This window comes from Seriola lalandi, unplaced genomic scaffold (genome assembly GCF_002814215.2).
Source record: "Seriola lalandi dorsalis isolate HSWRI2012SDOR001 ecotype SW California unplaced genomic scaffold, Sedor1 jcf7180002054574, whole genome shotgun sequence".
NCBI classification, from domain to species: Eukaryota; Metazoa; Chordata; class Actinopteri; order Carangiformes; family Carangidae; genus Seriola; species Seriola lalandi.
The window spans coordinates 241358-306189 of record NW_019525127.1 but is presented as its reverse complement, the minus strand read 5'-3'; the positions used below and the strand labels follow the sequence as shown (position 1 = coordinate 306189).

Sequence of the window (64832 nt, the reverse complement as noted above, 5' to 3'; positions counted from 1 at the left end):
TTTTTTTTTTTTTTTTTAAGGTCATAAAAACGTCATAGTATGGTCAGGCATCAAACAAGATAATATAGTGAGGCATAAAAATGACAAAAAACATGAAAGTATAGTATGGCATAAAAATGCAAAAAAACGTCATAGTATACTATGGCATAAAACGTCAAAAAAAAACATTATTGTATATTAAGGCATAAAAGGTCATAAAAACATCATAGTATGGCAATGCATAAGCCAAAATAATATAATTAAGCATAAAAATGCCAAAAAGCGTCTTAGAATAGTATGACATAAAACGTCCAAAAAATGTCATACTATATTAAGGCATAAAAGATCATAAAAACGTCATAGTATGGTCAGGCATCAATCATCATTTTTAGTAACGCTTAAAAGTGATTAAAGATCCGGCGTCGAGTGGCACAGTCGGTTGAGCAGGTGCCCTCATATGTAGAGGCTACAGTCCTTTTGCAGTCTGCCCCGGTTCGAATCCCGCACGGGACGTCCCTTTACTGCATGTCATTCCCCCTCTCTCTGCCTCCCCATTTCCTGTCTCTCTCCACTGTGCTATCATAAAGGCATAAAAAGCCTAAAAAATATATACTTTAAAAAAAAATGCCAAAAAACATCAAAGTATAGTATGATATAAAAATGCCAAAAAACGCAATTATGTACATACCCTTAAAAACGGATAAATTTCAGTACATTCATGCTAGTTATTGCCCCTTGAAAACAAAAGACACAAGTTGAGTAGCTCAGTTGGATGAACATCCGCTCCATGTGTAGAGGTTACAGTACTTTTGCAGTCGGCCCCGGTTCGAATCCCGCATCGGACAAGCCCTAAGCTGCATGTCATTCCCCCTCTCTCTGCCTCCCCATTTCTGTCTCTTTCTACTTCACTATCAATAAAGACACAAAAAGCCCCCCAAAATATAAATAAATAAAACGTGATAGACGCATGAGACGAAATAATATAATTAAGCATAAAAATATATAGGTGGGCATAAACAATAGTAGCAGGCTAACAAATATATAATAGCATAAAATCAAAAAGTCTAGTATATTGGCATAAAACTAAAAAAACATCATACTATATTAAGGCATAAAAGGTCATAAAAATGTCATAGTATGGTTGGGCATCAAACAAGATAGTAGAGTCAGGCATAAAAATGCCAAAAATCATGAAAGTATAGTATGGCATAAAAATGCTAAAAAACGTCATAGTATACTATGGCATAAAACGTCAAAAAAACATCATACTATATTAAGGCATAGAAGGTCATAAAAACATAATAGAATGGTCAGGCATCAACCAAGATAATATAGTGAGGCATAAAAATAACAAAAAACATGAAAGTATAGTATGGCATAAAAATGCAAAAAAACGTCATAGTATAATATGGCATAAAATGTGAAAAAAACAGTATTGTATATTAAGGCATAAAGGTCATAAAAACATCATAATATGGCAAAAAACATGAAAGTATAGTATGGCATAAAAATGCAAAAAAACATCATAGTATAATATGGCATTAACTGAAAAAAAACATCATACTATATTAAGGCATTAAATGTTATAAGAACATCATATTATGGCAAAGCATGAGATCAAATGATATAATTAAGCATTAATATACCAAAAAGTGTCTTAGAATAGTATGGCATAAAACGTAAAAAAAGGTCATAAAAATGTCATAGTATGGTTGGGCATCAAACAAGATAGTAGAGTCAGGCATAAAAATGCCAAAAACCGCCAAAGTATAGTATGGCATAAAAATTCCAAAAAACAATATAGTATAGTGTGGTGTAAAAATATCAAAAAATGTCCTAGTATAGTAATGCATAAAAATGTCAAAAATAGTCATAGTATAGTATGGCATTAAAATGTCAGAAACCGTCAAGGCAATAATGACGAAAAACATCATAGTATAGTGTTGCATAAAAATGTCCAAAAACGTCATAGTATAGTAAGGCATAAAAATGTAAAAAAAAATTTAATAGTATAGTAAGGCATAAAAACATCAAAAACCGTCATTGTGTGGTACGGCATGAAAATGTAAAAAACCCTCATAGTATAGTAAGGCTTAAAAATTTCAAAAAATGTCACATTATATTAAGGCATAAAAACGTCAAAAACCATCATTGTATGGTATGGCATGAAAAGTCATAGTATGTTACACATCACAGTATAGTATAGCACAAAAATCTCAAAAAACATCATAGTATCGTAAGGTATAAAATTAACCATAATGCACATCTCTGATTTGCAGGAGGAAAGCAGATTAACTGAACAATGTCCACACACGTGCAGGGTGACCATGAATACTCCATGCAGAATGGCCCCTTGCCTGGGATTTGAACCCAGCACCTTCTTAACTTGAAGCAACAGCTGTAACTATTGTATCACCTTGCTGCCCCTTAATAAATTTTAGTATACTAAGGCATGATAACATCATAGTATACTAATGTATTAAAAGTCATAGAATAGTAAGGCATAAAAATTACAAAAAACATCCAAGTATAGTATGTCATAAAATTGTCAATAAACGTCATAGTATACTATGCCATAAAAAGCCATAGTATGGAATGGAATGAAAATGTCAAAAAATGTCATATTATACTAGGGCATAAAGATGTCAAAAACTGCAATAGTATAGTTAAGAATAAAAATGTCAATAAATGTCATAGCATAGGACGGCATAGAAATATCCTAGTATAGTAAGGCATAAAAAGTCCTAAAAGTGTCATTTTATAGTAAGGCATAAAAATTCCTAAAACCATCATAGTTTAGTAAGATATTAAACGGTATACAGGCATCATAGTATAGTAAGGTATAAAATGTAAAAAAGTCATAAAACTTCATTGTATAGTATGGCATAAAAAGGCATAAAAACATCATAGTAGTAATACTTTATTAATCTGTTGTGGGAAATTGGAATTCCATTCCACATACACAAAATATATTAAAAATGAAAAATAACAATATAACCACCCATATTCAAAATATAAAAAATATACCTTGTCAGTAATAAACAGTATATACATAGTTAATATTTACATGCCATTTACAGTTAGAAATTTGTACAAATTGAATTAGAATTGCAATCGGATTATTGCACCAAAATTGACTGATCAGTTCTCAAAGGGAAGAGTTGGTTAGATTGATGGCCACAGGCAGGAATTATCTTCTGTGGCGCTTTGCGGTGCGACATTATAAGGCAGAAGAATTCATAAGAATGTCATAGTATAGTAAGGCACAAAAAGTAACAAAAATGTTATAACAATGTAAGACATAAACTGGGATAAAAACGTAGTACAATTGTAAGGCATAAAAAGTCATAAGAATGTCATAGTATAGTAAGGCATTAAAATGCATGCAAACATCATAGAATAGTATGCATAAGATGTAACAAAAATGTCATATTATAGTTAGGCATCAAAAGGCATACAAACATCATAGTATAATAAGGCATCAAAAGGCGTACAAACATCATAGTATAATAAGGCATAAAAAGTAATAAAAACAACAATTTATAATAAATCAACATTGTATAATAAGGCATGCCTTATTATACAATGTTGTTTTTATGATTTTTTTATGCACAAAAGTAATTAAAACATCATTGTACAGTAAAGCATAAAAGGCATAAAAACGTCATAGTATAGTAAGGCATAAAACGTCACAGTATAGTAAGGCATAAAAGTCATAAAAATGTCATAGTATAGCAACGCATAAAAAGTCAGGATTTTTCGACAGAAATTTGATATATTAACCATTTTATGTTTACTCCTGCTGGCAACCTGACTGCCAGCCTACAGAACACAGAACCCAGGGCTAGCTTGCTAGTTAACGCCAATTAACATGGTTAAAAAACTCAGTTGACAGTTTTCTGGTGACGTTAGAATGATCTTTTGGAATGATCTAATATGATATCACTCCTAACATAGTGGAGTTCACTCAAATATTGGTAGTTGTGTCCTCCCAAAATATTGGTTAATGTCCCTACCATCCATATGCAAACTTACGCCCTTGCCTTTATCCTCTCATGAAACATTTCTATCCTGACGGGAGTGGTCTTTTCCTGGATTACAGTTCCTCCATCCATAGGATACGAGGGGTCGGTGAATGGTTTGATGAGTCTGAAAATTAACTGATATGCTATGGGCTTCACAGTCACCAGATCTCAACCCAATGGGAGATTTTGGACCACCATGTTAGACAGCGCTTTCCACCACCATCAACAAAAAGGTCAAATGTGGGAATATCTTTTGGAAGAATGGTGTTCAGCCGTCCAGTAGAGTCCTATTTAAATTGATTTTATTTTTTCCTCTTCATCTATCAATCTATGTCCAGTCAACTGATGTTTTGAATAAAAAATTCTAAAGAAACTCCAGTAACACTGAACCAAGATGGAGGGAATTTGTCCAAAAAACTTTTAACAAAAATTGACTCTTTTACTTAACACTTCCAAACCAACAAGGGCATTTTATCATTTTCAACTGGCTACAAGGTTTACATTTAGTTAAGACTTGAACGAATATGTTTGAGGTCGCAGCAATACGAGGGGCGCCTGAACGCAGCACCAGTCCGGTTCCTGCGAGAATGCCGTCCCGTTTTTACATCGAGCCGGACTCCATGTTGTTCCGACAGCCACGGAGTGAACAAGTGCCCTGGCCGAAAACTCTCACGTTGCAACTCTGTGTGTGCGAGAAGTGAAGTGTGTGTGCGTGTGAGAGTGTTGACCCTCCGAAAGAAGATGGCAGACTACCGGGACGACACCGGAGCTCGAGCCCTGCTTGCTCTGCAGTCGGCACCGTGCAGCCCCGTGCGCGTCGCGGTGACCTCGCACGCCTATCACCAACCCTCGCTCGCCCTCTTGGGTCCTCCGTGATGGAAGCCCGCACCGAAGCCGGGATTTTTCCCGTGCGCCTCGCTTCTCCTTCTTCGCAGGCCCTCGCCAGGCTCGAGGGCCGGGACTTTGAGTTTGTCATGCGCCAGAGGACGGTCACCATAGGCCGGAACTCATCTCACGGCTCCGTGGACATCAACATGGGTCACTCGAGTTTTATTTCACGGCGACACCTGCAGATCACCTACGACGAGGTGAACGGCTTCTCCCTCCGGTGCCTGGGCAAGAACGGCGTGTTCGTTGACGGGGTGTTTCAACGGAGAGGGGCGCCGCCGCTGCCGCTGCCCAGAGAGTGAGTGCAGTCAGGTAGCATAGCCGCTACCAACAGGCTAATTATGGCAACACAGTGTGGCTGGCTGCTGTAGGGCTTCACAAACTTAAACGTTAATTTTACGCAGTGACAGCATTGGAACAGATGTTACGGTATATTTTGTATCCAATTTTAAATAAGTCCCCCCTCCTTGGGACATGTAACGATTGAATCACAGTAAGATATCTATAGATATATATGTTGGTTATTCTTTTAATTGTTTTTGGTGGATATGCTTTTTAAATATTCTTATGACATTGTGATAACTTATAACGTACTGTCAAACAACCTCCATATACAGACGGGAGACAGATTCTAGCGGGGATACAAAGTTTGTCATGACACCCCCATCATTGCGGTTTGATGTATCATGATAAATGCACTATAACATTTGGACAGCTAAACTGCAACACAATAAGTCAACTCTTCCGCACTTGAATTCCAATTAAATTTCAGTTTATACTGGGTTGGTGGCACTTTATGAATCATTGTAGCCAATTTTAGCTGTTAGCAAACTTAGCTTCATTTGGCCTAATGACAAGCTAGTTAGCAAATATATTAAGAAGTTGCCGTTGGCGGATATTTCGAACAGATGCTTGCTGTCATATTGTGGTAGAACTGGCTTTCTAAAATAGATGAACTTTACACACTTTCCCCCCCACATGGATGTCTTTTGATTGCGGTCAGAGCGGTAATATTAGCTAGCAAGTTGTGAGGTGTTAGCCAACGTGTCGCCGTCACGTAAACAGTAATGTAAACAAACGCACCCCTGACAGTTGAGCTCACGAGTCTTATGGGGAGAGGTGTGTTTGTTTTGTATTGGAACTTCTAATGCTTTTTTTTTTTTTTTTTTGGTAACAAGGTGAACCATCTGGTTTTAAGCGTGGTTTTAGCTATATTGATGTTGTACCACTGTCAAGGTTAACTATTTTGCCCTCTCTGGTTCGTTTAATATAGTGGCAGTCTTAGAAACTGAAAGCTTTGACTTTGTGTGCGAGTCAGTCACAGGGTGGGGCGGAGGGAGGAGGTTGGAGGGTTGTGCCCGTAACCTCTCTGATAGGCTGTAAAGACTGTTTGGGGGTGTGTCGGGCATTGAATAGGAAGTGCAGGCTGAAATGACATCCTCATTGCAGGCGCACATGGAGTAAACACAAGACTTACAAACCAAGGCCGCATCCAGCACAGCCATCTTTGCATGTGTCGTTTTGGCCCTGGAGCCTGTTCAGGATTACAAACTGTGCTGAGTTAAATCTGGAACCCCTTTAAATGTGGAGCAGACCAGTAAATTAGTTTAGTTATCCTGGTGCATTTACAGTACTTACCTGTTACAACATTTTACAGCTTTGAATCACATTGGATTAATTAGGTGATTTGACACTACTTAGCGCTAAGGAGCTTTAATATCAACAAATGTCTACGGATTGATCTAAATTGAGTACAAATACAAAAGCTAAACAGTTTCTTGCATAAGTATTCATTCCCTTCAAGTAAAACTAGTAGAGTCACCTTTGACTAAAATTACAGCTTTGAATCCTTGTGGTTTCATCGTGATTCATCTGGAGATCTCAGTTTTCTTTGCAAAACTATTCAAGCTCTGTCTGGGACCCTGAGTCAGCAGCAATTTTCAGGTCCTGCCTCAAAGTCTGGATTGGACTGAGGCCTGGACTCTGACTTGGCTGCTCCGGGACATCAACATTGTTGTTTTTAAGCTATTCTTGTGTAGATTTTTCTGTGTGTCAGGGGTCATTGCCTTGTTGTAAAATATAACTTCTCTCAAATCATAATTCTCTTGCAGGCTGCAGCAGACTTGTTTTTGGTATTACACATATTATTTATTCTATTTTTGCAAAACCTTAAATTGGCTTGCAGCAGTGTCACATCCACCCAGTGTAATGGTACCACCACCATGTCGAGCACAACATGTCTTGTGTGATGTGCAGTATTGTGTGTGATTGCAAAGAAGTTTAATTTTGGTCCGATCAGTACACTGAACCGTCTTCCACTTTGTCTCAGGATCTCCCTTGGGCCCTCTAGCAAACAGTTATCGAAACGTCATGTGATTTCTTTCAACAGTGGCTTTCTCTTTGCTACTCTGTCATACAGCAGGGGCTGGTGAAGTTGTTGTACGCACAGTCTCTTTCATCTCAGCTAAGGAAGCCTTTAGTTCCCTGAGAGTTGCCACAGGCGTCTTTCCTCCCTCACTGCGGACACTCAGTTGTTGAGGATGGCCTGCTTTAGGCAGAGACAGCTGTGAGCAGTCTGTTCATGGATCCAGTGTCGGATTGGCAGCTGCAGTTTTCCAGGAGACAAATTAAAGAGAATAGATGGAACATTTCTTCCCTATTTCTTTTTTTTTTTTTATCGCTGACTGGTGTAACTGTCTACAACTGCTTACAACACATTTGCAGTCTTGTATGGGTATTTTCTTTTCATTTGCTCCTCTCCATATGAAGGCCTGGGCCTTTACTATAGCTCATCACCCCTTGAATTAGTAGGGCTTCAGTCTCTTCCTCAACACAGACCTCAGACACAATCATTATAGTTGGGCAGATAAGATGGTTGTAGTCACAAAGATTTGACTTAACTACACTGAATACACAACCTCGTTCCCTTCGCCTGCTGGGAAGAGTTTAAAACTATGTATCAGTAAATAAAGGTTCCATTGTAAAAACCCAATCCCTCACACATATAATTATTTTTAAGGGTTTTGTTTGGGCTTGAACTAACTTGGGCCATTGACTTATCCTTGCTTTTATTGAGGCTGTTGTCCAGACCTGTGCAAACAAGAGAAGAGGAAATCCAGGCTAGCAGGTTTTGTGTTAAGTCTTTTTTTTTTCCATGGAAGGTGTTGACTATAGATATTGTTTGCACTATAAACAAACCCCAGTATGTGTAACATACAATATATATAATAATATTGAATTTGAATGGGGTTTTTTTTTTTTGTCCTTGTAGACAAAACAATCTCATCACAAGGTCCGTTTAGCAGCTGTTCTCTAGGTTTCGATCATATCGTGTGATCTTCTTCAGCACATGGAGTTTGCTCAGTTGTCACTGTATTGTAAATGTTAAAATTCTCCTGAGCATTTTAAGATGAGATAGAGTTTACAGACAAGAAAAATGCTCAGAAAAACAGAATTTTTGTACATCTGTGGTTTCAGGACGGCTCCATATGCTTAGGAAGATCATGTGGTACAATAAGACGCTCCAGAACAGCTACTGCACAATCATATTTAAATGCTTAGCACTCAGTCATTACAAGATGGGATGTGCTAATCAAACTTTGTGTCCACTCTCTCTCATCTTTTGTCCCATGGCTTCCACCATCTCTACCTCCCGCTATCTTGCTCTCCAGGTGTGTGTTTCGTTTTCCCAGTACAGTCATCAAGATCCAGTTTATGTCACTCCTGGAAGCTGAGGAGCACAGAGAGAAAGAGCAGCCCTCTCCTCCCCCTCGCCAGCTTCTGCCCCACATTTCCCCTCTTAAAATCAGCATTCCCACACTGCAGCAGCATGAAGATCACATCAGGGCATTTGGGTCTCCGCTGCCGTCGCCCACAGGCACCATCAGGTAAGGGGAGAACCACATGCACATATACACAGAGATATGAACGCCAACAGGTGCACCTTCCTAAATGCAAACACAGCATGTATCACACACACTTCATAACTGCAAAAGCGGATTGTCCTGATTTGGCAGGAGTCAGTGTTTTTATTCACAGTTTCTTGTTAGAAAAAATGTACAGTCCACTGTTGTGATTGTTTAAGCTTTGAAATATGTTTTGATTGAGACACAGGTTGTGGGTTTGAAAAAATAATATTAATTGATCTGATGACTTAATAATAATAATAAATTATAATAATAATTATAATGATTAATTGTAATTTGTAAGAAAAAAACACCAAACAATCCCTGAATTTAGCTTCTGTAATTTGAGGATTTGCTGCTATTTTTTGTTTAAGGTGATTGAGTATCTTTAATTTTTTGGCTTTTGGTTGGATTGAAGTAATTGGATGACATCACCCTGGGAGCTAGAAATTTGAATGATCATTTTTTGACTCTTCATATATGGAATAAATAATTGATTAAATAATTGTGTGTTACCTCTTTAATATTAATTATAACAATTAATTATGGCAAATAATCAGGTAACAGATGTAGGATCTTCAGACAAATCATCTATAGATAATTTGTCATAAGAACTGAAACTTTTTACAAAGCAAAACATAAGATTGAGTTTGCATGTCTTATGGCAAGTGTTTGAGGTGTATTAGATTATGAGTTTTTACCTTGTCTCCTTATCTCAGATCTGTGCATGTGTGTTGATGTTTATGGTGTCATCTGTATGGACTTATACGTGAGGCTCAGTTTCCTTTGGTTTCAAAGAACTGCAGTTTTTTTCCGACCACAGACTATCAGCTCATTTTACTAAAAATACCCATCATGGTTGAAGGTGTACTCATCAGCCCCCGCACTGTTTCTGTTGCGATAGAAATCTGCACTCTAATCAGCAGTGATAGCACATGTTTGAAAATCACTGCTCTATAAATGTAAGCAGCATGTGGGACTGGAGTGTGGCGTTGCTGAGTGCACCCTCTGGTGGTCTGTGTTTGTCCTTACATTATACTTCCCCACCAATGTCAGCTTGTGTGTGCATGCCTTATATGGAATGGCTGCAGCTTTGAGCCGTGCGATTGGATATCGGGCAGATTGTTTTGCCTGCAGGCCGTTTTTCCGTCCATTCGTGGTTTCCTTTTCAGAGCCCCCCTACCCCTCCCACTCAGCCTTCAGCTCCTGTTCTCTCACACGTGGACACACACACACACACACACACACACACACACACACACAGATTAAAGACGCTTGCTCATACATCTCTCAACCACTTTCAGCGTGCCCTTTTTCCGGCAGATTGTTGTGTCACCTTCCTCAACATTGCCCACATACAATACATACAACGGAAGAGTATTGTGCACAAGCACATGCTCCCGCTTAAAACACCAACAGTGTCTTTTCACAGGGTGGTAAGAGTCACTTTTCCAGTTTGGCAACTTAAAAGAACTATATATAATAACATTCCTCCCCCTGTGAGCCACTTGTACCACTGGCCCATGTGTATAAGCAGAGGGGGTGAAATGCTTGTTGTAAGGGTCAGGAAAAGAAGAGTCTGCTGCCCCGTGGAGGCACACGTAACTTTTAATGATGCATGAGTGTAGAGTTACAGATACAATTATGTTTTCATACATAAGAAGTCCCTGAGCACAGTTGGACATTTCTGTTCGTCTTCATTCATTTTTCAGCACTGAGCCATTTTCAAAACAGAGCCTGTAGCCTAGTTTCCCCAGCCAAAAAATACAAACATATTCTCTGTCTCCCTCTGTGCGTTACTCTTCTGTATCTGTGGCTCTCTGTTGCCAAAGGCAAATCAAAGCACACTGACTCTCCCAGAAACCAGTGTTTACTTTACTAACAGAAGCAGGTGTTTGTTGTATAATAAGTTACTGGGTTTTCCCTGTGTTCTGTCTCTCAACAGCAACAGATAAAACCTAGTTAATAATTAACATACTATTTTTGCTCTGTGTGTGTTTTATGATCATTTTCTATGTTTAAAACACAGTGAATCTGAGCTGTTATCTCGTGCGTGTGTGTATATATGTATATAAGAAAATATTACATTCAATATATACATTTTGTTTATGTATATGTGTTTTAAATTACAACTGAATTGTTGAAATGATTTTAATTTGTTTATTTCTTGCAGTCCTATTAAGATTTACTGAAAATGATGAATAATCATTTTTATAATTTCACAGTGGATTCCTTTTTTTTTTTCCGTATTTCAAATTGCATAAAGTGTTAAATAAAATGTAAAAACTGAAATATGTTATTAAATAGCAAAGCTTTACTTGCTCCTTCCTTCCTGTGCTATTTTCAGTCCTTGTTTCATGTAATGTTTATTTCCTTTCTTTTACATAACTTTAGTTTTGGCCTTACTCCAAAAAGACTTAATAATTTTCTGTATAATTGTTTGATTTAGCATCTGAATTATTATCCATTTAGAGGCAATAGATCAATTTTTTATTTTTATAATAAAGATCTACTGGAATTGAAGAGGATTTTAATCTTGACTCATCCGTTAACAAAGCTAACCTCTCCTACAACATGTTTATGTAGCCTTAATGAGAGCACATACAGTAAATTCAAGGTTACATTTGTCCAGAAGCTAAAAACTAACATTGTCTTGATTTTCAAACCAGATTTTTTTAAAACTGAGCTGCTACATGATTTTATGAAGCTGTGGGTGACTGTAGGAGCGGTGACCAGTACCGGTACTGATTACCCAGTCTTTTAGAACATGATTAATTTGACCTTCTTGTTCAGGTCATTAAATCAGCTTTGAGAAGTGGCCTTAAACCATCATTTTAAACCATTAACACAGACTCCTCCCTCTCGTCTTCAGTGTTCCGAACTCCTGTCCGGCCAGTCCACGTGGGGCAGGGTCATCAGGGTATCGCTATGGACGCAACGTGACCTCTGACCTCCAGTTAGCAGCTGAATATGCCGCCAAGGCCGTTTCTGAGCAGAGTCGAAGCATTGCTGAGCACAGAGGTGGGGGATGTGAGCAGCGGGGGGAGTCAGCTGGTGGAGATAGCCCCAAGGTGAACACCCAGTAGTAACACTGTCCTGAAGATGGTTGAAGACATTGCCACTTCACTTTCAGTTTTTTAAACCACTTTCTTGTACAATATGTGCTGATTAATACCTGTGTCTTGTTTTTCCAGGATGAGTCCAAGCCACCGTATTCCTATGCACAGCTGATTGTCCAGGCCATCTCTTCTGCCCCGGACAAACAGCTGACTCTTAGTGGCATTTACGCCCACATCACCAAACACTACCCCTACTATCGCACTGCAGACAAGGGCTGGCAGGTAGGGTCTCCCTCTCTTGGTCTGGACATTAATGGCTTTCTGCACGTTTGCCAGTGACTTGATAATGACGCAGAATGTAATGGTTAGCTTTCCCTTGGCTCCAAGTTCGTAGTAGCTCTATGTGTCCAGTGACAAAATACTTACAAAATACTATTTTGCCTCCCTCCAGAACTCAATTAGACACAACCTGTCGCTCAATCGCTACTTTCTAAAAGTGGCGCGCTCTCAGGACGAGCCTGGCAAAGGAAGTTTTTGGCGTGTGGATTCTGCCTCTGAGAGCAAGCTGGTGGAGCAAGCCTTCAGGAAAAGACGGCAAAGAGGGGTGGCTTGCTTTAGGACGCCGTTCGGACCTCTTTCTTCTAGGTAAGCGGACACTGCATGGGTCTGTATGCACAAACACACACACACACACACACAGGAGACTGTCAGACACATGCTCCGTCTCTACCGTTTTGACTCGGTTAACTCTTTTCCCCCCTCTCTCTGCTTCTGCTCCTTGCTATCATTTGATTGGATAGAACAAAGTAAGTCTCATTTTTAGGTTAATATATTCAGCTGAAGGTGCTGGCAGTGAAGGAGCTCTGTATGTTATTAGGTAAGTCTTTCAGTGTATTAATTGTTTTTTGGTTTCTCCCCTTTCCCTTCATTTTGTTTTTCAGAAGCGCCCCTGCATCCCCAACCCACCAGGGGCTTCTTTCTCCTCCATCCAGTGGGCTACAGACCCCTGAATGTCTGAGCAGGGAGGGCTCTCCTATCCCCCACGACCACCATGAACAGCTTGCTAACAAACTGGCATCTGTACCTGAGTATAGGTACTCTCAGAGCGCCCCAGGTGAGTGTGCACACATGAATGCAAACAAATTACATTACACACTATAAAGCAGATGAAATTGTCATTTGGGTCTGTCTCTGCTTAGGATCTCCAGTCAGTGCTCAGCCTGTCATCATGGCCGCACCCCCCCACCCAACAATCCTGCCCTCAGGCCCGGGGAAAGCCCTTGCTTTGGTTCCAGGTGGTGGCGGCCAAGTCCAGCCCATCCACATGCTCCAGAGCCCCCCTCAGCCTTCTGTCACCATGATGCGGGTGGTTACAAGTGTCCCTGCACTTTCCAACCCTCCGAATGGTTACAGCACCCCCTCTGTTGGAGGAGCAGAGGGCAACAGTGAGCTCAGAGGTATGTGAACACTGAGGGGAGCAGCCACAGCAAACCGACTGACCGGATGTCTGTCAGTTCAGTATAATAGCAGTTGTGACACTTTGTATCATAAACCAAACTGCAGATCAATACGGACCAAACTACTCGTCACTTATGACGTTACGTAGGGATACTGTATGCTGTCTTGTGTTTGAATATAAATAGTGTGATTGAGCTTACAACCAGCTGTTGATTGTCAGTCAGTGATTTGAGGGGTTCATCACTGGTGCAGGAGCGAGGTGTTGTCCTCTGAGTTTTCAAAGAAGAAAAAGAAGGTTGATCTAGAGAACAAAAAATTCAAGAACAATCAGAGAAATGCATTCATCGTTCTGCAGCACGAAGCCTGTGTGCTCAGACAGTTAACATTTGGACTAGTGCACATCTGTGCAGAGTCGCTAAGTTGAGTTCATCATCACTTATATGGATAATGGATTCACTTTTGGTTCAAACAGAATTATATAATATATTCTAAACATATTGTCGCATGAAAAACTACAGTGTAGAACCTTATGTGAAGCAGAATTTAACCAAAAGTCAAATATTTCTGTGTGCTCACTTACGTTCAGGTACATAACCATTAGCTACAGAAACAGGCAGTGTTTGTGATGTTGAGATTAAGTCCATCTTATGTTTTATTGCTCATTATATTATGACTTTAGGGCTGTACTTTTTAGTAAAATGTCCTTCATTTCTAACAAGGTCTTCTGGATGGATGAGCTGTGTTTTAGGAATGGAACATTTTTTGTGGCAGACTTTTTTGTTGAGCTTGAGGCAGAAGACAAAGTTAATGTCTGACACATGTTTCACCATTGAGTATTTTCTGTCTCATTTTAAATCCACATGGGCCGGGATGTGCATGACATAATAAATAACTACTAACATAATCCAACTAGATTTTTTGATAATATTCCCTTTATTTCTCTGACTGTGTGAGTTACTTTTGCTCTTTAAGTGTTTGAAACATATAATATTCTCACCTCAGAAGCCCAGCTGAACAGAGAGCGAGTGATCCAGACTGTGGACAGTGCGGTGCAGGGTGGGGATGGACGGAACCTGGCTCCAGGTTTACATCAACTTCCTGTTCGTCCTGTTACCCAGAATGGCAAACACACCACTGCTGCCATTGCCACAGTAACCAGCCTTGCTAATGCATCTGGTAAGATTCATGCAGCAATCACTGCCAAACACACGGACAATTTACAATGAATATAGACTTTTTAGATTCGTTAAGATTGGGATAAAGATATACCACAGTGACATGCAGTAGATTAACACATTACATTCAGCTGTAACTACCGAAGTCTAATGCAATATATCCTCCTTCATGAAGGTTATAATGTTCAGTTTTAGGTGAAAGTGTTTCAGAGAGGTGCTGATTTAACTTTATGGTTTGTGGTGCTGTCTAAACTCCCTGTCTCTTCATCCTGCCAGGCCTGAGTAGTCCTCTCCAGATCTTGGCTGCTCAGGCCTCCAGCTCCCCTCCAGTGTTCGTGAGCAGACAGCCCAGTGCGGAAACCTTAGCCGAGCAGCCAGGCGCACCCCAGGCCAAGCGGCCAAAGATGGAGGACGAGGGTGGGACTGAATCTGCTCAACATCAAGTCACACCTGCTCAGCAGCCTGTCATCGTTGCCATGACATCACAAACCCATGACCCAAGGAAGTAACACCCAGGCCTTCTTACCAGGTACCCAATGGACAGCCTCCTGATCGTCCCCTAACAGCTTCACCTTTTATACTCATTTGATATGACTGCAGCCGACATGGCCAAAAAATGTACAGGCAGCCTCTCTCAACAGAAGGGAAATAAATTGTAAGGAAAATATATTTTGGTGAAAAATGAAAACTTTCAAATACACTCTGAATTTAAAAGCAAGTAAATCTTTCAGGACTTTTTCAGCTCGACAGCCTTTTTTTTTTTTTTTTTCTAAATGTAATCCACCATTCGCTGACAACAGCAAGCAAGTAAGGACATTAAGCTTATGAAAGCATTATGCATATTAAATCTCATTTCATTTCAGCACTACTTTTACTTACGTGAATGTTGGAGAATATCTCAGATGCATCGGTTATTATCACTCTCAGGCCAAAGAACTCACCTCTCCTGCACTTCTGATTAGAGTCACTGCCTGATTTCAAACCAGGGAATGTGTGTTCAGAGAATTCAATGGCCTGTATCTACAGAAAAAAACTGTGATGATCAGAATTGATATATTGTGTAGTTAAACACAGTTGTGGATAGAAAGGTAGCGAGGACTTAACTGCAGAACAGGTTGATGGGGCTTGGGAGACTGTTAAGAATATGATTGCACTCTTCATAAGGCAATCCTTATACAATAAAGTGAGACAGAAGAAATCAAACAGGTTGCGTCTCTCAGAGAAGAAATATGTTAATAAGGCCAAGCCCAGAATGTGAGGTCTCTCTTCTTCTTGTCTTCTCTGTAAAGCACAAAGAGAAAGAGGTAATGTTTTCGAAGAAGAGGTGGGAGGAAATCCCAGACTTTAGCAGTTCTCGCTTCACTTCAGCAGAGGTTGGTTTATCAGTGTGGAGCTCCTCAGATTCAAGATGATCTGGGTAATTGGGCAGTGAAGTTGGAGCAGGGAAGGGGAAAAAAAAAAAAAAAAAAAAAAAAAAGAGGCAACTATTTGGAGTTGATTGAAGTGGAGCTAACCTAATGTAGACAAACTGATTGTTGTTTTAATTTTTTTTTCTTGTTTCAGTAGTGGTAAAAGGAGAAATGGAACAGCCTGTGCGTAAAGTTTTGTCCTAGCACAGCAAAGCATTATTGTAATAATCCTTAAAGCCTTAAATATTTCTACTTTTTTTTTTTTTTGTCATTTAATTTTAACCTTTAGACAGCTTTACCTTTTTAGATAGTTAACACAGCGCTTCTTTAACAGTACATGATCGGCAACACTACAATGGTGACAATTATGTTGCATTAGTAGACTTGTATCAGTTTTATCAGGGGAAGGGCGGGACCAACTCATGACCACAATTTCATTTCACCTGCTCTCTTGTCTGTTTTCTTTCTTTCTGTATGGTACATTTGACATCTTTTCTACTCTTAGCTCCCCGCTCTTTTGCTTTTATTTCTGCTCTATTCTTTTTTTTTTTTTTTTTCCCTTCTTTCTCCCCAATCTACCTCTCTCCCTCTCTCAGCAAGCAGTCTCTATCTGCGCAGTCTCTACTGAGGCATCAAGCTGTTGGCAATTCCTGTCACAGACACTGCCTTAATTAGATATTCTTCAGCACTTTCTCCCCCCTCTCGACTCTCTCACTCTGCCTTTAGCTTTTCCGAATGTCCTCACACCGGCCTCACTTTTAGCTGGCAATCAGGCACAATTTGCGCAAGACTTCAGTGATTGTTGTTGCACATTATTAAAAAAAAAAAAACAAAACAAAAAAGATGCGTAATGATTGTATGCTGCTCTTTCTGCTAATGACAAAGCTATTTAGAAGGTATTTTTTCTGATTTTGGAAAAAAAGAAAAAATATTTTGCTATGTGTAAAAACGGCTGTCATCAATACGTAAACATTCTGGAAATAGAGAAGTATATGTATTTTTAAATGTTCCTGTTTTTGTGATTTGTTAAAATGTGTAGCACAAATTAAAATTCCTCATTGATGTAAATATTCTACTGTCTGCTCTCGTGACATATTGTCGGCCATGATGGGTGAGATTCCAGTCTGTCACACTGCAGTTGTTGTTTTGTTATATTTTTCAAAGCAGAAAAATGCAATTATCCAACCGTCTTTATTCTTAAATACCATCAATTTTAACAGTATAAATAATGACCAGAGAAGAATAGACATGCATGAGGTCAGTGTCATACAAACCTTGAAACGCACAAAAACAAAATTTAACTGCAAAGTAATGAACAGATTCTGAGTAAAACCAAACTGATGGGAAAAAAAGAAACCAAGCTGACTGAATGTGTTACGTGTGTGAGGAATAATTTAGAAATGAAAACATTAACAGGTTATAAAAAGACATTACAACAATAACAAAACCAACAACCACTTTCCTGCTTTCGCTTTGTTTACAATGTGAATTGAATCTCTGGGTTTTGGTCTCTTAGTCAGACAGAACAAGCTCTGGGCAACTGTGATGGGCATTTTAATAAGATTTTCTGACAATGAACAGACTAAATCATTTGAAGAATAATCAGCAGATTAACATCATGGAAACAATTGTCAGTTGCAGCCCTAGTCAACAAAAACAGCTGTCACACAGTCCTTCAGTCCCTTTGTTCGATTGGCTCCTGCAGCTGTGGGGTGTTCGCTCCTACAGAAGGGTTTGAATGTGATTCTGGACACAGGCGGGCAGGTGGTATTCTATGGGGATCTCTACGGAGCTGGGCTCAGGAAAGAAGAACAGCCGACGTAGAACTGACTAAGCATGGCTTTTTTTTTTTCTTGAATTAAGGACTTTTTCAGAGGTGACCTGTCAAGCCACTGTTCTAGCTGGGTCAGTACAGTATGTTAGATATGCTTCTGAGATTCACGTGTCCACCCTAAAACAAAGGAGATGAAAGGAATTTTGATGTTTTGTGCTCACAACATGGAGAAATTACTTCAAAATCCATCAGCAACCTCTTCTTCCAGAGGAGGTGTCCCTCTTACTCTGGAAAATCCACAGACTGAACAGTCTTCATTGGAACTTCTTTCCACGTAAAGACAAAGTTAATCCAGTAGACTGTCCAGTGTAACGGGGATACTGTTCTGGAAACAATTGCTGTTGAATGTTTTAAATGTAAATTTTCAATACTCCACAAACAAATTCCATTCACCTTCACTGTATGTTTTGAAGGCAGAAATCTCATTGGCAGACACTTTAATCCCTCGGGTGTAGTGACCCTTTAACGACCTGTGTGAATGGTAATATGCAGTTCTACAGATCACATCCTGTATTCGTATTCATTAAACTTAAGATAAATTATTAATGTTTAGAAAAGTGACACGGCCCATAGCTATGTCTCTCTCCTTTCAGAAAATACAGTTGCTTGTTTTCCCATCAGTATTTACTGACCAATATGTTTCACCAAAAAAGTTTGACTAGTAACCCCAAATGCAGTTTCTCTTTTTTCCAAACAGTGTGTGACCAAGTGTTAAATATTTACAAACAATTATTTACACCTCTTAGACCAGATACATACAGCATATACTCACAAGAGAAGTGTTGGTTTAAACACACCTGGATTGTGCATCAGAAACTCTGGAGTGAAGCACGATGTCTTAATGAACCAGTAATTAATAAACAATGTCCCACCACAGCTGCACATCTGCTGCGCAGGTCGAGCCTCAAGAGTTCATCTTTTGTCCAGTGGAGGTAAAGTTCAATGATGAGGTTAAGTGTGAACGGGGAGAGCTGGTTGTACGTCTGAACATTCTTGAGTTTGGCTCCTCTGCCGGCCTCGCCCACTCTCCAGTACAAAAGTCAACAGTCATACCGCAATGGTTTTAGTCTGATGAGCAGACGGTGATGATGCCGTGGGAGTCGCTAACAAACAGGTTTATAAAACATTCCACTCTAAAAGCACTGTGTAAGACATCCGGCTTTCACTGAGGTCGTCTCCATTTGTAAAGTACATTTTCAGTTTGTGTCCAACAGTCTCAGAGTCCCTTTGTCTGAGAGCTATTTTACCATGCTACTTAATGCCTGAATTACTAATACAAATTATTCTAAAATACAGGTGGAAAAAGTCCAGTGTGTACACATGCTCCAAGGGCTCACTGTTGAAAAATTAAAACCCTACAATCTACTGTGCTTTTAAACCGCATCAGACTGCATACTGGCTGGTTGGACCTCGCCCACCTCAAACACTGATTAATTAGGCAACTTTCCGTGCAGCATATTCCTTTGATGTCGCGGTGGGTTACAGATTCTGTCTGTCACACAGACCCTGTAGGAGTCAGCGTGAGGGAGGCAGGTCTGGCAGCTGTGGAGTCGTGGAGCGTCATCTCCAGTTTGATTGCTTGGCTTTGTGTTGTGCTGACATTAGGTTTCACATTCATATTTCATGCGGCGTATGTACGCACAGATGTGTGTTTGTGTGCGCCCTGTTCATCAGTGCACACATCTGTATCCCTCACTGTCCTACGTGTTGTGTGTGTGTGTGTGTGTGTGTATGCGTGTCTTAGCTGGGCAGTGGAGGTGGTCAGCAGGAGGAGGCACTGATCTTCTCTGAAACCTCGGGGTCGGACTTGGCTACCAGGAAACGTAGTCGACCTCCTCCCAGACGAATCAGATCCACCGCGCTGCATCGAGCACACAGGAGGAAGTAGAGAGAGAAAAACAGAGTCTAGTTACATGAAGCTCAGCAGAGACAGAGTACGGATGGAGGAGCATCACTGTCTGGGCTCGCACCAATCAATCAAAGTAATCAATTGGCTTAAGAGGCTGACAGCAATGGGTATGGTTAACATTGTGGGAAGACTGCTCACTCTGTCATTCATGTCAATATCAACCAGTAGTATCATAAATCTCCACCAGCTCATTGTTAGGGGCACAAACGGCACCACTGGAACATCCTCTGTACCTCTGGTAGTCTGCTCCTATCAGACTGGTCCCGTTCACTGCCAGGATGCGGTCTCCGATCCTCAGTCTGCCATCGGAGGCAGCCGGTCCTTCAGGGATCAGAGTCCGGATGTAAATCCCTGGAGCGTTGAGAGGAGTGTGCTGCAGGAGGGAGTAGTGTTGGTATGAGTACAGTGTGCATGTGTGGGTTTGGAAGTAATTGAAATACATTTTTACCGTAGTGATGGAAAATACTTGTCTCTTATTAGGTCTCCATTAAAACTTTAACACTTCAAAAACAGTGGTATAGAAGCTACAACAACAAACTGGCACTTTTGCTTAACTTCATCCATCGATTATCAAAATCATTTGCGAATCAATTAATGTCAGGTAACTGATTACAACAAATTGTTTCAGCACCAAAACGAACTAAATGAAAAATAAGAGACTTGACAGAGAAAACGCCACTTTGCTTCACATTGTCGGTTCTTCACCTCAACCTCGTAAATTATTTTTCATATATTTTAGTGTCATAATATTGTAATGAAGCTTTAACGTGTGTTCTGAACTTTGTTTTGACCGTTCTAGCTGATTGAGTGGAACATATAGTAACAGTTTACTTTATAGTTAGAAGTTATAGTTATGAATATAGTTAAACTAAGTGTTACACAATTTCCCAGCAAGCTCAATAATGTACTTTATACCACATATATAGAGAATATTTCTCAAAATACGGTCACATTGTATCATTACATATCAATATTAAGTTATTTGGGTAATTTGATTTACATCTCTTGGATCTGGCCTCAATGTCAATGTAGTTTAAACACATTTTTGTATGTTTTTTTTTCTGGCAAAAGTAGTAAAACCAAGCATTTCACAAGACAAAAACATACTGGTGAAAGTTGGACTGACAGGTAAGGTAAAATGTAATGTATTTTTAACCTGTGTCTACTCACCAGGCCATCAATGAGTCCCATTCCCAGTCCATAGGGTCCTTTGTCCAGTTCCACTACAAACACCACACATAAGTCATCAGGAAGGGGAGGGGCGCCAGGGGAGGATACAGGGAAAGGAAACTCACACCCACTAATACACCCTGCAGAGGACACGGACACCCGAACCCACAAACACACACACACACACACACACACACACACACACACGCACAGGGTCTCGCTATGGGGTCGGACAAACGAGAGGTTTTGCTGTGCAGAATAGACACACACATACACACAGATACTGAGACACATGCAAAGATGCAGCTACAGAGTAAATCTGACACACAAACGTGTTTCTGACAAGAGCCTGCAGATGTCACACTCATTACACTGTAAAAACAGCACAGGCGAGATACTGCTGTCATGTGAGGTACAGCTGACCAACCACTCGAACATTTTAACTACGGAACTGCACTGAAACTGCACGTTCAAATTTAAAGCTGCATTAATTGATTTTTGGCCTTTTTATGGTTAACATGTTAGCAGACAACTAGCTACTTACACATCCTGCAGACAGAGAGCAACTTTATCTCTGAGTGTAATCATGTTTCTGGACGTCTAATTTTAGCCGTCATTCTTGCCAGGACTTCCAACTCCTTAGAAAACGCATCTTTAACGCATGTTCAACATTCTTCTCTAGTTGCTAGATTTGTTTTCTGTACATTTGGTGCGCAGCAGACAACATACAGTGGGTTTATCAGTACTTGTTATGAAAAACAACTGCTTCCTGCAACTGGAAACAACGCTGATCACAGCACTACAGACTGAATCAAACAGAAAATGTGTTATTTAACCAATTGTATTAGCTAAAAGAGGCTAAAAATTCAGCTTTAAGTGAATTTAGAATGCCACCAATTTTCTGCCGTAACATATGCCTATAGTTTGTGTCCAATACAATTGATGCACTCTGTATATTGCATATTGGTAATATATTATGTAGGGATACGCCAAAACTTCATTAAGTGAAGTGGGTATTGAACACGACTCGTTAACATTAAATACAGTTTAATTAATGCTGTATAAACAATCAGTGTTTCCACTATGAGTTAAATTCATTCATCATTAAGTTCATGGCCTTATTTTACCTAACATAAAAATAATTCAGACGGGTTTCTCACAGTGAGTTATGTAGATTTTAAATTTGGGAAAAAGAGACCAATGGTACCATATTAGCCCTCAGTATCAGAAGGTGAGGTATCCGAATCGGTATTAGGAGAGAAAAATATGGATCCTTAATATGGTGTATAATGAACTGCAAGATTTAGACTTTCAGCTGCACATTTGGGGTGGACAAAATAACAAAAACACTATGTAATATGTGATTTAGTACAAATTTCCTGCATAAAAATACTACTTTTATGAGCCTTACAATATTTTGTGGCCTCAGATCGTGGTGTTCCATTATACTGCTCATGTGTTCCTGTTATTTTGTCCACTTCCTGTATATAATTCAGCCTACCCTCCAGTCCATTGGTGATGAGTCCGTTGGTCTTCTTACTATCTGCCACAGTTCTGCTGGTGCAGCCGTTTGTCTGGGTGTTGGGGCCTATGATTGGCCCAGGCGGCCCCCCTCCTCCTCCTCCTCCTTCCGGGTACAGCGGGGTGTTAGGAGGAGTCAAGAGGCAAGACGGATCTGGATTTGCTGTTCGTGGATGGTGAATGGTGCCGTTCCTTCTGAGGCTGTGTGTATGTGTTTGGCCTGAGGGTCTGTCCCGTCCTCTCTCTTCTACTGTCTCTGCCACCACCTCGTCCCCGGGACCCCCCGAGCGGGGACTGCTGTGGGCCGGAGGCAACAGCTCCCTCTGTGTCAGGAAGGGACAGAAAGACTTAAGAAGTCACTACGAGAGCTAAAGTTGCATTGATGCAGAGGAAGCCAATAGAAAGACAATAAACATTCCTGTTTTTCACCTATGGTAGAGCACTATACTAAAAGCTTTGTTCCTAGATGCACTTCATTTAGAGATGATTACAGTTTGGATGTATAACCATTTACCTTTTGGCATATTTGTGAATGTATATATGTTCCTGTGCGCACGTCTATGTGTATATATGAGGGTGCAGTAACACTAAGGATTATGGTCTAGTCAGCCGTTCCCACTAATTAGACAGCCTAAAGACTAATCAGATTAACCATGATTTAACCATGTCTAGGTTTCTGTGAGTGTGTGTGTATGTGTGTGTGTGTGGGTTGGCTGGAGTAGAGGGTTTTTGTCTTTCATTTATGGGATTATGAGGAACTCCTCAACAACCACAGCTGCTGAGGCACATGGCCTGGATTACTGCTAGGTGTGTGTATTTGACAATGCTGTGTGTGTGTGTGTGTGTGCGTGCGTGTGCGTGCGTGCGTCTTGTGACCTGCACGTCGGGCCAGTCGGCTGTGTTGGTTCCGTTGGAGTGTGTGTGCACACTGGGAGTGCTGGTGTGTGTTTGCGTCTTGGTGCGTAGCCCCCACAGGTAGTGGCGGATGTAGAGCAGCTGTCTGTAGATGCTGTCCTCCACACACTCGCTGTCCAAGTCCACTCTGAAGCCGGCGCTGGGCAACACTATGGGAGGGTGGTTCTCAAAGCTCTCCAGGAGGTCCACTGAAGACACACACAAACTGATGTTAACAGATGTACGCACACACTCATGCATACACATCTACATCATTAAGGGCCTGATACAGGATTGCTGTACAGCTGCTCCATCCACCTCTCACTCTTTCTGTTTTGCATCTACTGGTAATTCAGCTGCTTATCCAGGTTTCTGCTCACCGCCCTGCGTGTGAGGGTGTGTCCTCAACTTGTGTTACATAGCGCTTCGATAACCAAAAGACATGATAGAATTATGTAATGATGAACAACCACAATTGCTAAAATGCAAGTGAGCTATTTTTCACGTTAGAAAAATGCCCATGGGAAATTAGGTTTTGTAATTCATTACTGGTGTCAGAGGTAAATACAGCAGCCAGTCAGAAATGAGAAAGGAGAGCGAAGCTGGATAAGATGAATTACTTATACAATGATATAATTAACCAGGTTTTTCCAAATCTCCGTGTAATGGTTAATACTGTCTATAGATACACCTACTGTAGCCAAAACTAACGCAGGCTAACACAACAGTCCTGTAACTGTATGGTCACTTTTGAAGGCTGCAGTTTGTGGTGCTGTTGAACTGTATTTCATTTTTACAGAGATGTGTTTCTATTACCTTCATTGATGTACATGCAGTGGACAAAATAATCATAGAAACACCAGCCTCCAAAAAGAACCATATTTCAATGAAAAAGTTCAATGAAAATCTCTCTAAAACAAATTCAACACAAACTGAACATTGTAACCTTCATGAAGGGGGATTTATCAGGACAGGACTGTTATTTTCAGATGGGTGTACCTAAAAACTGCTGTGTATTTGTCTTAAATCCTGAACGATCAAAACAAGAACATGAATCAAAACCAGGATACTGTGCGTGTAAGCATAAAGTGTTTAACAGCAGACGCCCTTCAGAATGTAAACTAACCCAAACTGACATTGATTATAGCAAATGTCCTTGTTCTGATTCATTTGTAATTGTTTGTGCTCAATCTTCACCGACACCCTCCAGAGAGAAGCTGCACTACGGCCCGTTCACCATCGGACTGACGACCTTTAGTTCGAATGGGGCTGAGATACAGACCAATATATATTGTACCTACAGGCCAACCATAACAAGGGCTTTATGTTCCCATAATTCTATTGGCCACAAAAATAAAGTCATACAAACTCACTCACATCTATAAATTCACACGTGTACCTGTTCTGTATATGTAGGCCTCGTCCTCGCTGCTCGGTTGCCATGTTGGGACGGGGCCTATCTCTGCTGTGAGCTGGTACTGAGTGAGAATCCTGTGCAGCTGGACGGGTTTGAGAGTTGGGTGCTCACTGGACAACGCGCGCCAACTCAGCTGCAGACAGAGAGGGAAAAGAAGATGAGGGGAAAATTAATCAGAAGTCCTTTTGTAACACAGCTAAGTGATCAAAGGAGATGAGACAATTTTTGGGCAGTGACAGGTTGTAGCTGGCTGTGTGGTACAGAGGTTTATCTATCCATAGCTGATCAGTGGGACAGTTCTGCCTGTGTGAAAATTGCCAAATAAAAGCCAATCAAAGTTTTACTGTTCTCTGCTATTTATACTTGAAAGACCACAGGATTTGGAACCGCTTACCTCCATTGTTTGGGTTGATGAATCTAATCTTAATAAGGTAAGCTTTTCTGTTCGTTTTTCAAGTATTGCCACCAAATTAGCACTAGCTCGCAAACAACAGACAAACAATGATAACAAAAAAACAAAGACGGACAAATCGTCTGCATGATTGCAAGGGGTGTTTGTGTGTGTTACCTGTGTGAGCTGTTGTGGGGCTGTGGCCAGTATGGACACAGTGCTGTTGAGTTTGGTGAAGAATTTGTCGGCCAGATGTCCCAGACCAGACCTACTCGCCCACTCCATGACCATTCGCAAACATGCCTGAATCTGCAGCACCTTGGAGCGCTGGAACCAACCACGAGATGGACCTACACACACACGCACACACACGCACACACACACGCACAATTGTTAAGTTATTTCATCACAAACACTGCAGTAAATTTCTACTCTAGCGTTGCATGAGTGCACATCTGAGAGAGAGGCAGAGTAGAAGGGACTGTGTGTTTCTATGCATGTTTATGTGTGTATTGTACGGGAATAGAGAGATTAATTTTTAATTAAGTTGATATTGAAGTCAATGAAACAATAGCAACAGCCACCAGCCGCCGGCTCCTCGCAGAATACAAATCGAGACTGCTGCAGAAGGGCTGAGCTGGGTTTGTGTTTTACTGCATTCCTCACTGTCTAATCCCTCCTGTCTCTGTATCACATCAAAGAACTGAAAGAAGTTTTGAGGCAAGTTAAGCAGGCGATAACTCTAAATCTAGCATTTGTCAAGCAGGCATCCCAGAGTTTGTCAATCTGTCGGTACATTACCTCACTACAGCCGTAATGCCTTTTTAAGCTTTCCGAAATACCCCCTAAAGTGAGCTCAGGTCTCTGCTGGGCTTTGGTACTAACAATGACAAACAACTGGACTACAAAACCTCTTTTTTTTTTTCTTTTCTTTTTCTTTTCTCATACAAGGAGAAGCGAGCACATTTAGCTACTTTACATCTTCACTTCCTGTGCAAGTAGATACAAACAAGATGAAATACAAGTACTGCAAATACAAACATGTAGAAACATAGAACCACACACACACACACACACACACACACACACACACACACAATTGACAATAACTTAATGTACAAGTGATTATTTTTCTTATCAATGATCAATTTTCATATCTTCCAATTATTTTCATGATCAATTAGTGAATTGCCTGTTGTCCTCAACCCATTGCAAAGGCACTACTAGAACATTAGTATAAAGACAGACATTTCAAAGTGTATCAATAGGTTCTGTGGCTCTCTGACACCTATTTTTGTGTTTGTCCTCTTATAATTATATGAGAAGCAATAAAGTAGAAAAAAGAAATCAGGAGCTATCTGAGCAGAATAAGTAAATAAGATTCTGAATCTGGTCCGAGAATCAATGCTAGAGATCGATGAACATTGAGTATGTGCAGATGAATATTGGTCAATACTGGTCAGTACCAAAAAAACACTGAGATTTCATATTCAGTTTAATAGAAATTAGACATGACAGGAAGCTTCAGGCAGAGAATAAATCAGCAGCATTATGTTGAGACAGCTCCGACATAACTCTTCAAATATTCTACCATATGTTTTGGATGCACACACTCCCCTCTGTAATAGGCTTATGTCTAGGCATAGAGTAATCTACGTGTGAGGCATCGCAAGCAGACGAGACATCACTTAACCCCTTAGCCAAGGTGTCATAATGCTTCATAGCACCTTTAGACACAGAAAAGACACTGTGCACTCTCAAACCAACAGTCCAAACAACAAAGAGCTATCCATTATGATCTGTTTGCAGGGGGCGAGATGTCATAACACACTCGTACACACAATCAAACAAATCAATTACAGAGCAGAGCATCTGCAGCATGTTACATCTCTTCTTTTTGAATTCCTCGATCAGTCTTTTTTTCCTGAGTGAATGTGAGCAAGTGAACGTGCGCGTGATTTGCAGAAGGCCCGTTGCAAACGTCAGCGTTACCTGCTACAAACTCACTTCACTGTTACCATGGACACCATCAGCAATGAAATATCAATGAGCAACAAAAAAAAAAAAGGGGGAGAGAGGGAGAGAGCCAGATAGACAGGATGGGAGAGAAGGGAGAGGGAGGTGGGGATGAAGTGGGGGACAGGGTAGCCTCTGCATGAATATAAAGGTATTTCTCCTTCTCTCTTTGCCAGACATGTGATCTCTCCTGTCTCCACCGGCTAATGAAGACATATGGCGTGTGTGTGCGTGTGTGTGTGCGTGTGCGTGTGTGTGTGTGTGTGTGTGTGTGTGTGGCTGCAGATATAAAGTGAGGGTGTGGAGGTTGGAAGTGATGGGTAGTCAGACACCTACATATAACTGGTGGTAAATTACTGTTTTCTGTATTTAGACAAGGTAATGGACTATTAGCAAGGTCATCACAACAACTGAATGGCCTTCCAGCCCTTTACCCTTCACTCTGCCCTTAGTCGCCCCTCCCCTTCTCTATCTCCTCTCTCTCTCCATCCAACCCAACCTCTACTCCTCTGTGTCTCACCCCCTGATGGCCAGATGGAAGGAAGGAAGGCAGGAAGGAGGAGGAGGAGTAAGAGGGGGAGAAACAGAATGCAGTTAGGAGAAGGGCATTGAGGACAAATCTGGGTTAGTCTCTGTCAAAATGCTGACAAGGACACAAGGACACACACACTCTCTCTCTCTCTCTCTCTCTCTCTCTCTCTCTGTCACAAACACTAACAACTGTATAAATCCGGAGGGAGGTCTAATGGAAGAGAGAGTGTGAGTGTGCATGCTTTTTTTTTTTTTTTGTTGCCCTACCTTTGTCCATTAGCTGGTTAAACAGCGACACATTGGAGAAGAAGAAGAGGTAAGCAAACATCTGAGCCTGGATCTCCAGGTGGACCTGGTAGCCCTGCAAAAGCTCCTGGGCATTTTGAAACACCTGAACACACACACACACACAAGAAAATACATGTCAGTGTGTCAACATCACATTGTTGCTTTTGTCAATCATATATAGACAAGAATTATACATAATATCACATACTTTCACTATGCATCAGTGAAACTACACCCAAGTAAAATGTTCAAACCTAAGACTTTTTATGGAAATATTCCAGTGTCTTCTGCATCATGTCAGACACAGTTGGTATCTTTGCTTTGGGATCTCTTTAATATAAAGAACTGTTTGTATTAACCAGTGATGCATCAGCAGCTCAGAAAGTTTCAAATACTCGAACGGATTTTAGATCTGTTTTCATCAGTTTCTCTGTGAGGCAAGTGAACAGTCGAAACACATGGTTCCATTGTGGGGAAAAATGTGGACAAGAAACAAGAGTTTGGCTGTTCTGACCTTTGCAGATATTTGTCACCTCATGTGAGACAAGATTTCTTGCTGTATGAAGCAAAATAAGGACAGGTGTCAGCAGCCCACTCTGTCCTATGGGCCAGTGTGCCACTATTTATAGCAGAGAATATCCCTTCAGACCTAATTAATATTTAAAATTAGTTTTAGAATTTCTTTAAATTCATCCATGATCCCCTTAACTATTTCTGTAATTAAACGGAACATTATTGATTAATTTGTAGATTATTTTTCTGGCTAATCATTGTATCTTGTATCTACCAAGTTCTTCAGATTGTTTATTTTGTCCAAACTAAAGTCGGAAACTCAAATACTCAATTTAAACCACAAAACAGCAGCAAATGCTCATCGTTGAGAGATTCCCACCAGAGAATGATTGGCATATTTCCTTGATAAAAGTGATCAATCGATTATTAAAATTGCTGTCGATGCATTTTCTGCCAATTGACTAATTAATCAATCGACTAATTGTTTAATCACTAGCCCTAACTGCACTACAATACAGTATAAAAAACAAGACGTGCTTACCTGGAGAACCCTGCGTATAGGTTCAGGAAACCCCACACCTCCTTTCCAGCAGGGCTCAGAGCTGTCAACTGGGAATGGATTACAGTCCAACAAACCTGGTAACACTACATAAAGAGCCTGCACACACACACACACACACACACACACACACACACACACACACAAAGTTAGTCATACTCTTACCTCATCTAGTCATAAATTGTGTGTGTGTGTGTGTGTGTGTGTGTGTGTGTGTGTGTGTGTGTGTGTGTGTGTGAGACAACTCAATCAGATCCTCTGTGTAATGAGGGTCTGTTATTATTCATGTAGGCCAGTTTTAAAAACAAGATAAATAATGTCTTCATGATTAGGAGGATGGCGCTGTTGCCACCGTGACAGATTACCTTGGTGATATAGTAGACACATTGTTGGAAAGTGTACATGATCACTTCTTCCAAGATAGTCATTGCCTCCTCATTGGCTGATATGGTCGCCGATAGCAACGACTCCTTTGACCCTACACATGGATGACAGAGGCAGAGGCATATTTAAGAGATATATACTGAGAGAGAGGGAGTGTTGCAGCCTTATCAGTATCTACTGGATGTCAGTGTGAGTAATGACTCTTCAGCCAAGTTGTTTCCACGCTCATCATTCAGACTGTGTGTGTCTGTGTGTGTACCTTGCAGTGTCTCTATGCTGTGTGTGTACGCTGGTGCTCTTTGCTGTATAAAGTAGAGGATCTCGATGGAGTTGGACATCCAGAAGAAGATGGTCTGCAGGTCTGGGATCAAGTCTGAGATACTGAGCAGAGACAGGGAGGCCGGGTCCTGGCTACATAGACACACACACAGAAACAGTGGTGGGTTAAACACAGTTAGGTAGACAGACTGACAGACTGGACACATCGACATACACTGTACAAAAAGCACACATGCTCTCTTTCTTTCTAACACAAGTCGGAAAACAATACTCACTGCTGAGCTTGCTTCTGAGCCAGCTCCTTTGTCTTCTCCTGAAAGGCGCACACACACACACACACACACACACACACACACAGCAATTAAGTGCTCATTAAACTTTTAGGATGTGCGTAGGAGAAGCACACTTCATGACGCTATCACTAACCTGGCGAGAGAAATACTGCTATCATATATACAAAACCTTGCATGCTCACAGTGACACACATTGATAATTACCTTGTGCCCTATTGGCCTAAATATAATATTACCCTTATTATAAATACAATAAATAATAAAAACACCCTTCAGGAAAGAAAGTACCCACACCATTTTATACAGCAAATCCCAGATATTTAAATAACGCTAACTAACAAAACTGAATTTGACTCAAGATTACATCAGGATCGGCCAAATCATTTCCTGATATTTACCAGCTTTTAAACAATAATAATAATAATAATTTGTGTAGCATTTTTAAAAGACTTACAAAGAGCTTCACACAGATAAATCTAGGATAAACTATTAAAACACAACAAAGCAAAACAAACATAAACAGACAAATTTACACAAAGACACAAGTACAAAATAAGCTCCACGCACCAAATGACAGACGCTAACAGCAAGTTGTAGAGTGTAACATGAAAACGCCAATCTGTACAAGTGTGTTTTGAGAAGGGACTTGAGGGTAGATACCTAATTGGAAAGCCTACGGTCCTCTGGCATAGTGTCCCAGAGTCGGGCGCTTTGATAGCGAAGGCTCTGTTATCTCTAGTTAGCCACCTTGATCTACGGACAGCCAGGAGATCCGTGCCAGAGGAGTTGGGCTCATAAACAGCAAGGAGTTCAGAAATATAATTTGGGGCCTTTGAATGTTATTAGCAACATTTTCAAAACAATATTAAAATGAACAGGTAGCCAATGATAAACATCCTCGCTGCTGCAGTGTGAACCAGCTGCAGGCAAGAGAGAACTTTGGCTCAAGCAAGAGTAAATATGGATATGGAGATAAAAGTGCGGGTGACTTTCTTCAGGTCAGTAGAGGATAAAAAAGACTTAACTGATTTGAGAGTCAAACTGTACTCAAAATGTTTAACATATAGTCTGCCAAGGTTATTGTGGATTGAATCTTTGACATCCAACATTTACCTGAGGCAGTTTATAAGGTTATTTAGACTGCTGGTGTCGGCCACTGTTAAAGGTACATATAGTTGGGTGTCATCTGCATAAAAGGGACATTTTAGATTTACAAATAACATCCCCAAGTGGAAGCATGTTTATTGAGAATAACAATGGACCTAGAACTGAGCCTTGTGGCCCGCTGCATGTAATTTGGGCTGTGGAAGATGAGGGATTACCACCTGAAACAGAGAAAGTCTTATGGCTCAGATATGATTTGAATCAATGAAGGGACTTCTTAAGGTGATTGATCGACTGAGCCTTTGGTAAGTCGTGTCAAATTCAGCACCAAGGTGAAGTAGTATCAGAACCGAGCAGTCACCAGCATCAGTCACAATCAATAGATCATTAGCAACACTCAAAATGGCACTTTCTGTACTACGATGAGATTTAAACTCAAATTTCTCCAAAATGTTATTTTTATTCATGATTAAATAATAATTCAGTGAATCAATAATAAAAAAAATAAAAAAAAAACAATATGACAAGAGGTAGCCAAGTTGTTGCTACAGAAATTGCTCAATTCATGGTTTAGGTAGGAGGTGAATACTGTGTGTGCCTGTCTGTAATACAGTTCAATACAAAAGAAATGCAACCCTGTTTAACTATTCACCTGACCTGACACGGCTGACTGGTTTCCCTCCACATGGGGTCATCTTAATGACCAAAGCACCACAGAGACCGAAAGACAAACATGGAGACAGTTAGACAGGCAGACACTGACCCATGCGATGGTCTGAATTCGCCGCACGATCTTGAGCAGCAGTTTTCCAAAACTCCCAGGTGGGAAGGTTGAGGCAGAGTGTTGTATGCACAGACACAGCAGGTAGGCTGGTGTCAGCTTATGGTCGTCTCCTAGGAGAAACACACAGGTGTAAAGGATCACATCAGCCCGGTTATGAAAGACTCAAATGTCATTTTTCAATGGATTGATTCTATATTCACCATTTGATTTCTATAACCTTTGACAACAAAAAGAAAACTGATGAAACGGGGCTCTTACATTGATTAATGCTCTTCTCACCATTTTTCCTTAGCTCTCTTTTTTGTTTCAATATTAAGGGTGACTGCGCCCAAATCCCTGTGTGATGAACTGTACCTGTGTATTTTATTTACAACCTCATCCCAGCCCTCATTTTGTTGTTCTGTAGCTCATGTTGCAGAGATACATTAAAAAAATTTTTTTTAAAAATGCTTTGTGCACCAGAAATGAGATTTTATGCACCTCCTCCGTATCGTTCTGTCAGCAGAGATGAGACATATCTGAAAAACTGGGCAAATAAAACCCAAACTATCTGCATGGCTAGATACTACTAGAGGTAAAAACATCATTTTTTTGTAATTTGGGTGAAATTAAATTTTAATTGCAACACAGTACATCAACTGAGATTAAAAAAGTCTGTATTGTGTGAGTCTACTGAAGTTTTGTTTCCTACATATTGTAAGTCAGATCACACACCTCCAGGTTCTATGAGGGACACGATTCTGTTTAACAGCTGGTCTTCATGAGCCTGGTCAAACTCCAGCTGTAGCCTCCTTTTCTGACCTCCCCCTCCTCCTCCTCTTCCTCCTCCTCCTCCTCCTCCTCCGCCTCCTTCCCCTCCTGTCAAACTAAGGGGTCCTCCTGCTGTTGTCCCCCCGCTGCGGGGTTTCACCAGGTGGGGTTTGAAGCTACGTCTGACTGCCGGAGCACTCGACACCTGGGCTGCTCTGTCCTTCAGCACAGAACCACACATCTTACAAGTCTGAGCCCCGCCCTCTCCTTCCTCCACTCCTGCATCGTAAAGCTGCCCCAGGGTGCGAAGGCGTGCCAAGGTCTGAGCAGGCAGAGGCTTAGCACCCGTGGGGTCCTTGTACAGGAAGATGTAATGCGCTCCGAAGGAGAGGAGGTCACCGTGTCGCAGCGTGGTGGAGCGCTCGCAGCGGGAAAAGTTCACCAGAACGGTGGCGTGGAGCACAGGCTCAACTGCAACACAGAACCGCTGACTTTCCGCCAACTCCTCTCCCTTGTTGTTATTGTTGGCATGGCGACGGGGAGCGGGGACTCTGCGCAAGCGGCAGTGGAGGGGCAGGATGTCAGGGGAAAACAGGCAGATGTTGGGACGAGCTGATGGAGTCTCCTGACCGACTGTGTGCTGCTCTCTGTTCAGCAGGTACACCAGGCAGTCCTGCAACACACAACATGACTAATGTCACAATATGATCAGAAATATCAGAGGTCTGGAACAGCACACATCTTCTACCTACTATCCTCACCTGCCGATTGTATCCCTGCAGCAGAAGGAGATGTGGCGACTGGTACAGAGAGTGCCTCACCCCTCCCTGACTCCCCTCCTCTTTCCTCCGCCCGCTGGAGGCCACTTCTCGTTCCCGACCCCTTAAGGGCCCTGGCAGGGTGGAGTAATAACGCTTGGGCTCGTCTCCTACTCCCAGCTGAAAAGACACACAGAAACACACAAGCATTCAGGACCTAAGCCAGGCTGATAACAAGTCCCATGAATAATAACAATCAATCATCCTGACTAAGCTTCAATGGGAGGCCCCACCTGGTTGAGGCTGGTTTCACTGAGGCTGCGGCAGAAGGATGAGTTGCTGGAGCGGGGCAGGGTCAGTGTCCCCTTCGCCCTGTTCCTCTGGAGCTTACGAGCTTGGGCATTAATATCTACAGGATGGCAGAGAGGAATAGCAAGCGAGAGAACAGGGAGGGAGAGAGAAGGGCAAGAGGTAGAACGGGTGGAGAATAATAATAAGGAGCAAAAGGAGGAAGAGGAGCAGGGAAAGAGAAGTTGAGGACACAGAATAAAAGAAATGTAAAGTGTGGAAAATAAAAAAGAAAGTGTACTTAAATGTCACATGCACCGTTAGAATGTAAGACTGACTCATGAGTGAAGCCCGGATTAAGTAACGTCTTAGGAACAGTCATGTGTGAACCGAGTGGAAACTGAGTAAAACCAGTCAGATGAAGTCAATGGCGCTGGATGAGGCAGCACATGTGGCTGACAACAGTGAACCTGATGAAAGGTGAACTCAGCTGCTCCTCATGGTTTCAGTCGGAGGACTTTGAGGCCATGCAATGGCTCACACAGATTGACACACACACTCACACTGGTTGAATCACTGGCAATGGGTGTGGCACTGGTGACAAGGCAGGTAGAGGTGGTCTCCATGGCAATGACTGACAGCCACCCTACCTGAGGCCAGTCCCCACCTTTAGAGCTGGACTGTACCACTCGACCAGACCGTAGGGGGGAGCTCCTGTGTTTGCCAAGCCCGGACCGACCCATTAGAGCCGCCAGGAATTGGGGGGTTTTGGGCCCTACAGCAGGGTGGGAGGGGTTAGGAGGGGGAGGGCTGAGACAACACCCCCCCACCAAGACACCAAGCACAGAATAACTCGCATAAACACACACACACACCAGCCGCACACACACCGCTAGACATGCAAGCACTGTGGAGCAAAGAGGTCTGTGACGCTTCTAGTGAGTCACTCCACCAGTTGGTAGGAAGAGATACACGGTTAAAGGTGTGAGGTACAGGATTTTCCTCCTAACATATCACCGTCAAATTAATAACTTTAACATTTGGTCTCCTTTGTGCTTTCATGTGAGTCAATTTAGGTTGTTTTTTTTTGTTGGGGATGTAGAATATTTCACTTACAGATGATAATATAATTAATTTGGCTGTGATGTGTTCATGTGTTTAATGAAAATCCTACAGTACCTTTAAAGTGCTATCTCGTCATAGAAAGTGTATGTGGGAATACACACAATTCACAAATGCAGGTGCACGCTCACATATACACCAAGGGGAGAAAAAAGGACACAAAGTTAGAGACAGAAGAGAGAACGAAAGGGGACTCAAGGGTATGTGACCTTGTAAACACTATAACACAACAGAGAAAGGGGTTAGTGTGAAAATTTAAATATGTGTATTTATATGTATTAGTTTATCCCGGAAGACTTTCTTTGCTGTGATTGTCTTTTGTTGATATTTTCAGATGCTAAACAGAAAGGTATAAGCTGTTTAACTGTGTTTGCGATGTTTTAAAGCACATTTAAAAAAAAAAAAAAAAATGCTTTTAATGAGATGGGTAAGGCTGGGGATAATCTATATTTTACTAAATGTAAACAAATCAAGTCTGTGTTGCCAGAGCCTGATATAGTTTATTTCTCTGTGCTGATGAGCTCCAATTTCATAAAAAGAACTATTAAAAATACATCACTGAGCCACACTGTTGCACTGGGTGACATCTTCCCACATACATCATCCTGCCGTAAATACTTAACCTGCACACCAAATGTGTCTTAATCTGCCGTTTAAAATAGTCCCCAACAAATGCATAGTCTAAAACTGCAGCAACGCGCTGTTTTAGGAAATTACAGAAACCTACAAGAACAGTGGAAAAAGGGGTTTCTGCGATAATACACTTAACAAAAAGTAGGGATCCGTTACGAGCAGAAAAGTGAGAAAACATTTAATAAGATGTATATGCGCACAAGCACGCATCTACGGCACGGACAATGTAGGGAGGTCAGAAAGAATTTGAACCTAACTTGGAAAACGTGATGGAACCATGGCATTTATGTTTATTTGATCTATAAATTGAGGGAAGCTACAGTTCTCATTGATCCACACAGATGGTGTTTTCACCTGCCACAATGTTTGGTCACTTCACATCCTTGATGGACGTCATAGTTTATTTGCTAAATCTGTTTCCATTGCACTTTGTTGTATTCTGCTTTTACTGACATGCCAACTTTTCCACCTTAACCAAACGTAAACTAACTTTTTTTTTTTTTTTTTTTTGCAATAACCTTACTTTTTTGACTTTTTTTTGGCAGAAATTGAAAATACACAAATATTGAAATGTGCATTCACAGTTTTGCTGCGCGAAGCTGAATGAAGATCACAGACAAAGTCTTCAGTCAGTCTTTCGCGATGCGTTTATTGCACATGTTCATATCACGATGATGATGACATTAAGCTTAATCGGTGAGCACTAGTATTAACATGCGTCTTCAGTGATCCGATCACAAGTGGAGCTCTCAGTTCGTCAGTTCACACCTTAAACCTTAGACCTTAAAATGCGCCTCCACATGCGTTTCAATTGACCGCTTGTGATCGGATCTCACTTCCAAGTTTTATATACAAATAACCAATCTATGCCCCACTCGCTCTCTCACACACACCGACACTAACACACACTCACACACACACAAGCATTAACAACGGACATGCGAGATCCGATCACAAGGGGTCAATAGAGACGCATGTGGAGACGCCAGGTGTGAACTGACGAACTGAGAGCAGTCCACTTGTGATCGGATCACCTGAGACGGATGTTAATACCAGGTCTGAACAGGGCCTATGAAACTGTGGCGGGACTAATTAGACTGTCAGAGGACGTCAGTAGAGTAGGCGGCCCGTCAATGTGGACACGTGGCCCTGACTACCCGAGAGATCGGATCTCAAATGCGTCCTCGATGCTTCTTGGGTGCGTTCACACCGGGGTTGTGCCGATGGACGATGGTATCAGTGATCGACGATCCGTTTTCCCATGAATGTAGTGACTTATTTTTTGTAGTATTAAATTAATACTAAATTGAATTTGCCTGCCGCAGTTTAACATATATAAGTGAAGTCGCTCACAGGGTAACGTAACGTTTACGTAACACACAGGTGTAGAGCTGCCAGAGCCACCGGAACAGGTGAAATAAAATATCCACAGTTCACATAATCTGGGTGATATTTATATACATTTTAAGCACTTGAAGATCTGATCATCACTAAAGCGTGCGTCATGTAGAGAGCTAATGAAAACAAATCAAATAGTCAAAGTCGTCATACTGACATTTAGAAGAAGAAAACAAACAGGTAGATAGAAACGTGATTGGGAGCTTGTCTAAAGCATCATGGGTTTGGTTTCATGGGATTTGTTGACCATTAGAAAATGCAGAGCACCACCAGCCTTATCCGTTCAGGGTTTCATGCTTTTACGGGTTACTTTGTTAATTGTCTTCTCTTCCATCTGAAAATGATACCGCTGCATCACACAAGAATAAAACACAGTAAAAGAGATTGCTGACTGACTCTCTACCACAGATGTTGACATAGCAACCAGTAACCCTGGCATGCCTCGTGAGAAATGTTAGTGTTGCTGGAAAGTGCGATCTCTGACAGTGACGCTGAAAATACTTGCTCTATCGCTCTGAACACTCTTGTTCTCTAACTGGGTGTTTGTGAATTTCTTCAACAGGATGCACAGGGATGAGTGTGTGTGCATGTGTGTGTAAATGGAAAACTTTTCATCAATCAGTAAACCAATTTCACATAAAGGTCACTGCATGATTCCTGAAGAGAGACACACAGACATAGATTCATATTACTGCAATGCAGATGTAAAGTCACAACAGTTGTTTTCCTGAGTTTTTGCAGTGTGTTATTATCTATTGAAATCTATCTACAAAATAGAGTCAGTCTCTCAGGGAAACTGTAATATCACTTAAGAGTTCACAGTTCAGGTGTGAGCCAGTACAGTTATGTGCAGGTACTTTAGCATGAAAGTGAATATCACCTCCCTCAAGTAGAAATGTGTCATTCATATAAACACCAGAGTGTCCTCACTGATCCACACCTCTGGTTGCAAAGGATTCAGCTTTCACTCAATCAATCGACCAGCTGTCCATGCATTTCTACTGCACTGTTTGTGTGTGTGTGTTTCTTTAAGTGTTCGACTGCACTTGTGAATGTGTGTCTCTCTAAAAGAAACCCAGATGAAAAACTGTCTTCACAGATCAGCAGCTCCATATACAACAAACATTGGTAATCACACAGAAATGAAATTTTCTCCATGGGATAACATCTGACAAAAGCTCTGATACTGCATCTCCACACACACACACACACACACACACACACACACACACACACACACACACACACACACACACACACACAATCACTGCAGAGGAGCTAACGAGCTGTGCTTTTCTGCTGAGTTTGACATGTTAAGAAAGAAAGGGAATTAGACCAGCTGCTGTGTGTGTGTATGTGTGTACCTGTCTGTCTATAAATATATGTGTGTGTGTGTGTGTGTGTGTGTCTCTGTCTCCTCACCAGCAGTGATGGTATCCTTCTCCTTGGCGTTGAGTTCCTCCACCTCTGCTCTCCTGCGCAGCTCAAATCTGCGAGCGTGTCCTTCTCGGGGTTTCCACAGCTCTTGGAGCAGCAGCGGCTTTTCATTGTCCCCCAGTGCACGCAGGCATTCAGTCCGCCAGCCCCCTCCTCCTATCCCCCCTCCCCCCTCCAAGTGTCCGATCACATCGCACAGGACATAAGAGTGGGCAGCATCCTTGTTGAGCGAGTAACGATCGAGTGCCTCTTTCACCAGCTCCTGCGCACTGGAGCGTGGCGTGGCCAAGACGCTCTTGTAGTTGGCACCAGCGCAGATTTCATCCCCAAAAATCTTCAGCACCCCAGGGGCCGAGCTCTGTGTGGACAGTTCAGCTGGGTCATCCGCCGGTCGCTCCGGGGGTTCAGTTGTTGAACGCCGGTCCCCACGGGTGTTTGTTCCAGTTTCTGCTGGAACACGGTCTCTGTAACTAAGAGTGCGGTACAGGACCTGATGAACAGACAGACAACAACGACTTCACTGTAGGGCCACAGTGTAACAGACAATATGTCCAGTATATGCCTCTTGTACTACATATTAAAGTCAGTTCAACCAAATCACAAAAAACATTTGCCTCTTATGGTGTCTAGCCATGCAGATTGCTTTGTTTTAGGGCTGCACAATATGCACAGAAAAGAAAAATATATGCAACTATATTGGCATTTCATTTTCACTTTAACAAATTCAAAAATGATGATGATGTGATTTTGTTGGGTCTTGTACCAAACAAACTACACATTTGTAGGCAGGTCATAAGTGTTGCAGCACCACAACACTAATGGTGCTAAAAAAAAAAAAAGCACAACAATGTGACACATTTTTCCTTTATCAAAAATATTGCAGCATTTTTTGCAGCTCCAGCGATTTGGATATTGCACTTGGCCATATTGCGATTAATTGTGCAGCTCTACTTTGGTTTTATTGGCCATGGTCTGGAAACATCCATCTCTGTCATTTCTGCCAACACCAAATGTCACATCTCAAAACCACAAATGTCAACCTCATGGTGGCGCTAGAGGGAAAGTCAGTAGGATTCATCCTCCAATAACCATGAATGTTCATGAAATCAAATCTCAGTCCAATTTCATGGCAATCCATCCAACAGTTGTTCCCATATCTCAGTCTGCACTAAAGCGGTGGACTGACCGACACTGTAATCCCAAAAGCCACAACACCAGCCTGACAAAACAAAAATCATATCTTTCCAAAAACAGTATCACAGTTACAGTCAACAACCCATTTTAACCTCACAAAATAAACCCAAACTATTTACATGGATAAATAAATAACACTAGAGACAAATGAGAAATGTGTTGTGTTTTTTTTTGGTAACTGAACTTACCATTCATAATGTGTCATACAACATATTTAGATATAGTGCACATCCAACCACTTCAGTAAATACTGCATATACACACACACACACATACATATATATATATATATATATTTATTTATTTATTTATTTATTAATACGTTCATTTACTAGCATGTGTTTGTTTTCACTCTCTATTTTGACCTCTGTTCAACTAGGATGGTCCGTTGAGATTGAAAGAGTTCTGATCAAAGTGACAGAGTGTGTGTGTGTGTGTGTGTGTGTGTGTGTGTGTGTGTGTGTGTGTGTGTGTGTGTGTGTGGGAGAGAGAGTGAGTACAGTCACTTCTGGACCTCACTGTATACCTGCGTGAAGGTCCTGCTCTGGCGCTTCAGGCGGCTCTTGGACGGTAGGGACATACTGGCCCCAGAGGAAGAACCGTAGAACATGATGCTGCTGTTTGTTTCACAGACTCCACAACTGGTGAGCAAGGACACACATTTCAAAATCTTTACAGAGGCAGCACACACACACACACACACACGGCTACATCTTACACTTACTTTTGGAACATTTGTAGATCTGGAAAGTAAAGAAAATCTACTCTAAATCTATTATGGAATATGTATCCACCACAAACAGACCACGATTAATAACAAAAACTGTGTGCATGTGAGTGTGTCTGGCCAGTACCTTGATGCAGTTACGAAATGTCACCTCTATGTGCAGCAGCACCAGGTAAAAGTTTAGAGTTGCGCGTCAGATGCTTTGCATTTCATTTCACTGTCACCTTTCACACTGGAGAAGGAAAAAAGACAATAGTGATGTCAGTTTACAGAAAAACTGAAGCCTCCCTGTGAAGTTATCGATCACTGAGGTAACTTTTTCTCCCCAGATCCTTTGGGATTCAGATAATACTGCTGTGGCTTTCAGCTTTTTAATGATTCCTTGACTGAGCTAAGCTGTTTTCACACCAGAGTCCAAACTGCAAATCAACATCATATTACTTGCCAAACACATTTCCTAACCTTGGTCTGTTGGACCCACTACAGACTTCTGGGCCCAGACAGTGAAGAGCTCAGATCAGGATCATGAAATGTGGATTTTTGTGCTAAAACAGGCACTTTTTAAAAATCCAGTTGTGTCTGTATTCGATCAGAGAAATTATATATTAGGGCTGCAACTAATGGGTATTCTAATTATGAATTAATCAGATGATTATTTCCTTGATAAATAGATTTATCATTTGGTGTTTAAAATGCACAATAAACTTTATGATTAATTGACTATCAAAAATGGTTGCAGATTAATTTCATGGCGATCAACTAATTGTTGCGGCTCTATTATGTATTCCTACACTGACCTTCTACTTCACACTTTGCATTTATTGGATGAACCAGTGTTTCATCTTGCATCATTTAAGAGTTCTGTATTCACCACTACTGTCAGTTTGTTATTTCTAGCAATAAGAACATGTGAACTTATGACCACTTCTGTGCTTACTTTCAAATCCAGTGATTATGAGACACATTTTTTAGAACATGGCAAACAACTTTGCACTTTACAAATGCACAATTTAGAGTTGTCTGCCCTCTGTTTTGGCTTTAAAAGGGTTCATAGACCTGACTTACATATATTCTAGGGCTACAGCAAATAACTATTCATTATCTATGAAGAAATCAAGTACATTTTTTAATCAGTCAATTCAATGTTTTGCCTATAAAATGTCAGAAAATAGTGGAAAACACCAATTATGAGTTAGTAAAGCTCATGGTGGCATCTTCAAATGTTTGGGTTTGTTGAACAGTCCAAAACCCACAAATCTTTTAATTTACACTGATATAAAACAGAAAAAAACAGTAAATTTTCATTTCAGATGCTGAAATCAGCAAATATTTGTCATTTTTTGTTTGACAAAGGACACGCATGATGAAACTATTATCAAAGTCTTTCCCTATATTTTTCTGTTTACCGTTTAATCTCTGCTCAGCTCATATATTTTTGTATTGCTACATTGTTTGTCAGTTTTTTAAGTGCATTTTCATGCCAGCTCTGTTGTAAAATTGTAATCCATAACATGGTCAAAGATGCATAAAGAAAAAAGATAAACTCTGTGTCTGCCTGCATCCAGGTCACGCATTTCTACCTCCATAAAAAGGGCTGTTTCCAGTCCATGTCCCCACAGATGGTGAGTCACACTTCACTCTTGGCTTTGGATGAACTCTTTTGACCGATGAAGACTTTAATGCTGGTTACCTCAGGAACATGGTCTAAACATTTACCAGGAGACTTGCCATTAGAAGAAAGCTCATGCAGTGTGCTTCGATTTGCAACTTGTGCAGTTATTCACCTTTATGGTATACAATTTATTTTCAGCAAATATTTGGCAATCAGCCTAAAAGGTGTTGTTCGAGCTGACTCTGCAAGCACTGGTGGGATAACGTGACTATTTTAAATGCCTGCTAATCCACAGTAATCTGGCTACTTGGCCGCAGTTAACTCAATCCTGGGACCAACAAACCCCTCCTGCACCCAATACACACAGAGAGAAAGAAACAGAGTGAGGCCTAAATTTTGCATGGTTGGTTGTATTTTGTGACCCTAGGAGGTTGTGTTACATTTGGTAACCATGTCACAGAGACTACAACTTCTCCTGCACCTTTTGACTCGCAGTTTGTCCTTGTCTGGGCTACGAGAAGGTCAGAATTAAACACTGCGTAAGGAAAAGTGGACACCTATAACAGGCTGGATAGTATTAGGCAAAGCTTGTGGTTACTACGGGTCTGCCCTTTATTTAATGTCCGTCCGTCTGTTTACGATTTTGGGCTCAGTGGTCGTCAGTAGCAACCGCCGTAGCAACAAAAGGCAGGAAGAAATCCTCAGAAATTAATCCGCTGATGAGTCGCCAGGCGCGGCACTCAAAGCTACCAGCCCGGCCTCTATCGGTCAGCAGGTGTGTCTAATTTTTGTACACGAGCCCGTCACACTCATCACATGAATTATCAATTAGCTTATAGCTTGTTTCGTCACCTAAACAACACTCAACAAAAATTACATAAAAAAAAAAAAATGCTGTGTTTAATTATGAGAGTGCTTCAAGATGTTGCGCGTTTGCCCCTAAATAAAATAGGTCCTGGAAAAGTTGAGGTGTGAATCCAGCAGTGACAAGCCCAGTCCCCTGAGGGCTCTCCTGGGTGTCTGTTGCGTTAATACTCACGCTGCCTGCAATGCGTGGCTCCATAGTGCTGGGGAATCCTTCTTGGCTTGTCTCTTATTCCGTCTCCCCTACAAGAAAATCCCCGGTATAACGGGGAGAAAAAAAAAAACACCCTGCTGCCCTGTTCCGAGCGACACACCGCTGTCCGGGGCTCCCACCCACATCCCCAAAACAGCCCCGTTAACTTGGACGACAGCCACCCGCTGAGTGCTCCTGCTTCTGTACGCGCATCTCCGCCGAGTGTCTAGCAATGCCCACTGCCTCCGGCAACCGCATTCCCACATTCTCAGCGGTTCACTGCCGAGCCGCGACGGAAACACCCGAGCTCTCCGCGCTGCTTCACCTCGGCGCACCTGCTCTGGCGCCCGAGTAAGGGGAGAGGACTCCGCCTGGCGGACACTGGCGGTACGGCCGCTACATGTGCATGAAGGCTCTGGCTTATGGTCCAAACTGGTCAATGTTAGATACTTCCTCCAGGCCATTTCCACGATACACATCACTAGTTAAAAATGTTAGAAGACCACTTTTCAGTTTTTGTTGAAATTCTCTCTTAAATTAAAGCATATAACAATTAAACAACAAGAGATATAAACAAAAACAAATCATGGGATTGTAACCCTTATTTCTTGGTTGGTAGCGTTCTCCTGTCTCTCTGGGCAACAATTTTCTTTTAGCTGTAATCACCACCGACACGGCAGGACTCGTCTTTGTTCTCCTCCCTTAGCAGGACACGTGCAACTCATAGACTGTCACATTCACACCCGTCCCCCTGCAAACAGTGGCAGGTGGGAACCAAAGGTGCTCCACACTACAGGGGATGGAAATAAACAACTTGAATGTTGAACACCTACAAATTATATATATGAAATAATAAAGTAATGTAACTTATATTAATTCATTTAATAAACTCAAATAATACTGCACCACTTAATATACAACACAAATTAATATGGTTGGCTTATAATTAAAAAACTCCAAATGTGTACAATAATTAAAGTTACAGGATCTTCTTTTTAAAAAACAAATTATGTTTGGAAAATGAATCCCAACACTCTTGCAGAAGTCCCCACAATTCTGCTGCTCTTGAATGTTGCCTTGCTTTCACTCCTCTGTCCAGTTCATCACATCACGCTGGTCGTGGTTTTCTGTCTGTCATTGCCTTTTCATGGTGTAGAAAACTGTACTCACCTACACCTTGACTTTCTCTGCAGTTTCTCTAAAGGAAAGACCTACATTTTTGAGGGACTTATAATTGTCTGTCTGTCTTCCTTTGTGAATTTATTATGATATCAATATATATGATCGCAATAACTTACTTCCTGCTGTGCAATATTGTCCAAACCATGCTGGATAAGATGGTGTAGTAACAGTCTGTACCAACACTTCTTCTTCTTCTTTTATATACAGGGTCTGTAAGTCAGTTGGGACATCACTTACTTCCGTTGCTGCAGAAAAGCTGTCAGATCGTAACCCATTACTTGATCCCTGAAAAAGCTGTTTTTATACCTCTGAAACTTATTGTTTTTCAGTTTTTATAACTTTCTTCATTTCTTTTTTTTTTACCTCTGGTTTGCCACTAAACTTTGAACTACTTAAATTTCAATTTTAAAAAAAAGGGATGCTGTGAAACTTTTAACCAGTAGTGTCAAAAGATACTTTGAATAATAATTTGTTCCCGATTTACTTGGTTATAAATTCTTAAAATGACACCTTCTTTCCCTCCTTTCTCAAAATCCAGAACCTGTACATGTTGAACATGTTCGGGGGGTCCCGTATTAGATTTCATGGATAAACCTGCTGAGAGGATGTGAAGCAAAAGAGGCTGATGTCTTTTTGTTTGCATGTTATTTGGGATCTTCTCATTATTTGTAATGAAAGTAATGTTTTTTTTTTTTAGATAATAAAAAAGAAAAACAGGGACTTCTGATGTGTTTAGACTGCAGTACATTTGTTTCAAAGGTAAGTGGCTGAAATTTCAACATAAACATCTGTGATGGACCCATAATCAACTATTTAAAATGTTTCCTAAATATGATAAGATGAAATACTTTTGAGAAGTCTGATATTTCTTGCTTTTGTAAAACAGGAACTAATGGTACAGTCCCAGTAAAAACTCAGCAGTCACATAGTCTCCCTTTAAAGGGACAAATATAGTCAATAAAAGACATAATTAACATTTATTTAACCAATCACTCTTTATCACACCTTTGGTTTTCTAAACCAATCCTGTCCAATACAGCCCCTGTGTGATTTATGTTAGTGTCCCCGACATGAACGTAATAGGTTGAAGAGTTAACATTCATTCCAGAATATAGGTCAGGTACATCTGCAGATCATTTTGTCAACCGTGCATAATGTGCATCGTACAAAATATGTTTCTATGATCAAATATAAAGATCTGAAATTTTTCAAAAGGTGAAACATTCTAAAATAAAAAAAAACTCGGCAGTCCTGGAATATATTGCATGAAAAAGCTTTTTTATTACAAGAGAAATAGAAAAGATAAAAGCATTGTTGGCATCATATGGGCTTATCACAGCACAAAAGCACCACAGACACAAAAACCAATATTGAAATTGGAGAAAGAGACAGAAAGAATATGGAGTAATATAATCAGTCATGTAGAACCAGAAAGAAAACACCAGCAGCACTGAGAACAGAGCCACAATCACAGAGCGTCTATAAACAATGTACAGAGGGTCCATGAAGGCTTCATGGAGATTTTATAAAACCACAGAGCTCTATACAAAGTCAGGTGGGCACTGTATGTCCGAACGAGACATGTTATAACCAAGACAAGACAGACACACATGAAATCCTCAAATACTTCCTCTCAGAGTGGCCGAACCCGTCTGTGGAACTAGTCGAAATTCTGGCGATAAAACCTCCAACACAGTAAACTCAACAAGGCTGGAGCAAACACTGAGAGAACAAATACGAAAAGATACTGGAGAATGTATCTGAAGAGTTTTCTTTCCAAACTCAGATATCCACAGTGTGACAAATGTAACTCCCAGCCAGCTGTGACACTGAATTTGTTGTGATGTTAAATTACCACTCTCTGCTAAGTAAAATAAAATAAAAAACTGCAACCAAAGATTTGTGTTACCTCCTTTTTTCTTTTTCTTTTTTTTTAATCTCCAGTGTATTTATTGTTCAGATGTCTCAAAAAAAGAAACAGATTTGGTTGAATTTTGGATGTTTTTGTAGATTAGATGACGAGATGATTTACGACAGTAAAATGCTGCATTCATATGCTGTTTGGTAAGTTATAAATGCATTTTTTTGTTATTGAGGAATGAATATTAAGTTTTGAAATTAAAGTATATTTGACCTGTTCTGGGGGAGTCAGACAGCCGTGCAGACAGTCGCTCTTTTGTTAAGAATGTGCAGTTTTGTTCTATATATATTGTATAATATCATTTCTTACCTTTGCCCAAGAGGTAAAATGTTTTCAGTCCAATTATTTTTGCTTTGTTCTCAGTTTGTTTGTCTGCACGATATCTTTTAAGGGTGCAAAGTTTGGCCATGAAATGAGGAAGAAATTATTAGTTTTTTGTTTTGGAATCCGAATCTAGGTATGGTAAGGTATTTTAAAATTATCTCTCAACACTGCAAGATCAGGCAGTTTTTTTCCCCTTCCTCATTTTCTCATGAAATACTGCACCTATTTGAAAGAGAAAAAATCTGACACATGAATCTAGTAAATTGTTTAACACAACGAGTTTTGATGCAAATCTAACTGCGAGTTATGTGGTTTTTTTCAACATAATTAGCGAGTTTTGCAGCTTTGGTGAAAGCATGCTTTCTAGTTCTTATTATAATCTATAAACACTTTTGCCGCCATAATATGTGCAGTGGTTTTATATCAAGTTTCTGACTGACTTAAAGCTGCTTTGGTTATTCTATAAATGTTACCCATATGTAAAGCTAGCAGAAAACTTTTGTGGCTGCTGCCCTACTTGGGTTGTGAATAAGCAAGTGAAGCCGTGTGGAGCGATGCCAGCATTAAAGAAAGCAGCTTCACAGCTATTTGACGGTTTTGGTTGCTGCAGACAGCACCCGAACAGCAGCTTTAGTGGTCGCTGAATGTGGCTTCACGGGCGTTTAAAGCACGAATGATCCAAATCCTGAGAGACAGACAGCAGTGAAAAGATGTCGAACAGGAGCAGAGGTTTTAAAAAATAATTTGTTTGTACACCTATAAATACCAGATGGTTTGACCTGTTGGTCCTCAAGCCACATTTATCACACAACACAAGCTTGTCCGATATATCATGTGCCACCACATACAGTTTAACACTTAGAGAATACGTACATATTCAAATGTATTTTTAACGTGTTCAAGGTACATGCGTTCACGTGTAAACATAGACTCAGCCGATTAGAGGCTTTGGATTCATGGGAGTCATATATTATAGGATACATACGAACCCACACACACACGCGCACGCACACGCACACACGCACAAACACACACACACCTGAGATGCCTTAATATTGGGCCAGATTGTTCAACAATACTATAGCTTCAGTTTCCTTTCAAGTGTGAGACGTATATATGGTAGTAGTGTGCTATCAGTTGCGGCAGTAGGTCAGTCTTCTGGCAGTGCTGAGTCAGACAGTGGTTTTCCCCCCTCTGAGGTTTAACCATGTAGCTTTGACAAACTCTATCAAATGGGTCCCATTCGTTTAGGATGGAGATGATGAAGATAATCAGCGAACACTATGAGTACATCAGAAGAAAATATAGTTGAAATCAACATATATCATACTTCATTGATAAATATATACTGTATAAATCGTACTGATGACATCGTCACTTACTAAACCTAATCACCAACAGTAAACTATTAGAATTCAGTAAATATTCTCCATAATCTACTGAGTAGAGCCTAGTAAAGGTGGAAGCACACAGGTAAAGTCTTCAAGACTGAAACCATGAATATCCGTATGTTCAACATAAAAAAAGATCATTCTACAGTCATGCTTGATTCGGAAAATCACAGTAAATCACTGACTGAAGCAACCACTGTTAAAACCATATAGTGTACTAAAGTGTTAATAGCACAACTAATAACAATAACAGTGATAATACTATCTAGAGCTCTGAATTGTAATAGTAAATTACTGATGTCGCAACCTCTTAAATATAATCAAACCACATGATGCCTTCTGTTAATGATGATGATGATGATGCTTTAAATAATGTCCTATAACTAATTATGATAGTCAAGTCAGCTAATTGTAAACATTGTCTTCCTCTTGACAATAAGACAATGCCCTTCAATTCAGCTAAACACTGAATCTGGACGTGCACCACGAAGAGAGAAATCTCCAAGAATAGCTATTTAACCCCTGATAGTTGGAATGAAACTAAATTCCTGCAAAAATAAATAAATAAATACTGTAAAATAAAACTTAAATGAACTGAGGTGGTAAAGACTAAAAAGCTGTGTCCCATTTCACAGGCTGCTTCCCTTGAAGTCCAGATTCATCACAACAGGCTGACAGGGCAGTTTTGGTGCAAAGTCTCCTCCAAATGCAGCCTTCTGGTTTTTTTTTTGTTTGTTTGTTTTTTTTGCCACAGCTTGGAATACACAACCGGTGTTTGCTTTGTCACTCTCAAGTGTCCTACAATCTATTGCATGCCGGTCAATTGCTTAATGGTGCGTTCAACTGTCCTCATCAACTCGTTAAGTCAGGAAATATCACAATAACCACATCATATGTATGAGGTATTTCACTTCAGGTGGTCATGAGTCACTAAGCCAGTGCAGGATGTAGTAAATAATAAATGGGGCGTAATTTCAGCTGCGGATGATTTACTCACTGAAATCTCTCTAAACACTCGTCCAGCTGCTGTAATCCAGAAACTCTGGATTGATAAAAACTGATATGCTGCGCTGTAACATTTCCAAGCAGTAGCAGTGAGTTGTTGCTGAACAGTTTTGCCCTGGGCTTCACCTTACAGGCTAAATTGAGGTTGCCCTAACCCTCTGATTGGTGGAGGTTGTAGAGGCTGGACGAAGCCTTACAGGGACGGCAGCAGACGCTATTCAGGGCTGAAAAAGTACTGGCACCATTTTTTTAAAAATGATTAATATGTTTTTATTTTGATTCACAGCTAAAATTCTCCTAAAAAGACCATCATTCAAAGATAATGCAGTGGCCAATCCAGCATTCCCCATCAATGAAACTTTAGTGATGTTGAGTAAGAAAAGTGCTTTAATAAAACAGAATTTCACATCCTTTTTTGTTGGTCTTCTGCATCATAGCCCTCTGAAACCAAACTTAATCCCATGAAATAATGGATGCCAGGCATAAACTTCACTTCTTTCTACAAGTCTGGGAATGATGGTAAGCAGAGGCTGTTTAGATATGTTTCTTTATCACTAACCTGGTACACTGTTTCCCAGCTGTCCACCATGTGTTAAAGTAGAATTCAGGTATCTATCATCAAACATGCCCAAGTATTATCACTGTGAGGGCGGTTTCCTGGTGATAAAAATTAAAATATTTGACTTGATGAGTTGACGAGGACCGCTTGAATGCAGCATTTGTTTTGGTATCTGTGAGGTTCGACTGTATCATTTGGGGAAGAGGTACATGGTCACCCAACTAGCCTCCAAATGAGGCAGCCCCTGAATTTGAACACAGCTCACATCATCTCACTGAAGTCGCTCAAAAACGGGAGCTACTCCCTGTGAGGTCAGCGCTGATGTCATCTGGAGGTCTGGACCTGATTGGGTGGCTGGGCATAGAGGTACTTCCAGATGGCGTAGTAGTGTATGGCTGCTCCCATAGCAACAAAGAGGTGCCAAATGGCATGAGCGAATGGGACGATGCCATCACTTTTGAAGAAGACCATCCCCAGACAGTAGCAGGCTCCGCCCACCAGAAGCTCACACAGACCCGACTGCTCCGGCTGCGAAGAGGCAGAGCGTTTGTTAGTCTTCAGTTGTAGCGACATGGACAATGGAGACATGTCAAAACTACACACACTACCGTAGAAGAGCAGGCTCACCATTGAGAGGATGACCAGGGCAGGAAAAACTCCCATCACCGTGTAGCAGATTAACTCCATGACCTTGTATCTGATACAGAAGAATATTTAAGCACAGGTGTTCATTCTTGACCTAAGTGACAGTATGTGTAACAAAATAATCTCAGCTCAAAGGTCACTTACTGGCTTTTTCTGAGCTTTTAACCAAGTCTAAGTGTGGAATTTGGTCAAGGGAGGTTCTTGTCTTTAGGGTGTACCACTAGATATTTAACGTATTGAATGGTGTGTGTTAAGTTGCGACTCTTTGAGACATGAACGACTCTGTTAAGTTCTGCCACTTAAATGCATTTTAATGTGAATGGCATTCAAGGTTACTTAACGTCCCCTTTATACTTCTTCTATACTTCTTGAAGTTACTAGACAACTCTTTTATTGTCAACGGCCATGTTCACACGACTTTTCCTATGCAACCTCACCAGGGCCAAAGTTTCCTGTCTTTTCACAATAAGAGCGCCAGCTTCCTCCCGTACAGTATAACATGTACACTCTCATTCTCACCCTCTCTCTCAGGCAGTTATTCGGAGGCTGATTATAATGAAACCAGTGTGAAAATGTTATAAGAATACTTGTGTATGAATGCATATAACTAATCAAAGAGGTTTGGTAAAGAGGTGCAGAAGAAAAAAATCTTGAAATCATGTACATTTTTAAAGGGATAGTTGGGGTTATTTGACGTGCGTTTGTATGAGGTAGTCCTGCAGTGTCGGTGTATTACCTGAAGTAGATTCAGGTCAGCACGGTGCAATTCAGGAGACACGGCAGAAGGCCGCAGCAGCAGCCACCGGTCAGGTGTGTAAATCAGAAAGTGGCATAATACAGTGCGCTCTGTGGGTGCACTTGTGCGTAGGTTAACTTAAACTTTAATAAGTCATCTCTGTTTACAGCCTCATGTTAACCTACATATATCTTTATACAGATTTAAAGATTTTACATTTTGGTGAAAATAAATAATTAAAAAAATACTCTGGTCAGAACACAGTATCCTTTAAACCCTGAGTCTGGATTTCAGAATCAGATTAGTCCATCCCTACACTTAGGTCATGTGATGAAGATCATGGTATGCAACGATAAGCTCAGAAAAAGCGAGTAAACGGGCCATTGAGTCGAGATTTTTTGTCACACAGGAGGAATATTGATTAGATTAATAAATAAAGAGACAGTCTGATACTGATGAAAGTAAGTGTTGGATGTTCGAGCTGACCTCTCGTGGAAGAAGAAGACATAGGTGGTACCAAAAGAGGCCATGACCCACACCAGCCAGCGCATGTGGCTCGCCCAGGGACCCAGTTCCCGCAGGTTCAGCCTGGTTAGGAATAAACAGGAAGACATGATGATGAATATATACACACTCTCCACACATATACACACACTCATACTTAGCAGGCTGGGTTGTTTACCAAGGGGCGTAGGAGGCAGCAATGAAGAAATAGATCACCATCCTGTCACACATGTGGAAACAGTGCTCCACAGACCTGAAGAGAGAGACCAAACAGCCTCATGACACCTGAGTGACACTGTTTATACATGTAACATCAGTGTCTTTTACATCTCAAAAACAAATATGGAATGCAGGGATACACATTCGCTCCAGAGAAGGACAAACAGTTTCCAAAAAACACCAACTAATCTGAAAAACTCACAGAAAAAGAAGTAGCTGTTTTTTCTGCGTCCTCTTCAACCATTTCACCATATTAATCTGCAATATTACAGTGCCATTAAAGTGTGTGTGTGTGCGTGCGTGTGTGTGTGTGTGTGTGTGTACCGTAAGTGGCTCTTCTTCCAGGCCACAGTGTGAAACAGGGTGGAGATGATGAAGAGCGAGCTGAGCCCCGCCCCGTACACCCAGGCCGACAACCGCTCCCATTGGTCCTCTGACTGGAAGTGCAACAACGAGCTGCCCAGCAGGCTGGGGATTATCCATAACTACATGAATTCATGACATAAATGAAACATGAGATACAGACAGGCAAATAAATAACTATGCAAGATCAACTGAAAGCATGTGTGTGATGTACTGTATGTGTGGTCAGAAAAAAACCTGGTGGTGTCCGTGTCATTTGTCTGTTTAGTAATGATGCTGGTGTCAAATCATCTGTGTCAGGTTAATGATCACTTTCTGAGTAAGTGTGTGTGTGTGTGTGTGTGTGTGTGTGTGTATTCACCGCATGCGTGGCACAGTTGGCAGCATGCTCATATTCTGTGGGCTGGTATCTCTTGTTAGGAGGAACACGGTTGTTCATAAACCTGGAAATATCACAAATCAACAAATGTAATGTAACAAATGTATATTCAATAGCATCTTTATGATCTGTGGAGCAGCAACGATTAGTTGATTAATCGATCAGTCGATTGACGATAAATTAATATGCAAATATGCAACTGTTTTTATGATTGATTAATTGTTTTTAGGAATTTTTTAAGAAAAAAAATATATCAGCATTTTCTGATATTTTTCAGTCCGAACGATAAATAAACATAATAACTGACAAATGAATTGATAATGAAAATAACCTTATCAATCGTTGCAGCTACTGATCTGAACTAAAATCTATGACATTAGATTCTTCTATATACAACAATAATACATAGGCAATTTACACACTAGCAAAGCCGCAAATAAGAATTAAAATTACAAAAGCTTTTTTACAGCAGTGTTATTTATTTCTCATTAAAAACAGCTTTTTGTGATGTGTGCTATTTAAAAAAAAAGAAATCTGTTTTAATCAATGTTTTTCTTCTTCTTAATGTCCTAAAAACATGTTGAACATCTTAAATATTTGTATCCATTTGTATCTCAGTGGTGCTCACAAAATTTCACCCCACCCTGTCCTTTTGCTTAGCAACACTAGATCATGCTTCAACTTGTTGCCATGGCTGCTGTTGCCTGGCAACAGTGGGTAACCACGGACCGACTGAACCAGAGGTTTTGTCCTGATGATCTCTTTCATAAACGATTCACGTGTACAGATACGCCTGCATGTTCACACACACACACACACACACACACATATTCTTTCGAACAGGAACACTTTGCACAGAAACCCAAACAAACACAGATCAGGAGGTAGCACTCCATTAGTGATGTCACTGTTGTCATAGAAACCATTGAGCAGGGATACCACAGCAGAAAACTCCTGGTTTCTTTCATCTTTCTTTCCTCATCTCTTCCATCTCCCTCTCCTGTTCCCCCGGCCCTGTCTCCTCTCTGCCTCCCGATGATTAAATTAACATGCAGGACGGCAAATGGACAAAGATGTACATGCACACAACACACACACACAGACACAGACATGTACACACACACACACACACACACACAGTCATAAACCACAACCCCTCCCTATTTTTATGCTGCATCTTGCAGAGCCAGATTTCATAAGAGACCTAGATTTAGCGATGTCTCTGTCTCTTCCTCACTCACACACACACACACACACACACACACACACACACACACACACACACACACACACACACACACACACATTGTTCTAAGATCAGAGGGGCTCAAAATAAGAAAGAGGCTCCCTTCAGAGGAAATACCACTCAAATTAAAAATGCATACATATAAATTTAGAGAAAGGAAAGTCAGTTAGCTTTTCTAAACTTGAAGATGCCCTTTGCCAATGTTAGAAAACACCTAATTTATCTGAACTATACATCTATGGAGCTGTGCATGTATGTGCCATCTCATTAGGGGAAAAAAGCAAACATTCAGAGGCTGTCAAATTCACAGCTGGATGTTCACATATGCACACAGCCTGCAGCATTTCATAAAATCAGCAGTTTCAGTATCAGCAGTTATATTACCCTTAAATCTAACTGTGCTATATTTCTATGTTGTTGTGCAACAGTGTGGAACATGATGTTTTCCTCCTACACTTAAGCTGTTTCAAATCTTCCTTGTTTTCAAAAGTAAAAATAAGTGATACTACTGATCCCGCACAGACAGGTACAGGAGATAAAACTCAAGAAGAGGTGAGAACAGATAGAAAATCCACCTCACATAATGACAATAATGCGACAGGGATCTTAACAACCACGGCTCATCCTTTCCTTTCCCTCCATCTCCTCCAGTGTGCTCCCTTTCCTTAAGCAGCTGTTTTCAAAGTGACGCTGGTTCAGAGCTATTAATACTAACTGACCCAGCCCAGAAACACACCGTCCTGTCCCCAATAACAGGCTTCCTCGCCCTGTATCCAACGCTGGCCTCACACTGTCTGACTGACTCTCTCTTTGGTGTGTGTGTGTCAGCGCCAGGCCCAGCAGGCTTGGCCGGGTCATTAATGACTTTATCAAGCTGGCTGATAATTACCAGGCCAGAGGCCAGGCAGAAAGACACAGAGAGAAGTGGACAGAGAGGAGCAGCGCTGTGGAAACGTCACGATAACTCCTACAACAACAGCAGGACGGGCAGAAGGAAGTGTCTCTGCTTCAGCTGTCTCGCTGAACCATGAAGACCACAACCTCAGTCCAGTTAATGGTCAACATGAATTAATATTAAAGCTGGTTTTTATCTGCTCTGTGTGCAAGTACAGCAAGTACAAATACGGTGATGGACAGTACTTAAGAAAAAGCCAAACATTTGGTTTTCTCTTTCTTATATCACAACAAATATAAATATATTTAGGTTGTAGATAGTTGGTCAGACAAAATATGCAATTTGAAGATGTCGCCTTGTGCTCCCGGACACTGTGACAGACATTTTAATCGGATAATTAATAAAAAAATCAACAGTGGAAATACTCGTTAGCTGTAGCCCTGTAGTCTCGTGGACTCTCAACAGGAGGTATGTAAAAACTATTATTTTCATCGCTGATTAATCTATGAGGAAATGTCAATAAAAAAGAGCAGAAAAATATCCATCACAAGTTTGAACAAGCCTCGTTTGGTCTGACCGACACTCCAAAAGCCCAAAATATTACATTATAAATGATATGAACTGTAGAAAAAGCAGCAGCTCTTCACATCTGAAAAAACTTGAAGCAAAGAATATTTGACATTTGTTGCTGATTAATTATCTTTTGATTAACTACTCATCATTAATTGTTTTGGCTCCAATATAAAGCTGTGAACAATATTAGAACAGCTGCTCAAACAAAGGAAATGTTTTCATATTTCTTTGCAACAAAGTAATAAACAAAATCACCTGCCACCTTCTTGATTTATTCGCTTTTATTACTGGACGGGTTCAAAAATTGGAAGCTGTCCTGCAGGACAACTCATATCACGTCAAGTAAAACTGTGATAATTTGGCCACAGCCTCAGTCTCTACTGTAGCATGACAACACACTGAGCTCACACTCTCCACACATGCAACGCTTTCTGATTTTATGTAGCAGTTGAGGGGGGGGGGGGCTTCTCGCTTGTGGACAGCAGAAAATATTTGGGTATAAAAGGGTTTTGCTCCAGGATTGAAACAACAACAATTTTGATCATCACTTAATTGTTTCAGTCATTTTTTAGACGCAAAAATCCTAAAAACAAATATGATGGTTACAGCCTCTAAAACAACGTAAGGATTTGTTGCTTTTTATATCAGTATAACCTGAATATCTTTAGGTTTCTGAGCTATTGGTGAGAAAAACAAAACTAAATCTTGTTGGACTTGTGATGGACATCATGTACTATGTTCTGACAGTTCATCAGTAGATGAACTGATATGAAAATAAGAGTCGCTGGTGGTCTTAAACTGCTCTGTTTGACCTCTTCCTGCTGTGAAACCCACCCAACGCCACCGGGACAACCTCAACCTGTAGACCCGACTGGCTTTCGTGTGCAAGTCCAAAGATGTACAGTAAGTCAAAGACACTGAGGACAATGAGGATGTGTGTTTGTGAGGCCTTCTGTGTCTCAGAAAGGACAGAAAGAGAGGAAGCTGAAGAGACAGCAAGATGATGAGGAGGAGGAGGAGGAGGAGGAGGAGGAGGAGGAGGAGGGAAGTGGCAGGTTTGTGTATAAACCCAAATAAACCCTGGACTACAAGATTATTACATCACTAGTTCAGAGATACGTTGAAATAAATTTACTTAAAAGAAAAAAAAAATTCATTCAAGATCATTTTTTTTTAAAGATCATTCCCAAACCCCTTTCAGCATCCTCCTCCTCTTCCTCATCATCATCACCATCATTAACATCACTATCAGGCAGCGAGATGAGACATGTCTCCGTTTCTGTGCGGTGTGTGACTCTTCATCATGTTGTCAGCGGGGTGAAACGATGAGAAATAACACGACCTACCTTACAAGATTCATTTACAGTGGAAATAAGCAACAGTTGACAGCAGACAGACAGTACGGCTAAAGCCTGAATCCCTCCTCTCTTGAGTGTTGAGCGATCAAGCGTCGCGGTCTGATCAGTTCAGCTCGGATTGTAACGGGCACATCTAACGCAACGTCACGGGCATCGCCGCTTCACCGGGAAGACGTCGTCGTCGTCTTATCCTCATCTCAAGCAGCACCGGGAGACGGACGCATCCCGACCCAGCTGCCTCCAGAGGATCCAGTCCGGAAGTGTGGGCGTGCGGGGACGGTCTCTGAGGAAGCAGCCGGTTTTCCTGCACGGTCGGTGGTGGTCTCCCTCTCTCTCTCCCCTCTCTCTCTCTCTCTCTCTCTCTCTCTCTCTCTCTCTCTCTGTGCCGGTTCACCTCATCACGACTCGGTGAGGAGGGTTGTTTTTACCACTGAGGGCTGCCACATCATTTTCTGAGGGACTGGCTCATGATGACTGGGGAGATTCGTGCCGATATGCGCCTGTATGTGCAGCCCCCGGTTCTGCCTCTAGGTGGAGATGGAGGCTGATGATATAATGCGATGACGATGGTTGTGCGTTTTTATTATTGTGTCAAGCTAAATCGATATTTAAGGAGCAGAAGTCCCTGCTCAGATGACTGATTCTACTTGAAAACCTCCTAAAAAAAAAATATATATATATATATATATATATATATATATATATATATCAGCGTTCTGGTCAGTGCTAGGCTGTAACCAGGACTTGGTGAAGACACATTAAATCTTCTGATTATATAAAAATAAATGCCCATCTCAATTTCCCAGAGCTAAGGTATTGACTTCAACTTTCCTGTTTTGTTCAACAAACAGATATTCAATTAACAGTGATGTAAAAGTGAGAAAAACAGCTGGGTGGATGCAAATATTATACAAATAAAACAGTTAATCGACCAAAATAGTTGTAATTTTCTCTTCTGGGCCAACATATGCCTTGGTCCTCAGCCCGAGTCTGGCCCTTATACTTCCACATCTGGGCAGTGTCCGGCTGTTATTCGCCAGGATGGACTGACAGCTGGAAGACTGTGGTCCAGATGTGGAGGCAGCATCTTTAAATCATGCTGTATATTGGCCAGATTCAGGCCGTGGAATCAGGCATGTACTGAGCCATAAGAAAACAAGCATGTGGGCCAAGTATGTATAGTTTCAGCTGTTGAGTCTTTCTTCTCATGTTATTCATTCATTTAACTGTTTGTTTCCTACAAATGTTGTTGTCTTACATGTTGGTCTAATTCTGTTTTAAAGTTTCCTTCATAATAACAGATATATATATAATTCTATTAGACAAATACTGAATCCATTACTTTTTGCCAAACAGTAACATTTAAAGAAAAAAAAAAATCCAAACACATCCACACACACGCACACACACACACACACCTGCAATGAACAAAGCTTTGTTGAATACTGTAACAGCAATCATTTATTAAATGCATATTATGACCAGCATAAGCTTTAAACAAGTACTGCAGCATTTCATCCTGATTAATATAAAATTTCTGCTTTAAGCGTTCAGCTCAGACTGAACTGTCTGTGACTATACTGATCGAACTCGTGAAGTACCGTTTGCAGACCTGTGGTCAGTCCCTCTGTGCACAGTGTTGACTTTAACAAGCTCAGCAAAGAGCTTCAGAGGGATTACAAACACTGTTTGACCCGAGTCTGATCGTTTAACCTGTATATAAAAAAATACCTGATTAAAATATGGCCGAGAAGCTTTGTGTGATAAGGCAGCGGTGTTCATATCTCCAGAAGCTACTATACTTTGGGTGGTTTAACGTTAACTTCAGTTCAGACTATCTTCAAGTTCTTCATTGAGGACTCCAGAGTCTGAAAGAGGAAAGTGAAACACTCAAAAACATGTCTGCATTATGACTGACATCATGTCAACAAGATATAAGATCATCATGTGTTCTCTTTGCAATGTGTTAATTACCTTGACATCCCAGATGCCCATTCCTCCATCCATGCCAGTGGTGCAGAACTTGGTGCACTGGTTTCTTCCTCCTTCCAGCACCGAGATTTGGCTGAAATACAGTGTGAGACAAGTCAAACTCTGTGTACAAACAGAAAGCAGCTTATTTTAACATAGGTGATGATGATTATGCATATCCTCAAATTAAAAAATAATGTTAGGTAAACATCAATGGGCACACAAAGCTTTTAAATATTTCAATATTTCTGTGCAAGAGTTTATGTTTTTTTTTTTTGTACAGACAGTGAAATTAAAAAAGCTCTGTCAGTGCTTTCCTCAAACAAGAATTTCATTTTCTCTCTTGCTTATACTAATAAGAGGGAAATTGTAGCATTTCACTACACGGTCTTATTTTATTTTCATTTTGACGTCACACACTTACTTTACTAAGATTCTGTGTGTTTAATATTGAGACATTAAAAGTTGTTGTTGTTGCTGTTGTTGTTGTTAACCTCCAGCAGTCTTCTCATAAGTGCAAATAAGACTGCAATAGAAATGCTTTTAGAAACAATAAACTATATACTCATCACTTGAATCTTGATTTCCCTTGTCTGTCTCCCTGTACACCACCTAAATCTTTCAGTCCGCACTCAACGCGTTTGTTTCCCCTCCTCACCTGATGCTGTTCTTGTGCAGGGTGTTCAGATCCTTTTCGGTGCTCTGGGTCTCTGAGGCCCGGCGGTCCAGGTTCTGGAAACGTTCCCTGGCACTGATGCCCTTCTGGGCCGCCTGCTTAGGGACGTCCAGCTTGCCACCAAATGTCAAGCTGCCCTTTGCACCGTCGTACACAAACAGCACCGGGTAACAGTCATGGCCCTGGAGGAGCACAGATACACATGAGGATTGATATTTTTTATATCCCAATATATATATATATATATATATATATAACAATAAAAGCTCAAACCACTATAATGTAGAATCTTTTATTTTGATGGTAGCATTTAGTAAGCAAACTCGAGAACGATAGAGATACTGCTGCTGTGTGATTCACATTACTGAGACTACATGCTGACTTTATGACTGCTACTATAAATACACAACATTTTACCATGTAACACATTAACATTGCACAGATTTCATCCTCTTTTCTGCTCGTGGAACCAGAAGCAAAGAAAAAATGTGCCCTATTGATAATGTATTTCTCTTATTTGAAAGTCTTTTTCGTGGCATTTTTGCCTTCTTTAGATAGAATACTAAACAGCTGGTTGAATATAAGGGAGGGAGAGTGATGGAGGGATTACACACCACAAATAGACATGATCCAGGGACATTGCGATCATATGGATGGCAACTTTAACCTCCTCAAACGAGCCCCATTGATGTCTTCAAGCAACTGACTCAATTCGCCATCATCGTGTAATTGGCACTTGTGGCCACAGTGGCCACTGTTCAGCACCGACTCTCACTTTAAATGGTAAATTTATGAATCTGCCTGTTGTTGTCATTTAAAAAGAATACTGAACTTCCACAGGTTAAGATAGTGGAATAAAATGAACGCTTCTACCTAAATAAATATGGAAAAATAAAATAAATAAGATACTTTGGATAATGACACACCAATAACATGTTGAATAAAGACTGTTCCCTTTCACATTTGTTTCTTTTGATCATTTGATTTGTCAACATTGTGGACAGACTCACAAATAGAGTAAACATGAGAAGAATAAAAGCAACTGATTCATAAACTGAAGCTGAATGTGTTCAGAATAAACACTGGATGTGTATTGTGAATACTCACGGCGGCCACTAAGCTGTTCTCAGTAATGAAGGTGACACACAGAAGAGGAAGTGTCTCAGAGCTCAGACTGTTCACCCTGTGGAAGTCAAAACAAAGGTCAGCGTGCACAAACACACATGAACACACACACACACACACACACACACACACACACACACACACACACAGGTATGTGCCCCCGCCCTCTCTTACGTGCCGGTCTTGCCTCCCTCTGCGACAGACACGGTGGAGTCATGGGAGGTCCAGGCCAGGCGGCTGCCGGAGTGTGAGAAGCACACGCTGTGCACCCAACCACCGCCTCCTCCTGAACTCTGATCTGCAGCTCCAGACCCTCCGGATTCAAACAGCATCTCCCCGAACGGCATCTTGCTGCCCCAGGGAGTGGGGCCAGGCTTTTCCTCCACCTCCTTAATGTAGGCTGAAAACACCCTGTAAGCGAGAGGGAGACATGAGTTATTGTAGCTGTTATTGTTCATGGCCGAGAAGTTTATTAGGTTCATTTATAATAACTTATTCTGCTTTATCTGTATGTTGAGTGTTGTATGAGTGAGTTACTGTTTGTTCTTGTGAAAATAGATTTAAAAACTTTGTAAATTATTGGATTTAAGATTTTAGATTTGAATGAGGCTAGACATGAGTTTAGTTTATGTTCATGTTTATATTCAGTTTATATTATGTTTCTAGAGTTGCAGCTGGTGGCTATTGAGTGAACATACACAAGCACGGGACACAATTTAACCTTTGAGCCTCTATTTAAATAATATTTCCACAAAGAAAAAAAACTGTATCAACAAAAAAAAAAACGGAGAGGAATGAAAGAGGCGGGAGAAACGCATCTGTTTTGATTACCTGCATTTGAAGTCACAGGATCCAGCAGCCAGAAGGACATTGTTGGGATGCCAGTCCAGGCTGAGGATGGTGGAGCGGATTGGCTTCTTGATGTGCTTACACACCCACCTGTAAGGAACCACAGCATGTTAGAAAACAACCCAATCTGCAGTTCATAATGATTAAATGCAACATAAACTAGGGGAGAGGAGGCCACCCTATAAAAACTCACCAGTCGTTCTCCTGCTCAAAGTAACAGATGGAGATGAGGCGGGAGCCGCTGCCTACAGCAAACTTGTTCTCCTTCGGTGACCACTTCACACAGCGAGCGGCGCGATTGATCCTGAGGATGACCAGGGTGGGCTTCCACGTGCCCTCTTTAAGGGTCCACACGTAGGCGTTACGGTCCGCGCCGCAGGTAACTATACGGTTACTGTCTGGAGCCCAGTCAATACCTGCAGGAGAGAGAAGCTCTTATTGATGTTTCATCTTTGTACATACATCATGATATATATACTGTGTATATATATATTATATATTATATATTATATATACATGGACATATATATATATGTATATATATATACTGTATATATATATATACAGTATATATATATATATATATATATACTGTATATATATATATATGGACAGAAGTGCAAGTGTGTGGTAACAAGGTCCACTTTAATTAACTTAGCTTAGCATACAGCTAACCAGTGGCAACTCCAGGAAGACACTGAAATAACTCACATAAACCACCAGCTCATTAAACCACAACTTGGTGTTTTTCAGCTTTGATTTTTGTCCCATTCAAACAAACAAGGTATAGCATGTTTATATTTGGGTGGATTTTTATTAAATTTGGTAAAGCTAGGCTAGCTGTTTCCCTGTTTCCAGTCTTTGTGCTATGCTAAGCTAAGCTGGTGGTAATAGCTTCATATTCAAATACAGACATGAGAGTGGTATCGATCTTCTAATGTAACTCTCAACAAGAAAAGTGTATTTCCAAATATACAAAATCTAATTAAAAAACTATACTGTGTGTGTGTGTGTGTGTGAGAATGGCATGTCTAAATATACTCAGTCAACTGTTAAATGTTTTAAATCCTCATCATTGTTTATTAGGTTCAGTTGGACAGAACAGCTGCATTTTTTGCAACTTGTATTTGTTTGTTGGAGGTTAATATAAAACTTAAGTCAGTAAATCACTCTTTGTGTTTGTGTAGTGTGCCTCACCTGTCACCTGCCCGTTATGCTCCTTCAGCTCATGAATCTTGGTCCACTTGGTCCCATCTTTCTTGTAGATGTGGACGTCATGGTTGTTGGGGCAAAGGGCGATCTCTGCAGCACAAAAACACATTCAAATACATTGTACATCAACAGAGAGAGCAGTGCAAATTAGTTCGACATATAAAGAGGAAATTCCCCAGTGTGAGGACAAAGTACAGTGTGACTGACAGGAGACGTTTATGATGGGACGATCAGTGGAGTGTGACACAGAACAGCTGACTTGGTGCATGAGAACAGAGAAAACTGGAGAAATACAGAATGTATCTGCCCGCAGGCGGCTCACAGACACATGGTATCTTTAAATAGATAAATGTGCAAGAACTGCGACCTTCCTTCCCATAATGTTGTAGCAAACCCTGCGCTGGTTGTAGTCAGCAGATGAGTCAGAAGCAGCGTTTCTCTGAGAGCAGCAGTGTGGGTGCTTTGGTGTGCAGTTTTGTTTTTTGCTTTTTGAGTGCACATCCAGGAATATGAACCAACTAAAGTGTTCCGCTGAGAGTGGAGTGAAACTACAACTGTGCGAGTGTATGACTCGACCACAGCCGCATCTTACATCCGTTTTTGCCCAGAAACCAAAGCGGTGATCAAAACAGCCAAATATGGCATTAGTTTCCTGCAGCTAATGGAGCACAAGAGCTTCTCAGAAAGGCCCCCAGGCGCCACCCTCACTGTTACAGGAAACAGGAAATACCTTCTCCCACCTGGGAGCCAATCACAACCCTCTCTGTCTCTTACAGCAGTTGTTCTTTGGCGCAGATACTAGTTGGAGCAAGATGTTCCATGATGTCTGTATTGAAAACAGTGTGCAGTTTAGAGATGAGACCACTCGAAGACACTGAAGTACAAGCCCCGAGTGACCAATCAGAGAAGGCGAGCAGACTTACGGGTCCGATCTTTGTTCCAGGCATGGCAGCTAATTGGTTCCAGCAGGAAACTATGGTACGCCATGGCCAATCAGATGTTAGAAACAGACCAGGAAGTGGGGCGCGGAGAACAGTCAAGTCTAGAAAAACAGAAGTCACAATATTCTCTTTACCATGAAGAAGTGAAAAGAGTAAGAAAACCGTTAGAAGCTGTGATGAAATTTACACAGTTGTTTTTTTAAGATTCAGTCAGAGGTGGTCCAGACTACTTGAGGGAACTTTTGAGGGGTAAAACCCACCATCAGCTGACTTTAACTCTGCGAGCACACAACACTGAGCTTATCTCACTCAGGTTGTGTTAATGAAATCCAGACTTTCAGAAACACGAGAGGAATGATGCAGGTCAAGGGTAACACACATCCCCCAAACAAACTTCACCCTCCACAGTGAGAGCACACAACCAGGAAATCAGTTCACACAGATCCATCACAGTCAGTTACTTCACAAAAACTAATTAAAAAACTAATTTCACATAATAACCTCCACGTTTCTGTGCTCTGAGTGAGCGTGAGGGCAGCAGGAGTGCCTGTTGCACACTTCCTACATTTTCCTAAAAATGCATTACACTTACAAAGTGTGTTTGTCTGTGTGTGTGTGTGTGTGTGTGTGTGTGTGCCTGTGTGTGTGAGAATGACATGTCTAAACATACTCAGTCAACTGTTAAATATTTTCTAGGCTACTTACCCCGAGGGCAGGACAGAGATGAATGGGTGAAGAGCTGCAGAGATGGACAGAGAGAGAGAGAAAGAAGAGAGAGAGGCAGAGGAAGCTGGCGGATCAAATAAAGACGAGGGTACTCAGCTCGCGGACTCTGGCCAGTCAACGCGAACGCTAACGACAGAGTGAGCTCAGGAAGAGAGAAGCTGAGCCGAAGAGAGGGAGGAGAGGTCAGAGGGGGAAGTGGAGGAGGGTACAGTGAAGCTCTGAAGGGGAGACATACAGGAAGTTAATTCAGACTTATGCTCAGGGTGGAAAAGATCACGGGTGCCACCTCCTTAAAATGTAAGAGACTGGGATCAAACTTTTAATTCTTTAAAAGGAACAGGAGGGGAAAAGGAAGTTTTGCCTCAGTAAAACTAGGAAGGGAGGGAGGAGCAGAAGCACAATACAATGTTCTGCAAAAAAAAAAGGAGGAGGTAAACTGAGGGGGGAGGCAAAAAAAAAAAACTTATGAAGCATGAAAGACAGAAAAGAAAGGGGAGGGACACATATTCACTTCTGCATAAAGAAAGAGGAAGAAGGAAAAGGGGAGGGAAGAAATGTAAACTGCAAAATAGGGTGGGGGGAGGAGGGGGCTGGCGTCAGGAGAAAGAAGTGGTTGACTACATTTCCTTATTTTAAGCAGTTTGAATATCCCAACTCAAAGCTTTCGAGCTTTTACAGAAACACGCGCTTCACATTTTCTTATTCAATTTAACCTCAGCAGTGGATGTTGTGTTAGGTAAGACGTGTGTAGAGTTTCTTACATTACTCATTATTTGCAGGCGGGGTTAAGAGGAAGATTATAGAAGTGGCAACCTCAGTGAAAACCTAATAAACTACTGTTTAAATCTAAATTCCATTTCATGTCAGAGGACATGTGAAGGACTGTTTTTACAAGGTTTATTTTCTCTTTGGAATTTCAGTAGCAGGTTATAAAAGCTACGATGGATTTGAAAGGCCTTGATTTAAAACACCCCCACGCACTGTGTTATTTCATTTTATTCTTCTTCATTTTTCTGTTAGGAAACCAGAGTGGACCTGGCAGGAGTCTGACTTAATATTTATTAACATGTATATCTTGGAAGAAAATACATTTACTAATATTAGAGGCCTTAATGACGTACATTTGCCTGTTATCATTTGCAAAATTACCATTGTAATGTATAAATTAACAGTATGTTCTACCCCTGGTGACCTACTTGCTGTTAATTTTATAAATTTTTGTCGTTTACTTCCGACCCTACTTATAAATATATATATATATAATCCTAACT

The 64832-nt window shown here is 41.0% G+C and overlaps 4 protein-coding genes across 5 annotated transcripts; 1 reads left to right on the top strand and 3 right to left on the bottom strand.

Moving 5' to 3' along the window:
* The first annotated feature begins 4624 nt into the window (after positions 1-4624).
* Positions 4625-16966, top strand: foxk1 (forkhead box K1). Its single transcript, XM_087176925.1, is given in 10 exon segments — positions 4625-4875; positions 4878-5190; positions 8564-8779; positions 11670-11868; positions 11992-12138; positions 12308-12501; positions 12798-12970; positions 13056-13313; positions 14317-14490; positions 14766-16966. Coding segments are annotated over 10 exon segments (2037 nt in total). The 5' UTR covers positions 4625-4745; the 3' UTR covers positions 14999-16966.
* Positions 16967-17070: 104 nt separating this feature from the next.
* Positions 17071-43061, bottom strand: radil (Ras association and DIL domains). 2 transcript variants are annotated; one of them, XM_087176924.1, is made up of 21 exons: positions 42744-43061; positions 40220-40324; positions 39892-40006; positions 38157-38661; positions 34249-34356; positions 33587-33702; positions 33297-33473; positions 32500-33208; positions 31765-31895; positions 29880-29917; positions 29585-29736; positions 29307-29419; positions 28924-29040; positions 27849-27972; positions 25212-25384; positions 24626-24776; positions 23209-23435; positions 22313-22655; positions 20812-20951; positions 19875-20014; positions 17071-19593 (listed from the first exon to the last, which is right to left on the bottom strand). In XM_087176924.1, the coding sequence occupies exons 3-21, from the start codon at positions 39973-39975 to the stop codon at positions 19494-19496; spliced, it is 3648 nt and encodes a 1215-aa protein (XP_087033050.1). In that variant the 5' UTR covers positions 39976-40006; positions 40220-40324; positions 42744-43061; the 3' UTR covers positions 17071-19493. The 2 variants fall into 2 exon arrangements, with proteins under 2 accessions (XP_087033050.1, XP_087033049.1); XM_087176923.1 differs by lacking the exon at positions 34249-34356 and having other exon boundaries at positions 42744-43059.
* Positions 43062-45202: 2141 nt separating this feature from the next.
* On the bottom strand, positions 45203-56458 carry LOC111663307 (monocyte to macrophage differentiation factor 2-like). The gene is made up of 7 exons (XM_023417473.2): positions 56050-56458; positions 51972-52053; positions 51572-51732; positions 51207-51281; positions 51011-51112; positions 49771-49840; positions 45203-49671 (listed from the first exon to the last, which is right to left on the bottom strand). The coding sequence occupies exons 1-7, from the start codon at positions 56061-56063 to the stop codon at positions 49468-49470; spliced, it is 708 nt and encodes a 235-aa protein (XP_023273241.1). The 5' UTR covers positions 56064-56458; the 3' UTR covers positions 45203-49467.
* A 1037-nt stretch (positions 56459-57495) lies between these two features.
* Positions 57496-63734, bottom strand: LOC111663305 (actin-related protein 2/3 complex subunit 1B-B-like). Its single transcript, XM_023417471.2, has 10 exons — positions 63541-63734; positions 62818-62936; positions 61880-61984; positions 60876-61098; positions 60665-60772; positions 60008-60244; positions 59816-59891; positions 58691-58890; positions 58036-58126; positions 57496-57929 (listed from the first exon to the last, which is right to left on the bottom strand). The coding sequence occupies exons 2-10, from the start codon at positions 62879-62881 to the stop codon at positions 57891-57893; spliced, it is 1143 nt and encodes a 380-aa protein (XP_023273239.1). The 5' UTR covers positions 62882-62936; positions 63541-63734; the 3' UTR covers positions 57496-57890.
* Between the last annotated feature and the right edge of the window lie 1098 nt (positions 63735-64832).

Coding starts and splice junctions, on each gene's coding strand:
- radil (XM_087176924.1), bottom strand. CDS start 39,975: ATGTTCTACGGTTCTTCCTCTGGGGCCAGTATGTCCCTACCGTCCAAG. Junction 38,662..39,891: donor AGAGCAGGACCTTCACGCAG/GTATACAGTGAG, acceptor TCTGTTCATCAG/GTCCTGTACCGCACTCTTAG. Junction 33,209..33,296: donor TGCAGGGATACAATCGGCAG/GTGAGGATAGTA, acceptor TGTGTGTTGCAG/GACTGCCTGGTGTACCTGCT.
- LOC111663307 (XM_023417473.2), bottom strand. Junction 51,282..51,571: donor TGGAAGAAGAGCCACTTACG/GTACACACACAC, acceptor CTCTCTCTTCAG/GTCTGTGGAGCACTGTTTCC. Junction 51,113..51,206: donor GCTGCCTCCTACGCCCCTTG/GTAAACAACCCA, acceptor ATTCCTAACCAG/GCTGAACCTGCGGGAACTGG.
- LOC111663305 (XM_023417471.2), bottom strand. CDS start 62,881: ATGGCGTACCATAGTTTCCTGCTGGAACCAATTAGCTGCCATGCCTGG. Junction 61,985..62,817: donor CTGGAACAAAGATCGGACCC/GTAAGTCTGCTC, acceptor TTTGTGCTGCAG/AGATCGCCCTTTGCCCCAAC. Junction 60,773..60,875: donor TTTGAGCAGGAGAACGACTG/GTGAGTTTTTAT, acceptor GGTTCCTTACAG/GTGGGTGTGTAAGCACATCA.